Source organism: Nicotiana sylvestris, chromosome 3 (genome assembly GCF_000393655.2).
Source record: "Nicotiana sylvestris chromosome 3, ASM39365v2, whole genome shotgun sequence".
Taxonomy (NCBI): Eukaryota; Viridiplantae; Streptophyta; class Magnoliopsida; order Solanales; family Solanaceae; genus Nicotiana; species Nicotiana sylvestris.
In genome coordinates, this window is record NC_091059.1 from 164,947,791 (window position 1) to 165,019,879 (window position 72,089).

General features: G+C 38.2%; 4 protein-coding genes and 1 long non-coding RNA gene across 5 annotated transcripts; 4 read left to right on the forward strand and 1 right to left on the reverse strand.

The window, feature by feature from the left end:
- Positions 1-10,489: 10,489 nt before the first annotated feature.
- Positions 10,490-11,459, reverse strand: LOC104230953 (kunitz trypsin inhibitor 5-like). Its single transcript, XM_070171145.1, has one exon. The coding sequence runs from the start codon at positions 11,373-11,375 to the stop codon at positions 10,770-10,772; it is 606 nt and encodes a 201-aa protein (XP_070027246.1). The 5' UTR covers positions 11,376-11,459; the 3' UTR covers positions 10,490-10,769.
- Positions 11,460-11,879: 420 nt separating this feature from the next.
- LOC104230952 (uncharacterized) lies at positions 11,880-17,658 on the forward strand. The gene is made up of 2 exons (XR_711989.2): positions 11,880-12,156; positions 17,298-17,658. It is a non-coding gene; the product is annotated as an uncharacterized lncRNA (long non-coding RNA).
- A 1,481-nt stretch (positions 17,659-19,139) lies between these two features.
- Positions 19,140-23,767, forward strand: LOC138888292 (uncharacterized). The gene is made up of 9 exons (XM_070170137.1): positions 19,140-19,223; positions 19,348-19,495; positions 19,584-19,769; positions 19,872-20,005; positions 21,825-22,293; positions 22,597-22,745; positions 22,823-23,134; positions 23,226-23,390; positions 23,540-23,767. The coding sequence occupies exons 1-9, from the start codon at positions 19,140-19,142 to the stop codon at positions 23,765-23,767; spliced, it is 1,875 nt and encodes a 624-aa protein (XP_070026238.1).
- A 2,195-nt stretch (positions 23,768-25,962) lies between these two features.
- On the forward strand, positions 25,963-26,331 carry LOC138888293 (secreted RxLR effector protein 161-like). The gene has a single exon (XM_070170139.1). The coding sequence runs from the start codon at positions 25,963-25,965 to the stop codon at positions 26,329-26,331; it is 369 nt and encodes a 122-aa protein (XP_070026240.1).
- A 34,881-nt stretch (positions 26,332-61,212) lies between these two features.
- Positions 61,213-61,671, forward strand: LOC138888294 (uncharacterized). The gene has a single exon (XM_070170140.1). The coding sequence runs from the start codon at positions 61,213-61,215 to the stop codon at positions 61,669-61,671; it is 459 nt and encodes a 152-aa protein (XP_070026241.1).
- Positions 61,672-72,089: the final 10,418 nt, after the last annotated feature.

Here is a 72,089-nt window from a genome sequence, read left to right on the forward strand (position 1 = left end):
AAGGACCTAGGGGAGTTAAAATACTTCCTTGGGATAGAGTTTGCAAGATCATCAAAGGTTATTCTTATGCATCAAAGAAAGTATGCATTAAAACTTATTTCTGAACTTGGCTTAGGTGCTGCAAAACCTGCTACCACACCTCCTGAAGTAAATGTGAAACTCACTACTCAGGAGTATGGTGAACACACATGCACAATCAACAACTTGGATAATACAGTATTACCAGATTTTACTAGTTATCAAAGGTTAGTGGGCAAACTTCTATATTTGACACTAACAAGATCAGACATTGCATTTAGTGTTCAAACACCTAGCCAGTTTATGCAAAAGCCTAAAAAAAATCCCATATGGAGGCAACACTTAGGGTGATCAAGTATGTTAAGAATCATCATGGGCAAGAAGTGCTTCTGTCAAGTCAAATGAAAGATGTAATCTCAGCCTTTTGTGATGCTGATTGGGCAGCATGTCCTTTGACTAGGAAGTCTGTGTCTAGTTTTTTCATAAAGTATGGGGATTCACTGATATCATGGAAATCAAAGAAACAAAGCGCTATTTCCAGAAACTCTGCAGAATCAGAGTACAGAAGCATTGCAACAACAATAGCTAAACTAGTTTGGATATTTGGGTTATCAAGGACATTGGAGTGGTGTTTGAATTGCTTGTAACTATCTACACTGACAGTAAAGCAGCCATACAAATAGCTGACAACCTTGTCTTTCATGAAAGGACCAAACACATAGAGATTGATTGTCATTTCATATGACAAAAAATTCAGCAGGGGATAATCAAGATAGAATATATGGGAACCAAAGAATAGTTGGCAGATATGCTAACTAAAGGACTGCCTAGAGCTCAACATGAGTACTTACTGTCCAAGCTAGGTTTACTAGATATTTTCATACCACCTAGATTGAGATGGAGTGTAGAAACAAAAGAAGTAACATAATAGAGAGAAAAGGAATTAGTTAGTTAGTGTACAGATACTACAATCAGTTATTAGGAGTACTGTATGGACCACCAGTCTGTTAGGGAGTTGATAATTAAGTGCACATGTATAAATATTGTGTACTGTTACATTGAAGATATAAAATATACTTCTCTTATTTTTTTTCTTCCTCAAGTTGTTCTCTCTCTGCGTATGCTTCTCCCATGTCTAAGGTTTTTCAGCTCAGGGATTCTCTGAAATCTAAACAATATAACTAGCCAAAAATCAAAACTTTGAATTTTAGTAGACTCTCACCTCGAGTTTTTGAAAGCCAGTAGCTTAGTTCTTTTCTTCTAAGCTCAAACAATAAATTTCAACAATAGGTAATAGTAATTGCTCCGATTTCAGTTTGTCACACACCCAAACTCAAATTTTAATGGATGCCCTTTCGATTTCGAATCCAAACCAGTTACAACAGTGCACTCAGGGAAGAGCGTGAAAGATAAAGTGTGAGAGCGAGAAACGGGTCTGAATTTTGTAGTATAATCATTGTAAGAAGAAGAAAGTTGTTCTAAGAAGAAGGGAATTGAAGAACAAGTTCGGTACAAAAAATTGGGGCGGGTCTAAATCTGGCGCGAGTAAAAACAGATTGAGTGCCACGTGTCCCAATGAAATAATGCCAGCATATGCAAAGATAACGTTATACACAATTTGAACCAAAGTTGGACGGAGGGTAAAAGTAAATCATTTATCAAACAATAGGGATAGTTCATTTTCTCTATCTTTTGTCACAACCGAAGCCTTCTGAAATATTATGGGTCTGTGGTCAAACCTCATAAGTCCTATTCAGATAACGTGTCTGCTTAATTTCGTAAATAGTTGAGAATAATATACTTTTTAACAATATATGTCGATTTTGTCAAATTTAGTGCAATTTAATATTCCCTTTCAACAATATCAAAGAAGAAACAGAAAAAATATAGAAAAGGGAGGCAATGGGATTCACAATCCTGTAGAGCTTGTGGGTGTGTTTGGTACGAAAGAAAATATTTTCCAATTTTTAATGTTTGGTTGTCTTAAATGTTTTGGAAAACATTTTCCTCATCAACTCATTTTCCTCCAATTGGAGGAAAATGTTTTCCCTATCAAGAGAAGGGAAAACATTTTCCAAAACTCCTTCTCATTTCTCAACTTCCCCACCCTATTCCATACCCTCACCAACCCATCCCACACCCCACACCCAACCCACCTAACCCCACCCCATGCCATCTCTCCAAAAAAGGTTTTTTTCCGTCACCACCACCCTACTACGCTACCCACCCCCATCCCCTCACCCCAAAAAAATTTACTTTTTTTTTGTAATTTCAAATTTCTTTTTTTCGTTTTTACACACCCCCACCCACCCCCGCACAATTTTTTTTTACTTTATTTATAATTTTTAAATTTTTATTTTTTTCTCTGCACCCTTAAATTTTTGTTTTTTTTTCAGTACCCCACCCCCTCCTCCCCGGAAAAAATATTTTTTTATATATTTTCAGTTTTACTTTTTTCATCTTTCGGTTTACAGGTTCAAAATTTTACAAGTTCTAAAGTTATGAGTTCGGAGGTTTATGTGTTTCGAAGTTTACGGGTTTAGAAATTATAAAGTTTATAGGTTCAAAATTTTGCGGTTCTGAAAGTTTTGCGGTTCAGAAGTTTATGAAATTTGTGGGTTCGGAAGGTTGTTGGTTCGAAACTTTATGGCTTCATGTTTATTGTATCAAAATTATTTAAGAATATTCTTGAGAAAATATTTTCCTTAATTTGCGTACCAAACACCAAAAAATGAATAAGATTGCTACTTGTTTTCCAAGAAAATATTTTTTTCATGGAAAACATTTTCCATCATACCAAACACACCTTGTATGTTAATCGTTTTTTCCCTGAACCTATATGTTGGAACTAGAAGCTCAATGATTTTTTACCTATGTTTAAGGGGGCGAATCATGTGGGTTGAGAACCTCGTTAACTTTTCATTTCCAAAATTTTTCTTGAACGTTTCTCTTTTATTCTTCGAAACATCGCTAGGAAATGAAATAAGAAACCATGAGCATGGAAATTTTATCACAGGATAATTATGATCATCTTAAACTAGTCCTTTGCGGCAAATGATTGTTCCGGACCTTTTAATTGCAACGACAAGCCGTCTCAAGGTTTCAATTCAAAAGATTGGAAATATTTTTAGGGGTGGCATAGTTTGGACAAACCCTGAATCCAACTAAAATCCGAAATTTTTGAATTTTTGGTTTGGATTTTCGAATTCTGGATTGGATTTCTGATTTAATTTTAACTTTTTTTTGGATATTGGATTAGTTTTCAGATTTTTGGATATCCGAAAATCCGAAATTGTTATACTTCATATTTAGTCCATTATCCATATGCAATAACAATAAGTCCAATACTCTATCCATTAGATATTATCTCATATATTCAGTACTAATTAATAAGTTGTTGTCGGAAAACTTTTTATTTGGACATAATTTTACTATTGCTACTTCTTATCGGCCTTATTAATGTCTTTGTTTTATTTTCTTGATAATTATTTCATTACTTGAATATACGTTATTTGGATGAAGTAGTGAGAATGCGGAACTTTTTAGGTAACTTAACATGAATACTTTTTTAGATGTTCATTTTTTTAAGAAGAAGAAACATCTAAACATATAGGCTCAAAATCGAAAATCCAAAATATCCGATTCGAATCCAAAATCGAACTTAAAAAATCCGATCCAATCCGAGCTTCTTTGGATTGGATTGGGATTGTCATTTATTTACTTCGAAAATCGAATATCCAAAGCGAAGTTTTTTTATTCAATCTGAATTGCCCGAATGCCTACCCCTAAATATTTTACTACTACTACTTTATCATTTTTGTTTTTCTTATTCCTTAACAGATTACAGTTGATATAAGTGAATACGTACGACTTGATCGGTTCAAATAAAATAACTATAATATTAATTACATTACAGTTTCAGACAAGTTAAGGTGAGCGATATGGATACTCATTCATTTTTATTAAGCTCAACCAATATTATTATTATTATAATAATAATAATAATAATAATAATAATAATAATAATAATAATAATAATAATAATAATAATAATAAAAGTTCTATACAAAGTTTAAAATATATGCCCAAGTAGGTATTACCAATATGAATTTTTCTCTTCTATTTGTGCCTTGTATTTAACTATACATTGATTCTAAAGATGTGTATGTCTTTGGAGGTAACTTCTGCTAGCATGGGCTTGCTCACATTGCCGATCGAAACCCAGATAAAAGCTGCGGCAAACTGGCAACAGATTAAAACTTGGTAATTAATTCATGATGAATCCTCCTGATTGGTCCAAAAACAATTAGAAAATGCACTGATAGTTTAGGAAAAGAGCTCTGGAGAAGGCCATATTTATTAGTATTGTGTTATTTTATTGCTATCTCACTGGAAATGGAGCGCACCTTTATCGATTCAGCCCTGTGATGAGGTGAGGAGCTATTGCAATTTGCTAAGATGTGAGTGACGACTCCAAGATGAGCTATCCAATTTCTACTCTGTTTCTTTTATGCAGAAACTTCAATACTATAGGACAAGAGATGCGACTGCATATGTTTTGACACTCCCATTGTTTAATATCACTGATAGAATTGAAGTTGCATGGAAGATTAAACCCTAGATTCTAGAAAATTCAGAGAAGAAGAGAGTGAAGAAGAAGAGATTTTTTTTTATTTCATTCTCTGTTATGCTCTGTTACAAGAGTGAACAACATTTAACCAAAATAACCGACCTACACATGTCTATCACGTCTGTGTTTGTAATGACTAATATACCATCATTTAACTATCTCAACTCTTAATACTCCCCCTCAAGCTGGAGGGTGGAAGATGTCTAACACACCAAGCTTGGAGACCAGGAAGGAATGTTGTGATGCAGTCAGTCCTTTTGTTAGAAGATCTGCTAGTTGTAAGGAGGAAGGAACATGACATGGAGTAATAAGCCTTGTCTTGATTTTCTATCTGAAAAAGTGGCAATCGATTTCTATGTGCTTTGTCCCCTCATGAAATATTGGATTCCTAACTATTTGTATTGCATCTATATTGTCATAGAACAATGTAACAGGTCTAGATGCTTTAACTCCTAAGTCTTCCAGCAATCCTGTTAGCCATGTGATCTCAGCAGTTGCAGCAGCCATACTTCTGTATTCAGCTTCTGCTGAACTCCTGCTTATTGTAGGTTGCTTCTTTGATTTCCAAGATATCAAAGAATGTCCCAATTTAACAACATATCCTGTCACAAATTTTCTTGTATTAAGGCATGATGCTTAGTCTGAATCACAGTAAGCAACTAGTTGATCGATAGGTCCTACTTCCATCAGTAATCCCATGCCTGGTGCCCCTTTGATATATCTCACTATTCTCAATGTTGCCTCCATAAGTGACTCTTTGGGCCTTTGCATGGACTCTCTCAAAGTTTGCACTGCAAAACTTATATTAGGTCTGGTAATTGTTAAGTATAGCAACCTTCCTATTAATCTTTGATAAGCTGAATTATCTTTTAGCTCTAAGTCTCCTGTCTTCCCAACACATGTATCATATTCCACAGTTGTCAATTTTTGATTCAACTCTATAGGAGTTGCAACTGGTTTTGCACTACTTAAGCCTACCTCTGAAATTAGTTCCAAAGCATATTTTCTTTGATTGAACAAGATTCCTTTCTTTGACCTTGATACTTCAATTCCCAGAAAGTACCTCAGCCTGCCTAAATCCTTAACCTTGAACTTACTGTGTAAGACCTTCTTGGCATCATTGACTAAGTTGGGGGAGCTCCCAGTAATCATCAAATCATCTACATATACCAGTATGATGACTATCTCTCCTCCTTGCTGCTTTGTGGATAGAGAATGATCAAAAGGACTTTGTTTGTAACCATTCTGAACAAGTGCATCAGTGAGCTTTATGTTCCATTGCCTATATGCTTGTTTAAGACCATAGAGGGATTTCATAAGCCTGCACACTTTCAATTCCCTCTTGTTTATGAAATCTTTGAGGTAGCTGCATATAAACCTCTTCATAGAGATCCCCTTGTAAAAAGGCATTACTGACATCTATTTGAGATAGAGGCCAACCCTTGGCAGCTGCTATGCTGATAATGGTCCTGACTGTGACCATCTTTGCTACAGGTGAGAATGTGTCATGGTAGTCCAACCCTTCCTTTTGATTATAGCCCTTAGCAACTAGTCTTGCCTTGTATCTTTCTACCTCTCTATTAGCCTTGTATTTGATCTTGTATACCCACTTGGAACCAATAGCTTGTTTCCCTGCTAGTAAGTCCACTATCTCCCAAGTTTGATTATCTTCAAGAGCTTGAATCTCCTATTCCATAGTTGTAATCCATCTGCTATCAGTGGAAGCCTGCTGAAAGGTAGTAGGTTCAACTTCAGCTGAAAAAACTTGCAGGTATGCTTGATAACCTCCTGTGAGATTAGCATAAGTAAGGGTGTTAGTCAATGGATATAAGTATTGGCCAGAGAATTTCTGAGTAGTTTGGTAGTCTTTCAACCAAACTGGGGGCTTAGATGTCCTCATAGTCTTCCTAGGCTCTTGATCACTTCGAATCATAGGTACGTTATTGTCAGGAGTAACATGTACCTCTGACTCAGTGTTTGGAACTAAGTCAATGTAGGTAACTTGCTCACCATGCTCAACCTCTGCTGTTTCTGTGTTTTTGTCTGTGTGATTAAGGTGTAGGACTTATGTAGTAGGTGTATTTGTGTTCTCTATGGCTGGTGCATTGTATGTAGGTGGAATGTGAGTGTCTGTGGATATAGGCAATGAGGGATCAGGATGTGGTGGTATAGAAGCTTGTGTGGGAAATGGATCTTGTGGAGTGGTTACACTTTCTTTAAAAGGGAAAATATGTTCTCTAAAGCTAACATCCCTGCTTACAAAAATAGCTTTAGTTTCTAAGTCAAACAATCTATACCCCTTTTGAACTTCTGAATAACCTATGAGAACTAATTTTCTTGCTCTTTTTGCAAACTTATCACCTTTTGGCAAATTGCTAGAAAAACACATGCATCCAAACACCTTTAAGTGATCAATAGCAGGCAATTTATTATACAAAACTTCATAAGGAGATTTTCCTTGTAGTATGGGTGTAGGTCATCTATTGAAGAGGTAAACAGTTGTCTTTATGCTATCTCCCCAAAATCTATTAGGAACAGAACTCTGAAACTGCAATGCCCTAGCCACTTCAAGTATATATCTGTTCTTTCTTTCCACCACCCCATTCTGTTGAGGTGTATATGGACAACTGCTTTGATGCACAATGCCTAAGGATGCTAATAATTCATTAAAACTGGAATTAAAAAACTCTCTTCCATTATCAGATCTTAGCACTTTCACATTCATGTCAAACTGACTCTTTACCATTATAAGAAAATCCTTCAATACTGTTACAACTTCACATTTAGACTGCAACAAGCATACCTAAGTGTACCTACTAAAATCATCCACAATTGTAAGAAAATAGTATTTCCTATCATATGTAGGCATTTTGTGAGGACCCCAGCCATCAAGATGAATAAGCTGAAAAATACACTCAATCTTACTGCTATTGAGAGGAAACTTCAATCTACTTTGTTTAGCTAAAGGACATACTTCACAATTATGCTGTATACTATCCACTAATTTATTCTTCAAGGCAGGAATATGTTTTATTGCCACTATTGATGGATGTCCCAATCTCATATGCCAAAGACTGCACTCATCAGTATTTTTTGTGACCAATGCTGTTACTTGCTTGTCTCTCCATTTCAGAATATAAAGTCCACAGTTCTCTCTATCAATCCCCATCACCTTCCCATTGTAAAGGCCCTGTAATACACAAAAATCAAGGAAGAATAGAGCACAACATAACAGCTACTTGGTCAGTTTGGAAACTGACAGTAGATTGAACTTAAAATCTGAAACATACAACACATCTTTTAGTTCATATCCCGGCAGAATTGAAGTTTTTCCTTTGTGTGTTATTGAACATTTGCTACCTGTTGGAACTTGTACTTTATGATTCCTGTGTTGCTCAATGTTCTCTATGTTAGATAGAATTTCTTTATCATATGCGATATGGTGATATGCTCCTGTGTCTACTGCCCATTCTCATAAAGATGCATCAGATAACAAGGTGGTTATACCTGCCATTAGTGTATGACTATTACCTGCAGGTGTTTTGTTTAGAAGCTCCAGTATCTGCTTGTTTTGACCTTTAGTGAACAGTTGCCCCATCTGTTGGCCTTGAGATGAGCTTGTAATTTCTTCTGTCACCATGTTAGCATAAGTTCTGTTTCCTTGTCCTTGTTGTTTCTTCTTGCTTTTGAAGTCAGTAGGATACCCTATAATCTTGTAACAGTTTTCCTTGAGGTGTCCCTATACCCATAACGTTCATAAACAATCCCAATCTTCTTACCCTTATATCCTTGATTCTATCATGCCATCATAGTTAAAGGTTTCCTATTTATCTCAAGCACACTTATAGCCTGTTTGGCCAAGCTTCTTTTTGGCCAAAAGTGATTTTTTTGGCAAAAAATTGAGGTGTTTGGCCAAGCTTTTAGAAGGAAAAAAAGTGCTTTTGAGGAGAAGCAGAAGCAGTTTTGGAGAAGCAGAAAAAAGTAGTTTCTCTCCAAAAGCACTTTTTTGAGAAGTACTTTTGAGAAAAATACACTTAGAAGCAGTTTTTTAAAGCTTAGTCAAACACTAATTGCTGCTCACAAGTGTTTTTCAAACTAATTAGCCAAACACAAACTGTTTCTCAACAAAAGTACTTTTGAGAAAAGCACTTTTGAAAAAAAGCACTTCTCAAAATAAGCTAATTTTTGCAGCTTGGCCAGATGGGCTATTAGTTCACGCTGACTTTCTTCTTGAATGACCAAAGCATAGGCTTGATTTACAATCAATACTGGCGTCTTAAGCAATATCTGACTTCTCACCTGACTATAGCTTTCATTAAGCCCAACTAGGAACTGTAATAAACGCAGATTCTTAAATTGGTCAATAAAAGGTCTAGTTTCTTCACAATCACAACCAGGTCCTGGAACTAATAGATCAATCTCATCCCAGAGGTCTTTCATTTTCGTATAATATGATGTTACAGAGTCAGTGCCTTGCTTTAATAATCCAATTTGTATCCATAGAAGGTAAAAACGAGTGAGATTAGATTTATCAAACCTCTCCTTGAATTCCTTCCATACTGTTTTTGCATTTGAAGCATAAATGATGCTCGACTACAATTCTGTTGATACTGTACGTCCTATCCATGAAAGAACAACGACATTACATCTCTCTCACTGATTCGCCAATTCTCCTTTGTAAGAGCTTTTCAAGCAAGTTCCTTCTATGAAACCTAGCTTGTTCTTCCCCAAAAGTGCCATCCGCATCGATCTACTCCACAAGCCATAATTTTCCTGTCCGGTGAGCTTGATATCGTGCAAAACTACTCCAGGTGTATCTATAGCTGCTAAAAACAGAGGGTGATTATGATCAATTGGGAGATTTTCTGTTTCCGCCATGGCTAATGAAATCAAAGCTTCTAATTAGTGTTCGATGTTCAGATCTTGCAGAATTTCAACTCAATTTCAATGACCCGCTCTGATACCATGAATAGAATTGAAGTTGCATGGAAGATTAAACCCTAGATTCTAGAGAATTCAGAGAAGACGAGAGTGAAGAAGAGGAGAGAAACTTTTATTTCATTCTCTGTTATGCTTTGTTACAAGAGTGAACAGTGTTTAACCAAATAACGACCTACACATGCCTATCACTTGTGTGTAATGACTAATATACCCTCATTTAACTATCTCAACTCTCAATAATCACAAATCGTTACGGAATCTTTGGCATGGTTGATATAGCCTAGCCTAAATGAACATGCAATTTAAGTTTCTTATACCGATAATATATATATTTTTCACACTATCAGATGAGTTCATTTATAACAAGTAACTCTAAACAGCAAATCTTATATGCTAATTAACCTAGAAAACCAAGTAATAACCTGCTATGTCAAATTGCATACATTGATAGTTTATTTTTATTTATTTTTTGTAAACTTTTTAATTATATATAACAAAATTTTCTTTACACAGATCCTATGATTTTTGCATTTAGTAGTATAAATAGTTTAATTACAAATAATTTTTGCAGCAAACTAAAGCTTTATAATCTGGTGTATCCATTAAAGTCTTTCACACAATCCTTACTGTCCCGTTTCCTTTTCCTTTAACCCGCGTATGTAATTGTAAAAAATTATGTAACTAATAGTTTGATACAGGCTGTTAAATTTACAAACATGATTTTTAATCAATTCAACAGAAAAAGGAAACTAGGATAATAATAAATCAAAATAACAAAAAGGTGAACCACAAGGAATATAGGGCAAAATACAAAATTGACCAGTAGGTCGAAACTAATTGTTTTAGCTAGCCAAAAAGTATATAAAATACGTATATTTTTTTATATATATAATACACATGTACACAAAAAATATACATTTTGTATTTATTCCTGCGGATTAAAATGACAAATTAATATGAAACACCTCCTTTATAACATGCGTACGGCCCACACCAATAAATTATTACATCACGGTTTGCTATTATTTTGGCTATATATGTTACTAGCTATGAATATCTTAGTAGAAGCGGACCTAGCTTATAATATATTACTAGTTATGCATACCTTATATATGTGTTAGAAAATCCACATCTATTATAAATATTTAATTATGAAAAATCTGGGATGCACCTCCGAATCTTAAGCCTTTTTGAACACAATCTTGAAAACTGGACGATTCACAGCCAAACGCCTCGATCCATTAGCTGCAGGTGCAATACCAATATACCCACACAACAATCTTGGACAAATAAAGGAACACCCTGTAGCTCTTGGACAATACTGTAACGCATAGGCATCTTCATACTTCTGAATCGTAAACAAACTTGTGGCCGTACCATTTTCAGTCCCACCCTTAATTCCGCCAGTGGTGACAAACCCGTCAATTTTCCAAACAGTGGATTTATTGCAAATTGACACGTACCTTGGTGCTGCAAATTTTATATTTATGTCTTCATTTTCGTCAATTACTAGTCCTGCACTTGAATTCACCATTAAGAATTTTAAAGGAAGGCCTGTGCTCTGAACATTTTGTGCTTGAAAAACGTCGAGCGGGCAGCTCCCGTTTTCGCCTTTCGCTAGCGTTAGGCCACCGCCGTTGGCCGCGGTGGTTGCCGGCAAAATGTAGTAGGTGTAACCTGGACGGACCTCTTGTTTATTAGTATCAAGAACTGGTTCAGCTTTTACCTGGAATAAGGTTAAAAATAGGAGGCAAGAAAGCAATAAAATCCTTGATATGATCTTCATTTTCAAGGATATGGTTAATGCATGAAATATTAGGGGCCAAGTGTTTTATATATTTATAGAAGCCGATGTTGAAATGTATGGCATATGTGATCGTTTTGAGTTTTGCTTGTCAAACTTTTGGAAAAATGAGAGCCTAATTTTTGTTAAAGTATGCTAATATGGGTAGAGAAAAGTCAAAACATTGAAATTTAATTTACCGTGTTTTGAATTTCTTATAAAGTTAGGCATTCCGTATGGAGAACTACATTTGAATGGTTTTATCACCGAAAGAAATAAGTGCAAACTTCTAGATTAGCTTAGACAATAATCTGTTGTGCTTATGAATTGTCAACCAATAGGAATGCGATAAATTGGAAAACCAGTCTGTAAAATTTCTTGACTTTTAGTCGATTGAATCAGAAGGTAAAAGATGAGGGCGCGGGGCTAGTACTAGTACGCAATTATTATAGATTTAAAAGATATCACGTGTCTTTTTGCTTAAATATTTTGTACGTACTCCTACTTTCACTGTATTACATGAGGATGAAAACCTAAACTTGGTATAAACAGTAGTTATGGAATTTTCAGCCTATTTCGAGAAATATATAATGTATTCATTAGTTCTCTTAGTCGTCATATTATTTATGGGCAAAAAAGAGAGAGAATGTTTTCCCATTTTATCCGAACCTCATATGTTATCAATTGGTGTGGGTGGATGTCAAGATGCCAACAGGCGAAGAACCATCCATGTCCTGCCGAAGGAAAAGAAGTCCTTTCACTCCTCCAATTATTATTATTTTAGGTACGTACTATAATTAATTCTTGTCAGGTAACTCGTGACATCATTTGTTGGGTAAACATCAGAAATAGATATATTTACAATTAGTAATTGAAAAATAGTCATAGTTTTAAAAATAATAACAATTTAGTTACTTTTCATGTAAAGATAAAATTTGTACAAAAATACTTTTAAAAATCCAAAAGTATTTCAGTATAATATGCGGGAGTTCGAATTTTTTACATATGAGCTTCCAGCATACTATGCTACAATAAAATGCGAAGGAGTTCCATCATAATATGCTGGAAGTTTATAGGCAGGAGCGCCATAATCCCACATATTATGCTGGAATTTTTCGTGTGCTGGAGTTCCAACATAATATGTTGGAAGTTTATACGCAGCACCATAATCCCGCGTATTATGCTGGAACTTTTCATGTTTCACCAAAATAATGACTATGTTTTAATGACTTCGCAAACGTTGGTTATTTTTTAATTACCCGTCCGAAAAATAGGTAGCCCGTGCTATTTTTACTCATTTGTTGTATATGGTATTCACTATTCAGTCCTTCTTTCTTTATTTTCTATTTAATTTCCTTTTATTTCTCTATCATGTTTTTACGAAAATACTCCCTTCTGTCCATTCTTGCTAAGGTTTCGAATTTAATCCAAAATAAGTACGTATTATTTAAACAAAGCAAATATATATATTACTTATGTTTTTTCAACAAATTTATCCTAAAGGCTGTATTAGGAGTTCATGTCAAGGTTGTTTCAGTTTAACATCACATGGTAAAACCCAGCCCAACTACCAAATTTCTTAATCTATTGTGCGCAGTAAACAAAAGAAACATATACAGTAGTACAATGTAGTCGTTTACATTTCTAATAATTACCATTCAAATAAGATAGTAATAAAACAACCAACATAATTACATCTAATTCACTGCACACATCTTTATTTATTCAGCCCCAGGAGGTTTTGGATCGTGATGGTTATTGGCACCTGTTCCTGGATAGTCGTCTCTTTCCACCAACAGCTCCCTCTTCTTCTCCATCATTACCTTAATTCAACAATTTCAAAATTCATCAATTTCATAGATAATCTTAAAGAATTAACACCACAAGATACATATTTTATAGCCACAAGTTTTAAAAGTGTTAGTAATCCGTACAAAGTTAAACACCTCCACGTAAAAAGAGTAAAAAAAAGAAAAGGAAATTACTGTAGTAATAAATAGGATTCAAGAAAGAAGAAAGAGGAACCTTGTAATGAGAATCTTGGAATGGTAGATTTTCTGTAATTGTCTTTAGGCTTCCTGTAAATTATCACCACAAGATACAAATTACTGTCAGGAATCAAAATTAGCAATATCTGAAAAGAAAAGATAATAGGAATAGATTTATTTATGACTTACTTGAAGAAGGAACTGAGATGGTGGAAATGACAAGGGAAAATCCCACAAATATTAGTAAGAATAAGCATAGAAAATTAGAAGCCCTGTGCTTCATTTTTTTTTTTGTTGGAGTATTGTCTTATGACGGGAAGAAGGTAGATGTGAGAACAGAGACAGCTAAAAGTGCTGGCCTTTTATAAGGGGAGGATACTATTTTAATACTTACTTTCTTAAACAATTTCGCATTTTTATGAAAATTAAAGTACATAAACATGGCTAAATAAATATATGATGCTGGCCACTACCTGGCTATAATTGACTTGTTTCTCTAAATGTTTTTTTAAATTACTGGAATTAAACTAATAGCGATACAGTTTTATTGAGTGTTGACTTTATGTGAACAGTACTCAAGTTGTTTTCTGTTTCAACTTGGATATTCAGGTAAAATGTGATTAATGCCAATAAATGATTGTCAAGGCAGGATTTAAATTTACTCTTTTCGTATTGTCTAAAATATGTTATTCATATCTGAGCTACTTTTAATCTGAAGTTACAAAACCTACACTTAGACCCATTTGGACATTAAAAAAGTTTCCTTTTTTTCAAAAAGAAATTTTTTTTTAGAACAATGTTTGTCTAAGAAAATTTTATATTTTTTCAAATCCAGCTTGAAAATGTATTTTCGAATTTGAAAAACTGCTGAGAACTAGTTTTTCAATTAAAAAATTAAAAAGTTGTTTTTTTTAAGTTTTACAAATTTACCCTATTTTTTAAAAATTTATAAAAGGACCCAATTAGTTATTAAACCTAAGTAACAATTAACACCTACAACTACCTACTACCTTATTGAGTGGTCTTGAACTATATTTTGATATCCACTGTTAAGATTTACAATTTATACTTTTACCTGAAGGAGCCACTACAACTTCTATTACAGATTGTTCGTACAGTTAAGCAATCAACATGTTTGATTGTTTCTTTCAATAGGATAATCAATTCGGGGTGATTTTGATATTTTTGACAAATTGTAGGGTATAAATCATGTTTCATGATTTTAAAAAAAGTACATCTAAAAATGTTGCAAAAATTATAACCAAACACAACTTCATCTTCAAATCAAATTTTAGTAAAATTTCAAATTTGAAAAAAAATCTTGGAACTTATGTCTAAATGCCTACTTAGATACCATCATCTTGGAGCCTATAAAATTCCTTTTTTTTTTTTGCCCCGAGATTCCAATGTGATCGGAATATAATAACTATTGTTATAGATACTAGACTGATGCGTGCTAGTAAATAGTTGAGGGACTAAAGTGTAAATAGGAAAAGGGAGGTTAGTTAGAGTCGGTTATGTGGTCTATAAATCGGACCACACTCACGTGTAATAGGCAGATAAAAATAACACTTCAGCTCTTCTTCTCCATCTCATCTCTATATCTTCCATTTCTTCTCTTCTTCTTTTTCATCATTATTTGCTTGCATGTGTGTTGTTTCTGATGCATTGTGTAGAATTTATCATGGTATCAGAGCAACGATCATAAATTCATCGGAATTAGGAAGAAATTCATTAAATCGAAGCTCGACGGAACTCCGATCTGATCAGCTATGGCAGGGAATGAGGTCGCCTCACTAGATCACAATCATCCGCTATTTTTACAATCCTCATATGCTCCTGGACTTGTCTTAATACGGCTCAAACTCACAGGGCCTGAATATTACACGTTGTGGAGCAGGGTGATGAAATTTGCACTCCAGGGAAAGAGTAAACTAGGGTTTGTGGACGGAACTTGTATGAAGAGTATGTATAGAGGCGAATTGGTAGAATAGTGGAAAAAATGCAATGCAATTATTTTGTCTTGGATTGGAAGCATTGTATCGAGTGAGTTGATGCCAAGCGTTGTCTATGCTTCAAATGCGAGAAAAGTCTGGAGTGATTTTTAGGAGAGGTTTGATAGAACAAATCTGACTAGAATCTATCACATTTGGACAACCATAGCAACATTAAGACAAGGTACTGACTCTATCACTACCCATTTATCTAAAATGAAGGATTTGTAGGATGAACTTGGTGTATTAGTACATCTTTGCTCATGTGATTGTGAGGAGGCTAGACCTTCAGTTGAACATTTAAGGCCACAATGTTTGCTGCAGTTTCTTATGAGCTTGAATGAAAGTTATAATAACATAAGGAGTAATGTACTAGCAAAAAGACCTGTAGTGACTGTTAATGAAGCATATGCAATAGTTACTCAAGAAGAGAGTCAAAGGTCCTTAGGTGTGGTTGATACTCATAGGGAACCACTCACCATGTTGGCAAGAAGGGGTCGGGATTTTAAAGGTAAAAAGACCAGGGTTCATTTGTGAGAATTATGGATACAAAGGTCACCTTAAGAAAAACTGTTTTAAGATAATTGGATATCTAGCTGATTTCAAAAGCAAGAGAAAATATCAGACTAGAGGAGGAAAGGTTTATACCAACAATGTCAATGTAAATAATGAGGAAGGCAAGGCACCAGCTGTTCAAGTGCAGGGGAATGGACAATTCTTCATAGAAGAACAATATAAACAATTAGTCAAGTTTTTGTCAAAACCAACAACATCACAGTGTTCTACAAACATACAATAACAACAACAACAACCCAGTAAAATCCCACTAGTAGGGTCTGGGGAGGGTAGTGTATACGCAGACCTTACCCCTACCCCGAAGGAGTAGAGAGGTTGTTTTCGAAAGACCCTCGGCTCAAGAAGACAAAAGGACAAAAGAAGATATATTAGTAACACCACAGAAATAATATATGAAAAATAAGAACGATATGAAATCAAGAGGAATGATACAAAGCAAAAACAAAATAGTATCCCTACCAAACTAGTCTCCCAGAGTTATGGCGTAAGGCAAGACTCAACCACCTCCTAGCCTACAACCCTAATACTCAACCTCCACATATTCCTATCAAGTGTCATGTCCTCGAAAATCTGAAGCATCACCATATCCTGCCTAATCACCTCCCTCCAATACTTCTTAGGTCGTCCTCTACCACTTCTCGAGCCCTCCATAGCCAGCCGTTCGCACCTCCTTACCGGAGCATCTGGGCTTCTCATCTGAACGTGCCCGAACCACCTGAGCCTTGCTTCCCGCATCTTGTTATCAATGAGAGCTACACACACCTTCTCCCGAATATCATCATTCCTAATCTTATCCATCCTACTATGCCCGCACATCCACTCAACATCCTCATTTCTGCTACCTTCATCTTCTAGATATGTGATTTCTTAACCGGCCAACACTCATCCCCATACATCATGGCCGGCCTAACCACCACTTTATAGAACTTACTTTTGAGTATCAGTGGAACTCTTTTGTCATACAATATCCAGATGCTAACCTCCACTTCATCCATCCTACCCTGATACGGTGTATAACATCCTCGTCGATCTCCTCTCCCCCTGGACAGGTATAATTTCCTTGCTAGGAAAATACATGTATGTGTGATTGGGTGATAGACACAGAAGCAACTCATCATGTCACATATTCTAAGGATATTCTAAGTAGTGTGAGAAGAACTGATGATCAAGGAAGGAATGAGGTGCAATTACCAATAGGAAATAAAGCAGAAATAACACACACTGGAGAAGCATCTATACTAGGGAATAAGATAGCTAAAAATGTCTTATATTTACCAGACTTTAAATTCAATCTATTGTCAATATCAAAACTCATAAGAGATCTCATTTGCTCGGTCATATTCTTTTTTGATTTTTGCATGTTTCAGGATCTTTACAATGGCAGGGTGATGGGGATTGGTAGAGAGCACAATGGATTATATCTGCTAAAGGAAAACATAATAGTAGTTGCAGCAGGTTTCTTCTTGAACAACGGAGCAGAAGGTGAACTCTGGCACATGAGGTTAGGTCATGCATCATTGAAGTCTATGCAACATATTCCAGAGTTAAAGAATAAGGTGGACATGTAGGTGCAAGAGAATTGTCATGTTTGTCCATTAGCTAGACATTGTATGTTAAAGTTTCCTTCAAGTAATACAAGTTCTACTAATTCTTTTTAACTTGTTCACCTAGATGTTTTAGGGGCACATAGAGTGTACACATATGATAAAAATCATTATTTTGTTACCATTGTAGATGACTACAGTAGATATATTTGGGTATGTTTGATTCAATCAAAGTGTGAAGAGTTAGTTGTAATAAAAAACTTTCTTGCTATGATAAAAAATCAATTTGATGTAACTGTGAAGGTGTTGAGGTCAGATAATGGTAGTGAATTCTTTAATTCTCAGTGCAATGATTTATTGACATCTCTAGGAATTGAACATTAGAGTAGCTGTCCATATACACCTCAATAAAATGGCACAGTGGAAAGAAAATATAGACATATCCTAGAAGTTACAAGGGCACTGATGTTCCAAAATTCAATGCCAATGATGTTCTGGGGTGACTGCATGAAAACAACTACATATTTGATTAGTAAGTTGCCCACAAAAGTACTGCAAGGGAAGTGTCCATATGAAGTGCTGCATAACAAACCAGCAAAGATAGAGCACTTAAGGGTGTTTGGTTGTTTGTGTTTTGCAAGTAACTTGCTTGGTGGTGACAAGTTTACTCCAAGAGCAGGAAAGTTAGTCCTTATAGGATACTCAAAAATACAAAAAGTGTACAGGCTATATGATTTAGATAGCAGAAAAGTGTTCATTTGTAGATATGTCTCATTCAGGGAACAAATGTTTCCTTTCAAGAAAGGAACTCATATCACAGAAGACATATTTCCATGGGCTGAATCTTTTGTGACAAATGACCTTCTGCCTGAACAATTGGAGCAGGGATTTTCTAGTAAGGAGCATGCAACCACTGAAGATTCAAACTTCTCCACAACTTATGATCAAGTTGAACTTGCCCATGATCATATCTCACCTATACCAGTCATGGAATCAACAGCTAAAGCAGACACTCAGACAATAGAACCAATTGAGACCACAATAAATTCAGTTGATACTTCTGCTATGCACCAGCCAGTAGAACAAGTTGGAGTACAACCAGTTACAGATCCAGACACAAGCCAGTCATATATGGAGCAAGTACATACACATGATGAAGCTGTTGTCGGGAAATCTAGCAGGATTACAAGACCTTCCATATGGCTGAAGGACTATGTTACCCCCTCAAATGCTAAGAATCATCCTCATTGTATCTCAAACATTGTGTCCTACTCTCATTTGTCAGCCAATTATAATAAGCCCTATTTGGGTGTGTTCTCTGCAATAGTTGAACCAAAGAACTTCAAGGAAGCTTGTCAGGATGAAAACTGGGTAGAAGTAATGTCACAAGAGATTAAAGCTCTTGAGGACAATGCAACATGGGAAACTGTTGACCTACCTGCAGGAAAAAGAGCCATAGGATACAATGGATGTTTAAGATAAAGTATAAGGCAAATGGAGAAATAGAGAGATATAAAACTCGGTTAATAGCAAAAGGTTATACACAACAAGAAGGATTGGACTATCATGAGACATTCTCTCCTGTAGCCAAAATGGTTACCGTGAGAACAATCATAAACATAGCAGCCTCTAGAGGATAGAATCTATTTCAAATGGATATCAACAATGCCTTTTTGCAAGGGTATCTTTATGAAGATGTTTACATGGAGCTACCATAGGGTTTCCATAGACAAGGGGAGTACAAGGACTGTAAACTACTCAAATCACTATATGGTCTTAAGCAGGCTTCAAGACAATGGAACATCAAATTGATTGAGGTTTTAGTGGAAGCAGGATATCATTAGAGTGATTATGATCATTCACTCTTCACTAGGAACAAAAATCTGACATTGTTGTTATCTTAGTGTATATGGATGACTTAATTATAACTAGGAGCAATGCAGAACTGATAGATGAAGCCAACCAGACACTACACAATTCCTTCAAAGTTAAGGATCTAGGGGAGCTAAGATATTTTCTTGGTATTGAAGTTCTACGATCAAAGAAAGAGATTCTGCTCACACAAAGGAAGTTATACACTTTAGTTGATATAAGAAGTTGGACTTGTAGGAGCTAAATCAATCTCTACCCCAATAGAGCCTAATCAAAAGTTGACCACTATTGAATATGACAAGCATGTTGGGGTAAATGGAGATGAAAAGCTAGAGGACATAGGAAGCTATCAGAAGCTCATTAGTGAGTTGTTCTACTTGACCATCACCAGACCAGATCTCAGTTTTGTAGTTCAAGTACTCAGTCAGTTCATACAACATCGCAAATAATCTCATTAGGATGCAACATTATGGGTGGTAAGATATGTAAAGGGAGCACTGGGCCTTGGTATTTTGATGGGGACAGGGTCAATAGATACATTGTCTGCTTATTGTGATTCAAACTGGGCTTCCTGTCCTAATACTAGTAGATTTATCACAGGATATGTCATCAAACTGGGAGATTTTCTGCTTTCATGGAAGTTAAAGAAGCAACAAACTGTTAGTCAAAGCTAAGCTGAAGCAGAGTACAGGAGTTTAGCAACAGCAGCTGCAGAAATCACATGGTTCCTAGGATTGCTTAAGGAACTGCAGGCCAAGGTTCAGCAGCCGGTGTTTTTACACTGTGATAGTAAGGCAGCCCTGCAAATAGTTGCTAATCCTCTATTTCATGAATGCACTAAGCATATCGAGATCTATTGTCATTTTGTTCGAGAGAAAATCAAGAACGAGCAATTGGCACAATAATACATCTCTACTAGTTTGCAGATCGCTGATCTCATGACCAAAGGCTTGGGTTCGTCACAGCACCATTTCCTATTGTCCAAGCTTGGTATGTTCAATGTGTTTCACCCCCAGCTTGAATGGGGTATTGTTATAAAGAATAGACTGATATGTACTAGTAACTCATTGAGGGACTAAAGTGTAAATAAGAAAAGGGATGTTAGTTAGAGTCGGTTATGTGGTCTATAAATGGGATCACACTCACGTGTAATAGGCAGATGAAAATAACACTTCAGCTCTTCTTCTCCATCTCATCTTTGTATCTTCCATTTCTTCTCTTCTTCTTTTTCAACATTGTTTGTTTGCATGTGTGTTGTTTGATAGGTTTTCAATGTCTTTGCCTTATGTTTTGATGATCTAACAAACTTAGTCTCAAGAACCAGATAGGGAACCTGACACACATAGACTATTTAACGGATTCCAGCTAAATGTGAAGTGCTATAGCTTCAGGATATAGGAAACCAAACAAGGATCCGATACACTTGTGGTTCCCTCATAGTATTACAAAGTCAATTGGACACAGCTGGAAGCGATGTGATAGCTTGCACTGTTTCTGCATGCACTGAACTATTTCTAGTGCCCACTTATTTCTTGACCAACTAAAGTGCTTACATAATTTCAAGTGATGTCATCAAGGTGTATCAACAATGAGTTTATATCAAAACATCACTTGAAATTTTTTTATCCCCATTCAAGCCTTTTGCAAAATAGAGAAATCAATTCTCACGAGCTTGAAGAACAAATTTAAACGCTACTACGGACCAGTTCCTAAAGTTAGTATTTTGTTGTCCTTAGTTGAGTTGTAACTTTGTGATTGTTCTTATTGTATCTCCTAAACTGCTTACCTAGAAGCGTTAATTAGGAACCCTCTTGTAAAATCCGTAAACTCTTTGAGTTTATGTTGTGACTAGGTTTAGTCATAAGTTAAAGTCTTTGTTACTAGAGAGTGACAAAGTGGCTTGTGGTGAGAGTATCACAAGTTAGTTAAAATCTTTATACTAGAGAGTGACAAAGTGGCTTGTGGTGAGAGTACCACAAGTTAGTTGAGTTAAATCTTTTGTAATAGAGTTATTACAAAGTGGCTTGTAATAGGTATTTATAAGTTAGTGAAGTTGAAAGCCTACAGGTGTAGGTCGTGGTTTTTGTCCCCTTGAGTTGGGATTTTTCCACGTAAAAATCTTTTGTCTCATTTACTTACAGTTTTACTAGTATTCTCAGCATAACCTCACAGAGGACCAGGTACTTTACTGTTTGGTGGAATCATATAAACTAACAATTGGTATCAGAGTGGGTTCCTCCTATCAGGCTAACACCTGGAAGGATCCTTATGGCTGCTCCACCAAATTTTGAAGAAGGTCAATCAACATATCGACCTCCCAAGTTCGATGGACAATACTATGGGTGGGTGAAAAACAAGAATGCATGATTTTATCATGGTTGAGGATTCTGAGTTATGGGATATTATATGTGATGGTCTTATGTTCCAACAAAGGTACTGGAAGAACTTCCAATTTCAATGTCAAAAACTAGTAAATAGTACATCGACGTAGACAGGAAAGCTGTGGAGAAGAATTTTCGTGCCAAGAAGATTCTGATATGTGGAATAGGATATGAAGAATATAATAGAATATCCATTTGCGATACTACTAAGGAGATTTGGGAAGCTTTGCAAACAACTCATGAGGGAACCACCCAAGTAAAACAGTCTAAGATCGATATGTACACTACCGAGTATGAACTCTTCAGGATGAAGGACGATGAATCTATTCAAGATATGCACACAAGATTCACTTACACTATAAATGAGTTACACTCACTTGGTGAAACCATTCCTAGAAACAAGCTAGTAAGGAAAATCCTCAGTATTCTGCCTAGCCCTTGGGAAAGCAAGGTGAATGCTATTACTGAATCAAAGGACTTGCATGAGTTGACCATAGAAGATCTGGTTGGAAATCTGAAGACCTACGAGATGAATAGAAAGATAGACAGTGAAAGAAAAGAACCTGGTACTCAAAGATGATAGCAATGACTCAAGTGACGAAAACAGACATGGCTTACTTATCCAAAAGATTTCAGAAGATGGTAAGAAAAAATGGAGAAATGCTAAAAAGGGGCAGCTCTAGCAAACCAAAAAAATATGATCTTTCATAAGTGTAGAAAGCATGGACACTTCATCAAAGACTATCCTCTCTTGAAGTAAGAATTCTCCAAGAACAACCCTGAAAAAGTAGCTAAGAGGAACCCGGTTCCTTTCAAGGACTTCAAAAGAAAGAGATCTGCTGACAATGTGATGAAATAAGCTCTTGTAGCTTGGGGAGATTCCTCTGGTGAGTCTGAAGATGAAACTAATGCTAGTGATAGTTCCATGATGGCAGTTGAAGGCGAAGAAAATGAATATGACTCAGCTTTTGCTTTGATTACCCAATCAGATGATGATGAAGACGATCACAACAAAGAGGTAAATTTCAGGGATGTTCAGAGAAACTCATGTCTTTAGCTAGTGTATTGATTGATGCTTATCATATTCTTGTGGAGGATAGGGATTCCTTGACCTTAGAACTAGGAGAAGCCGAACAAACTAGAGATGACTTAGTGGATGTAGTTATTGACCATAAGAAAACCATTGAAAACTTCAAAGAAGAAAGAAATGATCTCTTGGAAGTAATTGCAGACCTAAGGGAAACAATAGAGAGACCAGAGACTAATTCAAAACCTAGAAATTCTGAAAAAGGAAAAGAGATAGCTAGTGAGGAACACATTAGGCTTGAAAATGAGTTGAAAGCTGTGAGAACTAGGATGTGTGTTGAAACTGAGAAAAACAAGTACCTCCAAACTGATCTGGAAAGAGTAAAAAAATGATCTTGAAAAGTATCTAAAGTGGACCTGGTCCTCAGAAGCTATCACTGCCATGTACACTAATAATGGTGGAAACATGCAGGGAATAGGGTTCCAAAGGGAGAAAACTCCTTACAACCCTCATAGCAAGTACGTCATTGTTTCTGATAACTGGCTTTGTACCCACTGTGGGAAAATGGACACTTCAAAGAAAATTGTCAGGCCAGGGTTTAATCTATTCAGAAAAAACAAAGTGTTTGCTGAAAAAGTGACTACAAAAAGAGGGACCAGGTTCCACTCACAAAAAACGCACATTACCTGCATGGACTAAGAGATCTCTTATTCATCCTCTTGCCTACTACAAGGGACCCAAACTTGCTTGGGTTCCTAAAATTAACTCTTGATCTTCTTGTGCAGGGAACAGTGAAAGGAAGCGGTCAACAATGGTTCATGGATAGTGGGTGTTCAAAGCACATGACTGGGAACACCATGGACTTTCTTTCACTAAAAGCCCTACAAAGAGGGAGTATATCATTTGGAAATGGAAAAAAGGGGTACATTCTTGGAGTTGGAAAAGTCGGGAAGTCACTCACTCATTCTATTGAAAATGTGTACTATGTCAATGACCTTAAGTACAGTCCTTGAGTGTCTCTCAGATCTATGATAAAGGAAACAAGGTGGAATTCTTGTCCAAGATATGTACAGTTACTGATCTGGTAACTGGTGAAGTGGTACTTGTGGCCAAAAGATACAAAAACATGTATGTTGCTGATTTCGAGTCCTTACAAAGTGGTGATGTGAGTTGTCTGAAAGCTGTTGATGATGATGTTGCACTGTGGCATAGAAGACTGGGGTACGCAAGATTTTCTCTTCTAAACAAACTAATTTAGAAGGACCTGGTCCATGGTCTGCCCATGACAAAGTTCAAGGTGCAAAAAATCTGTGATGCCTGTGCTAGATGTGAGCACCTAGAGCTTTTGCATATGGACCTATGTGGTCCTATGAGAGTGCAAAGCAAAGGAGAAAAAAGATACATTTTTGTGATAGTGGATGACTACTCCAGATTCACATGGACTCTGTTTCTTAGAACTAAAGATGAAACCTTTGAAGTGTTTGTGGCCTTTGTAAAGAAAACTAGGTGAAGATGGAGTCTAGAGTCGCATGCATTAGGTCAGATCATGGAACAGAATTTGACAATGCCAAATTTGATGAGTTCTGCAATGAAAATGGAATCACCTACAACTTCTCAGCTCCCAAAACTTCTCAGCAAAATAGAGTAGTGGAAAGGAAGAACAGAACTCTAGAAGAGATGGAAAAAACAATGCTAATCGATATTGGAATTGCAAAGAACTTCTGGGCTGAAGCGGTTAACACTACCTGCTACTTGGTGAACAGGTGCATGATCAGATCCCTCCTGAACAAAACCCCATATGAGTTGCTGCATGGAAGGAAACCCAAGCTGACCCACCTAAGAACATTTGGGTGCAAATGCTATGTTCTCAATAATGGAAGGATCAGCTTGGTAAATTCAATGCCAAGAGTGATGAAGGAATATTTCTGGGCTACTCTTCTCAAAGAAAAGTGTACAAAATATACAATAAGCGGACTCAATGTGTTGAGAAAAGTGTTCATGTTATTTTTGATGAATCTTATCCATCATGTGAGAAGAATGTTGAAGAAGATCAAGATGGAGAACCCTTACTAGTCCCTGGTGAAGTCATTGACACGACAAATAGAAAGGCAGATATGATGAGTCAAGTAAAAAAGCTGAGTAAAGACAATATTGTCTCATCTTCAATGGAACCAGGTACTTCAATTACAACCACTGAAGCTAAAGAAAGAGTGGTTGATGTAGTTCAGGATACTCCACTAGCACCTGAGAGAAGAACTTAGGAAAACCAGTTAAATGTACCCACATTCTCTCTAAATGAATGCCAGACGTCTAACTGGAGACGCAAAAGCTCTCATCCTCTTGACAACATAATTATCCCTCTAGATTCCGGAGTATAAACCAGGTCAAAACCAGAAATTCACTTGCCTTCTCAGCCTTTCTCTCCTAAATAGAACCCAAGAATATCAAGGAAGCCTTGAAAGATGCATATTGGATTACAGCCATGCAAGACGAGTTACATTAGTTTGAAAGGAACAATGTCTGGCACCTGGTACCCAGACCCTCAGATCGAACCATTATAGGAACCAGGTGGGTATTCGGGAACAAGCTTGATGAACATGAGAATACCACAAGGAACAAGGCCAGGCTAGTGGTTCAAGGTTACAATCAGGAGGAAAGGATTGACTATGATAATACGTTTTCTCCGGTCGCTCATATGGAAGTTATTAGAATTCTAATCGCTTTTTCATCTCATATGGAATTCACCTTGTTCCAAATGGATGTCAAAAGTGTATTTCTGAATGGACTTCTTAAGGAAGAAGTCTATGTGAAGAAACCTCCAGGGTTTAAATGTCATGAACACCCTGAATATGTGTTTAAACTGGACAAAGCATTGTATGGGCTGAAGCAGGCTCCTCGAGCTTGGAATGAAAGGCTGTCAAAATTCCTCTTGGAAAATGGCTTTAAAAGAGGGAAAATTGATAACACCTTGTTCCTAAAGAAACATGGAAGGAAAATGCTCATTGTTCAGGTCTATGTTAATGATATCATTTTTGGGGCAACAACTGATTCTCTATATGAAGAATTTGCAAAACTCATGGGAAGTGAGTTTGAAATGAGTATGATGGGGGAACTGAACTTTTTCTTAGGTCTTCAAGTAAAATAGTCCCCAAAGGGTACATTTATTTGTCAGCAAAAATACATCAGGGAGCTCTTGAAGAAGTTTGACATGGAAACATCAAAGGTGATAGACACTCCCATTGTTATGGCCACTCGACTGGACATGGATGAAATTGGGACTCATGTGAATCAAACCATGTATAGAGGCATTATTGGGTCTCTTCTCTATCTTACTACTAGTAGACCTGATATTGTCTTCAGTGTGGGGCTATGTGCAAGGTTTCAATCAAATCCCAAGGAATCTCATTTGAAGGCAGCCAAAAGAATTCTGAGATGTCTTAAAGGAACACTTGACCTGGTCCTTTATTATCCCTCAGGTGACAACTTTAATCTCATTGGATATGCTGATGCAGACTATGCATATTATCTTGTGGATAGGAAGAGCACTTCTGGAATGGCTCACTTCCTAGATTCATGATCTCATATCATGGGGCACAAGGAAGCAAAAATCAGTGGCTCTTTCAACAGCTGAAGCAGAATATGTAGCCGCAGCATCCTGCTATGCACAACTATTATAGATCAAGCATCAATTTGAGGACTTTGGGATACTCATTAAGAGTGTGCCATTTCTATGTGATAACACCGGTGCACTCAACATGGCCAAGAATCCAGTTCAACATAAAAGGACCAAGCATATTAATGTGAGGCATCACTTTCTAAGGGACAATGTGGAGAAAGGGTTGATATGTATGAAGTTTTGTAGCACAGAAGATCAAATTGCAGACATCTTCACCAAGACATTAAGTAGGGAACATTTTGAAAGAAACAGAGTGAAGTTGGGGCTTTTAAAGCCCAATTGAGAACCTGATTCCTCATTATTTGGCTATGAAAATCACCGTCAAGAGAAAACTGGCTAAAAGCATTTTCTGACCATGTCAAACTCACTTCAATTCTATTGCAGGTAAACACGCATGATGAGTATAGAAGCTGTAGATATAGTGCATGGATGATAAAAGAGGATTGATACTTTTAAATAACAAGTCAAGAACCTGGTTCTTATACTAAATGTTAGTAGTTCTCTGCATTCTTTAATACACGTCTTAAAAAGGTACAAAACACAACTGCCATGTCATCCAACTTTTCAGACTTTGCTGTCACGTCTCTTCACTTCATAATTTCATCTCCCTCTCAAACGTTACACTTCTCCACGTCCAACTGCCGTTTCAGAACCGGTGCCTATCTCTCTCTCTCTCTTCATAATTATCCATTTTTAATAAAATCCCCTCTATTCTCCACAAACCATAAGTCCTCTATTCGAACTTTCCAAAACACCTTCGCTCCATCTTTCCAATGGCTGATACAAACTCCGACCTCCCTGCCTCAGTCACACCTGTTACTGAAAAACCTATGGAGTCCTCCACCCCTACTGAGCCCTATTTAACCACTCTTACCCTTCCCGCTAAAATCACACCTCACCCAGATTCCCCGTCCCTCTCCATTTTAGAAACCCCTAAAATTGTTGATCCGTCCTCTCCATCTTCTGTGGTTCCCACTAATCAAAGAACAAGTGGAGAACAAGGTTAAAACCCTAAGGTCATAAAGGGTTACGCCATTATTGGTACAGATTCTGTGGTGGCAGTAGTGCCGATTGAGGAAAAAAAGGTTGTAACCATCTTTGTGGTATATGCTGATGGTGTACTGCATGAGATCATCTCTCAGAAAAATGCGGTGTAGGATATGGGGGACGAAGAGGCCATTGTAACTGTTGAAGGCGCTGCACTAGCAAAAGCTACTAGGTCCTAACATGAGGAACCCGATCCTTCTCCAGAGGACCCATGTCAAGGTTCTCATTCCTAGGACAGTTCTGTTCCTGCATTCGTTGTTGTGCCTTTGGACATACAGGTACCTGAGATGAGGTCTAGTGATAAAGAGGATTTAAATGACCTAGCTCCTGATGCGTTCATAGTTAAACGAAGGGTGGTGTCCACTCCTGAGTCTTCTACCAAGCGACCTACTACCAGGTTGCAAGTTAAGGTGGCCTACGACTCTGCCCTTCAAAAGAGCAGAAAATGTAGTAAGAAGCAAAGGAGGAAGGTGGTGAAAGATGGTGTGCCCGTAAGTGATAAAGCAATCCCTATGGTAGAGGTGGAAGATGAAACAACAGATGAACCTGGTTCATTGGTGAGACGGCCCCAGAAGAAGAAGAAGCTTGCTTCAGTAGAAAGAGATTCAACCCCTAATTCCAAGTTGACGGATGTTGTGAGTGAGTTATCGATGTCTGATGATGATGTGTTAGTCAAATACAAGGGAAAAAAGAAATCAAGTGGTGGGAAGTCCGGCAAATGAAAGTCTAAAATTGTTGAGGAACCTGGTTCTGTGAAAAGGATGAGAAGTGAAGTCAGCCTTGGTTCAGAACTCTTGAGGCACCAAAAGGTTCTGTTGGGTCGTACGTTTGACCCAGCAATCTCTGAGATGGCTGGTATGCGACAAATTCTTGAAATGGTTGAGTTTCAACGATGGGGGAACCTATTCCAAATAGATTTACCTAAGGCATATGAGGATAAGGTACAAATCTTCTTTGCTAGCTTCTTTCCCGTTGAGACTGATCATATCTATGCTTTGGTAAATGGAGTAGATATCGTGTTTGATGTAAAACTGCTTGGAGAAATTCTTAAAGTTCCTTCAGTTGGTATGTCCAGTGTAAAGGATGTGTGTTAGTTTAACTTCAGAAATGTCGTGGTAAAAGACAATGCAAACCAAATGGGGGACCAGATCCATAAGAAGGCGTTGCTCCCTATCTATCAGCTGATTTTCGAATTGGTAAACAAAGTTCTATTGCCTCGAGCTGAGAGGAGAACAGTGACTTCCAAGTCTGACCTGTTCTTGATGGAGCAACTAGATAGCTTTACTCCTGTGAGCCTGCCTGCTATTATGATTGAACACATGCAAAAGGTAGCCACCTTCAAAGATGGTAATCATGGTCTTCCTTACGGGTTTTTGCTTACGCGAGTGTTTAAGTTCTTTGAGGTGTCACTGGGGCAAGCCAAGTTGGGGACTAAGAAGCAGACTTTCTCATAGACAATATTGAAAGAATGCGAGTACATAGAAAAGAATGGGGGGGGGGTAGGGAGTACATCAACCATCTCACAGCTCATTAATACTCAGAATAGTGCAATTGCGGAGATTCGTCGGTTAAAGGCTAGAAATGCCATCCTGGAAGGTCAACAAGCCCAAGGGGTTCCGGTGTCAAATGATGAAGTAACTCGTTTGACAAAAGAGAATGCTGATCTCAGGGCACAAGTAGAGAACCTGAAAGCAGAACTGCTCAATGAGCAAAAGTCAGCCAATGCCCGAATAGACCTTTTTCTCCAAACACTTGCTGCAACTTCCAAGCTCTCTACTCCTAGTGCCCCCTAAGTACCACTTCAGTGACCAGTTTTTGGAAATGTTCTTGTAAGTTTTTTTTGTTTTGTTTGGCAAATGTTTTGTTTTCTTTTTTTTGATGTGGTTGGGATGAAACAGTACTACTCCCGTCTTAACAATCCAATGTTGCCTTTGCTTTTTAAGCAAAGACATATTAAATTTATTAATATAAAATCTATCCTCTTTTATTATCTCATTGCTTAAATTCTATATTTCTCTTCTCTATCGTGTTGTGTGCACATATGTGATATGAGTTAGCTCGGTTAGACTTCTTTATGTTGTTTATCTGTTCGTATCTTTTTAATGATTCCAAAAGAGGGAATAAATAATAAGTGTAGATAATGATAAATAAGAAAGGCATAAAGTCAGGGAGAACTTGTGGAACTTGTGTTCTCCTATTACTTAATCTGGTTCTCCTTGCTCTAAATCCACGATTATCAATGTTAAGTTTGTCATCATCAAAAAGGGAGAAATTGATAGGTTTTCAATGTCTTTAAAAAGACACAGACTATTTATGTTTTGATGATCTAACAAACTTAGTCTCAAGAACCAGATAGGGAACCTGACACACATAGACTATTTAACGGATTCCAGCTAAATGTGAAGTGCTATAGCTTCAGGATATAGGAAACCAAACAAGGATCCGATACACTTGTGGTTCCCTCATAGTATTACAAAGTCAATTGGACACAGCTGGAAGCGATGTGATAGCTTGCACTGTTTCTGCATGCACTGCACTATTTCTAGTGCCCACTTATTTCTTGACCAACTAAAGTGCTTACATAATTTCAAGTGATGTCATCAAGGTGTATCAACAATGAGTTTATATCAAAACATTACTTGAACATTTCTGATCCTCATTCAAGCCTTTTGCAAAACAGAAAAATCAATTCTCACGAGTTTGAAGAACAAAGTTAAACGTTACTACGGACCAGTTCCTAAAGTTAGTATTTTGTTGTCCTTAGTTGAGTTGTAACTTTGTGATTGTTCTTATTGTATCTCCTAAATTGCTTACCAGAAGCGTTGATTAGGAACCCTTTTTGTAAAATCCGTAAACTCTCTAAGTTTATGTTGTGACTAGGTTTAGCCATAAGTTAAAGTCTTTGTTACTAGAGAATGACAAAGTAGCTTGTGGTGAGAGTATCACAAGTTAGTTAAAGTCTTTGTAACTAGAGAGTTACAAAGTGGCTTGTGGTGAGAGTACCACAAGTTGGTTGAGTTAAATCATTTGTAATAGAGTTATTACAAAGTGACTTGTAATAGGTGTTTACAAGTTAGTGAAGTTAAAAGCCTACATGTGTAGGTCGTGGTTTTTGTTCCTTTGAGTTGGGATTTTTCCACATAAAAATCTTGTATCTCATTTACTTACAGTTTTACTAACATTCTTAACATAACCTCACAGAAGATTAGGTACTCTACTATTTGGTATACTCATATAAACTAATAAGGTACTCTACTATTTGGTGTACTCATGTAAACTAATATTGTTTCTGATGATTTGTGTAGAATTTATCATAATAAATATAACTTTCAAAGTGCCTTCATCAATTTGATAATTAAATTTCAAAAGGACATGAGGTGTACCCCTATAGTATTCAAATCTTTAAATTGAATGTGACTAAAGTTAAAATAGACAAAAAGAACGCTCACGTTTAAAAGGGAAGTTTTTAACCACTTAGAATAACGACAATAAACCACCTACTCCCCTCGAGAGTATTAGTCTTGTTTACGAGTTAGCACTACGTGTCCAAATGGAAACTAAGGAAAGATGAGTGCTGTCTGCCTAACCTAAATGGCAAGGTACGGGTGGTGCTTAACGAGGTGTTTGGTTTAGCTTCTAAAATTAGCTTATATTAAAAAATAAAAATATTTTTTAGAAAAATATTTTGGGGAAGAAACTATTTTTTTTAGCAATATCTTCTAAAATATAGCTTATGTTTTTACTTAAAAATATTTTTTTCTAAAAGCTCGATCAAATACCTTAACTTTGAAAAAAAAAAATTAATCCAAAAAAATTGACCAAACAGACTATAAATCATCAAAGGGGTGTGGTTGTTGTGAGATGAATGGAATATTTTACCCTCAATTAGAGGTTTAGAGTTCAACTTTAGAGTTTCTGGTAAAGAGTGTCTTTTCACTTTGATTAGCATCCACAATGCGAATTTAAATTAGTCAAGTTACTAAATTGCGTAGACCTGATGATGTTTAAAAAAGAGTTTATATCTCCAAAAAGAAAGAAAAGATACAATCCAAAAGGCTAATATTGAAAAAGACAGAAAAAGGGGGGAAATGATGAGTTGGTGGCTATTTGCCTAACATTATCTACTACTTACGGTCAGTGCGAGACACGGAGACGGACACATCTCCACTCACACTACAAATACTGTAGTGGATTATGATTCTTTGTTCCCAGCACCAAACATGATATTAAAAGTTGTGGGCACTGGGCATTGATAGGGGTGGCAATCGGACGGGTCAAGCCAGTTATGTGCGGGTTGAAAAAGGATAATGCAAAAAAGAATAAATTATTTAATTCAATTTATATTTAATACTAATAAAAAATGAGTTAATCGGTGGATAATATGATATTCATATTATCACGACTTCTTGAATATTATTACTTTTGAAAGAATTTTTATTCTCCCACGCAATAGAAACTCCAAATTTGAGTTACAAATATAAATGTTAAACTCATTGATTATTCATTTTTTAAGTAGATAATATGATTCTTATTATATTTAACTTATTTTAAAAAATTCATTAATCAACTTATTTTTTTAATAAATAATTTGAGTGAATGATTATTTTAAACATAGGTAAGAGAAGTTGGTCACACTGTGCGCGACTCTGGAGTTTCAGCTGCGTTCCAAAAAAAAAAAAAACTTCTCAAATTTTAATTTTCATTATTTAAATTTTGATGGATGAAAATCAATTTTGATATGTGTGTTAGTAGAATAATATATTATTAAATAAAATAATTGAAATGTGCATTAACTAACTTTATTGTTGCTTTTTTTGAGCCGAGGATCTCCTGGAAACAGCTTCTCTACCCTTCGGGGTAGGGGTAAAGTCTGCGTACATATTATCCTCCCCAGACCCCACTTATGAGATTTTACTGGGTAGTTGTTGTTGTTGTTGTTGTTGTTGTGCATTAACTAACTCAAATACTACTGATATAAAAAGCATATAAAAAAATACCAAACTATAACGATTTTCGAACTTAATTCAATTAAAGTACAATTTTATTAGTTTAAATATTTTCATGATTGCTTCGAAGACTAGTGTCAAGTTTCACCTGACTTTGTGATGATGGCCTTGGAATTTAGAGCCCCATTTGGTCCCCCATTTGACCCTATGGGCGGCGCAAAACTCCAATCCTACCCAGCAAATAATTTCGTATTGAAAAAGGCGTCCCATTGGTTTCTCTTATCTTCTCTGATTTTGATGTTTGATACTCGGATTACCCAAACTCTTCATAAAGCTCAATATATATGTAAGCTTGATTATATTGAGCTTGCATTTACTTAATTACTTTGATTAAACAAATCCAACAAAATAGCAGATACATAGTTGATGAATATAATAATTAGCTTAAAACGATTTATGTTTCGACAATTTCTGATTAAAATGATGGATCACTTCATCTTTTTTGTTTTTGTGTGACAGCAAAGTGCACAGTAAGTACTGTGAGCTCCTAATGAGAGAGATTATTACGTTATTGCTGAAGGTCGTGGCTAGTAATAATAATTGTTAATAATATTACGTGTTGGAAGAATATGTTTGGTTATCTAAAAAGGTAGTTCTCCCGTGAACTGGGAAAAGCTTATTTTTTTTCATTTTATTTACAATTATGCTTTAGTAGACTAATAAAGAGCAAGAAAAGGGATTAGGCTGCTGTGCACAAGAAAATTGGGTTTCGCGGCAAAAAATTATCGGTCAATTTATAAGTAGTTTATTATAAAAATTAGTTCATAAAATATTATTAATAATAATTAATTATTAATAATATTAGTCAATTAGCTATTTGTAGTAAAAAAAAGGTTATATTTTTGCTTTTTTTTGAGTCGGTGTTATTAAAATAGATTGGGTATATTTTAAGGAGCTTGAATCTCAATTCTGGGATGATTTGGTGGAGTTTGAGGTCGTTTGAATTGAAATTCGAAGTAGCAGATGACCATGAAAAAAATAATATGCGTATCACAATGTGTATTATTTGTATCAAATGTGTATTACATGTATATCCATGTATACCTGTGTGTGAAATATATGCGTGATACATGTTTGATATATGTGTCGCAGAAAAAAAAAATTGAACTCGATTTTAACTACCGATTTTGACATCAAATCAGTCAATATCACCTACAATCTTCCTCAAATTTTGTATATTGACTCATCTATATTTTTCAATGAATGTCCACCATACCCACCGAAAAAGTTCCATTTTCCTTAGACTTTTGGAATCTTATATATATATATATATATATATATATATATATATATATTTCATCACATTATTTGCTACCTCATCCATGAAATTTCCTTTCCGTCTTGCATCTAGGGCTGTGCATAATTTGGTAAATACCGAATTACTGTATCGAAATCGAAAATTTTGGTATTTGGTGTACGGTATTTTGGTATTTGTTTTAAGTTTTTTAAAAAATGGTATTATGTATGGTATTTGGTATTTTAAAATAAAATACCGAAATACCAATACCGTACCGAAATATATATTATATTACACAAAACATATATTATCAATTATAATATAAATATAAGAAATCTAAAATTTTACTTTCATTTATTCTCTAAGTTTATCAATTAAATCTAAACAAGTAACAAGACATTTCTAATGATCAAATATTCTTTTATGTATATTTTTTTCTATTTGGGTCGATATTTGCTAGTTTTGAACAAAATATTTGTCAACAAACATTTTTAGTTTTGTATTTTTGAGTACTTTAATTAGGAATATTAGAGTCTATGGCTCTATGCACTAGGTAGTATTCAAACCGAATAAATCGAAGTTACCGAACCGAATAAACTAAAACCGAAAGGAGAAAACCCCAACCACACCGAATTGAATTAGGTACGGTATTGATATAGGATTTTATGAAACTGAATACCGAACCGAAATATTTAAATACTGTACTGTACCGACCGACGAACACCCCTACTTGCATCTAATGTTGTTGATCACGCTTAAAAATATGGAAGGAGAATTTTTTGTGTGATTCTTAGAGAGAAAGAACCTTATTCATTTGTGTTTTCAATTTTTATGAGTTTAGCTAGTTTTGAGAAGTCTATGAATTATGGCTAGAGGTTGGTAAGTTGGTACTTATTTGTCAAAATAGCACGGGCGAGCCAGTTTTCGGATTGGTCATTCAAAAATAGCCAGCATTTGCCAAGTCATTGAAAAATAACCACTATTTTACTGCAACAGAGACCGGTACAGTATAATATAGTGGAGTTCCAGTATACTTTGTTGAACTCCAGTATAATATACTGAAGCTCCAGCAAAGTATACTGGAACTCCAAACTCCAGTGTAATATACTAGAGTTCCAGTATACTTTGCCAGGACTCCAGTATAATTTCTAGTATATTATACTGGAGTCCCAATATACTTATGGTAGAACTTCAGTATATTATGCTAGAATATTTTTCCAGATTTTGAAGAGTATTTTTGTTCAGATTTATCTTTAAATGAAAAATGGCTAAATTTCGATGACTTTTGAAACTGTGGCTATTTTTGAATGACCACTTGTAAATTTAGTTATTTTTTAATTTCTCCCGACTTATTTGGGATTTTTCTGTAAGATTCCCTTACAGCTTGTTTGGATGGTTATTACTAATTATATCGTATCGTATTGTTACTTTAAATACAATGTTTGTTTTGATTGTTACTTAAATTTTATTGTATCGTATCGTTAAATTCGTCGTTACATAACGACGAAATGTGCCACTTTATGTAACGACCGATTTGGTGTGGTCGCGTCGTTACCTTATCTTTTTCTCTCAATCTTACCCTTTATTATTATTAAATTATTTTATTTTATCATTTACCCTACCTTTTTATATAGTAATTTTACGTTGTATCATATTTTTTTCTTTATAATATTGCAAGTTTATTCTTCATATTGTTGGTGCGTGATATTATGAAACGATGGCAAACGACACAATCTATCTAAACATTGTATTTATTAAACAATACAGTACAATACAATACAGTACGATACGATACATTATGAAACGATGCGTAACAACCATCCAAACAAGTTGTTAGTTGTCTCCCACCCTGCCTATGCGAGGCCTCACACAACTCACAATTTACAAAAAAAATATTTTATTTGTACGCATTTGTTTTATTATTTTATTTTTGCATTACCTTGAAGTAGTCAAAACTCTCCGGTATGAAATTGGTTTTTAAGGTAGGCATTAAATTAGCCAATACAAATTTATCAGAGGATGATTCTGATTATAATTATAATTAGTTTTTGATGATTAATCCTTAACTAGTCGTAGTAAGCTGTTAGTCCTAAGCAATCCGTTAATTCTCTACCTATATATACCATGTATTTATGGAGAGTCAAAAGATACAGATTTTCGAAAACTCTTTCTTTCTCTTTTAATTTGCTGGGTTATTCTCTTCTATTTCTGTTGTTTTTGCTCCCTGTTTGTAACTGAAAGAACTTATTGAATCTTTAGGAATATACCTATTTATTCATTATTGTATTAGCAATATATCCTTAAGGACAATATTCTTGACATACCTTGACTCTTATCCGTAACCAATTTTTACATTAGTAGGCTTATTAAGGAAACTATTCTATTCCATGTTGACAGCGTACAAATTTCAAAGGCCTATACTGAGGGATAGTCAAATAAAATAAAAAGAATCCGAAGGAAGTTGAAATTTGTTAATCCGTTTGGCCAAAAATAGTATACTTATTTCATCATTGCAAATATTGAATCGAAATAGTGATAGAAATATTGAAAAACTTGATAGCACTTGGCATTATAATTTGTTTGTTTGTTTTTGAGCGGTAAAAATTAATATTATATGATTTTCTTTAAACTTTATTCCTGCATACTACTATAGTTTCTTTTGCGGTTAATGAAAGGAAAGTTTACATCCCGTAGCAAATATTGATATCTTATTTATTATAAATAAATATTTTTTTTAAAAAAATTATCTCCTATAACTATCTTTTAATTTTTATAGCAAAATATTTATTTATGGTCACTTCTTACCTTTAAGTCATTAAATACGATGTGTATTATTTTTCTCTCTCCCTCTCTCCTTTCTCTTTACTCTTTCTTTTCTTTTTCCCCTAGTTTTTTCTTCCCCTGCTTTTAGAAACCCTAGTAGGGGCTGTGTTCCGCCACAACAGATCCGGTCGGCAACCACTTCCCCCCTTCCTTGTTGTGTTACCCCTAACCCCCTCCTCCGGCGAGCGATTTCTTTTACATAGTTGTATTACACATTTTAAATTTTTCTTAAATTTTGCATTGACTGTTCATGTTTGCCTTGTGAGATCTGAAGAAGTTCTGTCTCTAGTTTTTGTTTGATCCTTTAAATTGGTGCTTCTTCAACAATTGTCTTCATTTAACCAGTGGCGACATCCCACATGACAGCGGCCTGGATATCGGTGGTTTGGGGATGGAGTTTGGGGCTGAGGAACTTGAAGAGTCTGTTACCTTTTTTTTCATTGTATTTAAATGTATCTCGTTGTATTCCATATATTTCATTGTATTCACCATCTTTAATTTTTTCTACTTTTTCAATATATTAACTGTATTTAACTGTATTCAATGTAATTATATAATTTCAAAGCTTCACGTTGTTTCACTATTTTGTTCAACAGTATATATTCAGCAGTATGTACTCAATTTAATGTAGAATGTATTCATATATTTTTTTAATTAATATAATTTATGTATTCATATGTATATATGTATTCAAATGTATCTGCAATATATATTCATATGTATCTGCACTATAGCTGACCTGCTATACTTCATGTATTCAATGTATTTTTATGTATTTAAATGTATTCAATGTAATTATATAATTTCAATATATAAATCTATTTGTAAAGATACCACTAATTTTTTTTAGTAAAGATACCACTAAAAAAGAAAGGATGGATTGAATCTCTAAAGATTGCTCTATTTTTGGGGTATTTTTCGGTTGAGAATCTTTTCTATAACTGAAAATATAAATTTTGTGTGTTATAATTGAGTTTGTTGAGTTATATTAGGAGTCTATCGCGTTAATTGATTCACTTACCGTTTTTAAACAGCTGAAGACCTTTTTTTCGCAAATTCTATTATTGTGTTCACGAATACAGCTCGCGAATACAGTTGAATACATTCTCTGCTTAGCTGGACTCCCATATTTTTCGCCGAGTTTTGCTACTGTATTCATGAATACAATAGCAAAAATACATTGAATACAGTCTATAACAACTGAAAACATAGATATAGGAAGTAATTTAGTAAATGATAGCTATAGCAAGCTAATAATCACTAAAACATAGTGGTTTCTGAAAATTTCTCTTAATGAAATCTCTACGTCTAGCCCAACGTTTTAATTTGTAGCCCATCTTGTATGTGTAGTGTAGGGCTGGAAGTCAAGCTTCAGATTATGGGCTTAACCGTCGATCTTTTAGGGGTATTACCACTTTTAGCCCGCGCTATAAACTATTTACATCTGATTGTCGAAAAAGTGTATAACATTTGTATAATTTTTAAATATAACACACAAAATGTGTTTTGTAGACAATAAATTTGCGTCGAGAAAATAAAATCAAGACCGAAAAATATCGCAACAATATAGTATTTTATTTCAAATATTTGAGTGTACAATCTCCATGAATCCTCTGATTCTTCTTTTCAATAGTAATTAAATTCAAGGGCCTTTGAGCTGGATCTTGAATATGTATTTGTTGCCACAAACGATGATCTTGTTCTTAAACTTGAACTTAACCTTGATTTGTTCTTTATTCTTGAACTTGAACTTGAAGTTTGACACTTGTGGAGAAATTTGCAACGTTTGATCCACGAGCTCTTTCTTGCTTCTTATTATAACTTCTGGTGTCTTTCTGAGTTATGAAGACCCCTATTTATAGTTGTTGAAAGGAAGAGTTATGATAAGAACAAACTCTTTCCGACCAATCAAATTGAAGTGTGACATGGCAGCATTTGACTGGCCAGAACATGTCACTTGCACACATGGCACAATTTCATTAGCCTTTTAATGTGACTTGGCATGCCTTGTCATTTTGACACGTGACATGATCATATTGTCTCTCCCGTTTGACTTGGCACGCCACATCATTTGACACGTGACATGATACTGGGCCTCTAGGAAGATGTCATATTGGGCTTAATGAAGTTGGCTCATCACTTTAGCCCAATTAAATAAGCTAGCCCAATGGATTAAAATTTATTTATTTAATCCATATATATTGGGCTTATATAATTAATTCATTTATATATTAGCCCATAATATTTATCTGGACCAATACATCTTGATATAGTCCAAATTAATTTACAAATTTAAATATCACAAATCTTATACGCCTACAAATGCCCCCTACTTCAAGGCTCGTTAAAGTGTTGACTTGTTGGAATCGAAAACGGGTAATGAAGTACTGACGGTCTACCAAATTTGGCTTAGACCAGTTTAAAGCACAAAAGAGTGTCCATGCGATTTTGTTACGTGTACACCCGATCAATTATTTAAACAATATAATGACCATTTAATTTAATAGAAATAAGACAAAATATTGAAAGTTGTGATTTTAATATGAAAATTGCTGCCTTGACACATGATTTCATACGATTCCTTTTGGGAAAAGGAAGTGTTTCCTCATTGTGACACAATTTTATAGAAGTAACTTTGCATACAACAACTCGAGTCCATCTTGGATTCATTGTCGCCGCAGTAAACAAATCAGAGTCCTTTTAGGAGTTCACGATATAATTTCGATCTCACATCGGCAGTATAATATGCTATGGAGATCTATATAAACCCCTGGGCTCTAATTTGTTGAACATCAATTCGCAGTATTTGCAACCCAGTTGAGTCTATTTTTGTGCACTCAGGAATATTTATAAGGTAATTTCTTCTTCTTTTCTTTTGTTTTTCTTGTTTTGTTGTCTTTTTTTCCTTTTTACAGGTCAAACGGAAAAGATATGTTCTTGTTCAACAAGATGATTCACGCATGAACAAGATAATCTTGGGGTGTGAGGGGATGAGTATTCATCCTTGCCCGATTCTTGGAGAGATTACTCTCAATGTGGCCCGATTCTTGGAGAGATTACTCTCAAAATGACTCGATTCTTGGAGAGATTACTCTCAATGTGGCCCAATTCTTGGAGAGATTACTCTCAAAATGGCCCGATTCTTGGAGAAATTACTCTCAATGTGGCCCGATTCTTGGAGAGATTACTCTCAAAATGGCCCGATTCTTGGAGAGATTACTCTCAATGTGGCGCGATTCTTGGAGAGATTACTCTCAAAATGGCCCGATTCTTGGAGAGATTACTCTCAAAATGGCCCGATTCTTGGAGAGATTACTCTCAAAATGGCCCGATTCTTGGAGAGATTACTCTCAATGTGGCCCAATTCTTGGAGAGATTACTCTCAAAATGGCCCGATTCTTGGAGAGATTACTCTCAATGTAGCCCAATTCTTGGAGAGATTACTCTCAATGTGGCTCAATTCTTGGAGAGATTACTCTCAAAATGGCACAATTCTTGGAGAGCATTTCATCCATTTAGACCTTTGTACCCATTCTAATATTCTTGATTTGGACTTTGATGACCCCTCTTTTCTTTTTCTTTTCTTTTTTTTTTTAGTACGAAGAGATGGCAAATTTCCGGGACTATACCTCACATTCCTCAAAACTTAGATATCTCATCATCGAGACTGAAGATGGCATAGAACAAACCAAGCTTTTGGTTCACACCTCACAAGCCGACCGATATGCAGCTCCATGGCCTCCTCTAAGGAACTCCCTTCATGTAGAGAACTGGACCTTGGAACACAAATCGATTTCTAATCCATTATCCAAGATGTGGTCTCTCCAAGCGCCAATCCATCACCATGTAAATATTGCTAGCACCCTTCCAAACTTAGGAAGTCGCATAATTCAAGGTGAAGTATATTGGGAAAACACAACAACAATCGAGGGCGAGTATCGTCATATCTCAGGATATTGGGAATGGGTTGAAGACGTACTTGGTGGAAGCCAACAAACTCTGAGTACAACAAAGATTTACGATGCTGTCTATACCTCACTTTTCACTTATGATCGAAACTCAAACATTTTGAAAGCATTTTGTGAGGCTTGGTACCCCAAGACGAACACACTTCTTACATCAGCTGAGGAGTTATCAATATCTCTTTGGGACTTACATATCCTTGGGGGTTTGCCCATTGCGGGTTCTCCGTACGAAGAAGTGGTACCTGAGACAAGAGAACTCATCGATTTGAACAAGTCAGATTTATTCCTCGATCTTGCGAGTATTTATTTGCCGCATTTCATCATCTTAAGGAGGGTACGGGTGCTACCCAAAAGATCTCTTTCATCAAGTGGACAAGTTTTTGGTATAAAAAAGCTTTAATATATAGGCCTGCCCCGTTGCGAAAGAAAAAGAAATCTGCACGCCTAAAGTCAACACATAATCCTAACGGTGTAATTCCCGAGAGGACAAGGTGGTCGAGTGATCAAGAAACAATATTCTCTAAGCTTAGGGTGAGGTCTGACAAGAAAGATGAGACATATGTAGCGGCATTCTTATCAATTTGGCTATGTGCCTTTGTATTCCCCAAGGTAGAAAACTCCATTCGCCCTGAAACTTTTAAGATGGCAAGCATGATGGTAGGCGGGCGATAGATTAGCCTTGCAGTCCCAGTTTTAGCGAGTATTTATCATGGTTTGAATAAGATTTCGCGTTCTTCCCAACTCGATCAGGCCAAAGTTTCTTTTCCCATTCATTATGTTTATGGCTGGCTTGCATATTACTTCAAAACCCACTATCCACTTGTTAAGGGTCCGTCTGTCCCTTTGATGGTGGCATACTCAGGATAAAGGGTTGCAAGGTAATTTGACGAGAAGGATGGAAGAAAACGCATCCACAATAGGGAAGATATAGTTTGGGAACCAACAATGTTAACCAATTCCCGTCCTTATTATTACGTGGATAATGATGCCCCTCAAGAGTTGGAATCAAATTACTTCATGAGCTTACGTTTTAATTACCTTCCTTTGAGGTATGGTAACTCATTCATCATCGAGCCATATAGCCCGCATCGGTTTGGTCATCAATTTGGATTTTACCAGAACGTCCTCGGCTTTTTGGAGAACGATATCCGCAATACCTCTCTAGATGAAGGAATCAGATTTTGGAGGATTTGCATACTGTATCGATCTATGTCACGTGCGGTTTTTCCCCCAGCGAGAGATCCTATGGAGAAGCCTTTCTCCACTAATTATATGTCTTGGTGGGAGAAAACGCATGAGAAGTTTCTCGAGAATAACTTACAAGCTTTGGTAGACAATGTTGGGCTAAAATCTACAACTCCTCTAGGAGGTGAAGATCAAGGTGTTTGAAAGACGCTCGCAAAAGTTAAAAAAATATCAACTCCTATCCCAAAAGTAGTTACGTAACCTAAAAAAAGGAAGCTTAAATCCTTAAAGGCAGCTTTGAAAGAAGTGGTGTGCACTTCAACAGCTATAGAGACACACCCTCTAGTTCTTCCATTTAACACGCGTGTTCCTCAAGACACAAGCCAGAGTACCAATGAAGATCAAAATTGGAAAAGGAAACGGCCTAACCCAGTAGAGATCGTAGAGGTTCAAAGTGTTGATAGTCCCTCAAGAACGCATACAGCTTGTAACAAAGAGGTAAAATACAATCGCTTCGCTCATTCCTTTTTTTTGTGGAGTAGCTTCACTATAAGTTACTTACTTTCTTTGCCTTTTCTTTATGTAGTTAAACACCATTGGGCATCCGATGGTATCCCCATGCGACAAGTCGCAAGTGAGTGATGAATCTATTGGAGGGCCTACGTGTAAAGTGAAGTCATCGTCAAAAGCGTCATCTCTTCCTCATGATGAATCCCTAAAAAGACAAACTCCAAATGAGATAACTCGCATTTTACCAATGACAGATACAGCGGTATCTATATTTGAAGGAAAAAGCATTGTTTTCAATCGCAAGAAGGAATTCATTTTGGGACTTTGGGAGGATATTTGCAATAGGATCTCCAAAACTCGTCCGGAATTGCTCTCATCTTATAGGGAGCAAATCATTGAGATTTTCGAGGATATGAAGAAGACGAATATTCTGGATTTTTCTCCATTAGAAGATTTACTGAATTCTCTTTTTGAACTTGCCGCATCATATGACCAAGAGCAATCCAATATGGCTGATAAGACGAGTGAAGATGAGAAGCTAGAGCTGATTTTCAAAGCTATAGAGCGTCTCGAATCGTTCAAACTTGAAGCAAGTGAGAAAGTCAAGAAAGTTTCCTCTAGTGAAAAGAAATTGAAGAGAGTTGTGAAGAAGTTGCAGACATTACAACAAGAGAGGGAGAACCTCGAAGGTGTTATAGAAGCGACTCAAAAGGAGGTTGAAGAGATTTAGAAAAAAATTTCAACTACTGAGACTGAGGTCTCTTCATATGACAACATAAATTTGTTGACTGTTGATGATTCGGCCAATTTGGAGGAGAAGAAGAAGAACTTGGAGACTAGCTGTCAAGAACTGATCAACTACAAATTTTGTTTAGATTAGGCTGTTAGCATTATCTCCCCTTTTATTTTTTTATATTAGGTTGACCTAGTGGATATTTATTTCATCTTAGATAAGATTATTTCTCGTTTGCTTTACATTACCCGACATTTATCTTAGTTGCATAATTTTGTACTTTACGCACTTGTAACGAAAGATTCATATCTTGTCGTGGGAGAGTCCAAATAATGAACTATTTAATTTTTCGAAAATTAGATTTCAATATCTAAAATACATCCAAAATTCAGAATCAAGCACCTTCAGAATCGTCCCAGATAATATTTTGGGACCAACTTTAGATCCCACCACGTTGAAAATTTTAGATTTATGCAGTCTCACCAAAAAATTCATATCTCGGTGTAAAAGTATCGAAATTGCAAACCGTTTAATTTCAAAAAAACTAGACTTCAAGATCTAGAGTATATCCAAAATTCTAAATCAAACAATTTCAGAATCGTCCCAAATAATATTTTGAAACCAACTTTATATTGTACCTCGCTATCAATTCCAGATTTGCCTAGTCTCACTAAAAAAATCATATCTTAGTGTAGGAACGTTAAAATTATGAACCGTTTGATTTATTGAAAACTAGACTTCAAAATCTAGAATATATCCAAAATTCGCAATCAAATAACATCAGAATCGTCCCGGATAATATTTTGAAATCAATTTTAGGTTCCACCACGTTGAAAAATTCAGATTTGCGTGACTTCGCCAAAAGTTTTGTATCTTGAAGTAGGAACGTCGAAATCATGAACCGTTTAATCTAATGGAAACTTAAATTCCAAATATATAACATATCCAAAATTCAAGATTTAATGCCTTACGGATACATTCAGATAATATTTTGAAAGTCAAGACTAAATTCTAATACACCGACAATTTCAGATTTGCGCGACTTCACCAAATATTTTGTATATTGATATGGAAGCCTCGAGATCGGAATATGTCTTACTTGCCATAAATCGAAATTTAAGAGCCATATTCTCACAAATATCTTGGGGTTCAAATCTCACTGAATTTGAAACATTGCGCCAAGCAATCATTTCCTTATACTTGTGTTTCCTTTTGACGCCTCGCTTCTCTTCCCCTTTTTTAGGCAGAGGGCGGACTTAGATACCAACAAACTTGAAGGTTTGGCAAACCTGAAGGCATAGATAATCCCTGGACTTCAATGCAAATGCTTGACATCCTTTTAAAATCGACCCATTGAAGATATCAATTTACCAAGGAGGGTTGCCCCCTTTAAATCAAATGAGATCAAAGTTCAACAGGAGAATGGCATTTCAGCTTGATTTTGAATTCCTCCATACTTCACTCGAACAACAATTGGGGAAATATGTATCTTTTGAACTTATGTGACTGAACTTAGAATGAAACTCTAAGCTGCCTACGTACCTCAGTGAAGAGGATCAAGTCATACCGTAGTTCAGACTGGGTAGATTTGCCTAGGCCGCCTCTTTTGAGATTTTCAACCTAGCGGACTTTTTTTTTACATCCTAACTTTTGCCTAGGCCGCCTTTTTCGAGACTTTCAACCTAGCGGACTTTTTTTTTGGGCCGTACACAGTTTATACTCTTGCGGGCTTGGAGTGTAGCAACATGCAGTTTAGGCTCGTGCGTCAAGGAGCGTGGTGACTTCAAGGATAATACTTCTTCAAAAACTTGCCATTGATAGGGCTGATCCCCATACTATCTGCATCAACCAGCTTGTAAGCCCCAACACTTGAATAAGCTTCTTGTACGACATATGGCCCATCCCATTTTGAAGTGAACTTCCCTACAGGTTTATGGGAAGTAATTATGGGTCTTCGTACGGCAAGGACTTGATCTCCTACTTGAAAGGATCTCGTACGAACTCTTTTATTGAAGGCGCGAGACAATCGAGCTTGATAACATTTAAGACTCTATTGAGCTTCCAATATCATTTCATCAAGAGCTTCCAACTCTGCTAATCGAAGTCGAGCATTTTCTTCATCAGTGATCCCTTCTTGAATATCCAGTCGTAACAAAGGTATTTGACGCTCAAGTGGCAAGACGGCTTCGACTCCATAAACGAGTGAATAAGGAGTTGCCTGTGTTGGCATGCGATGAGTCGTTCTATATGCCCATAGAGCTTCTTCCATACTGTCATTCCAATCTTGTTTGGATTTGGAGACAACTTTCTTTAACAAGTTGCATAGAGTCTTGTTGAATGCCTCAACTAGACCATTGGCGGCAGCATTGTACATCAAAGAGTTACGTTGCTTGAAGCCAAAGAGATCACAAATCCTGTTCATCAACCTATTATCGAATGGCTTTCCATTATCCGTTATTATGTAACGAGGAATGCCAAAACGATAAATAATGTTTACTCGGATGAAACTTGCAACATTTTCATTTTTTACTTCCTTAAGAGCAACAACTTCAGCCCATTATGAGAAGTAGTCAGTTGCAGCCAAGATGTATAGGTGCCCACCAGAGGACTTTGGCAGTGGTCCAACAACATCCAATACCCAAGCGTCAAATGGCCAGGATGCAATAGTCGGGTGCAATATTTCAGGAGGTTGATGAATAAAATTCGCATGGAATTGACAAGCCTTGCATCTTCGAGCGTAATCCAAGTAATATTTTACCATCGTTGGCCAATAATATCCCATCCTTTTTATATGGAAGTGGAGCTTTGTTCCGGACTGGTGTGACCCACATACCATAGAATGTGCCTCTTGCAAAGCTTGGAGAGCTTCTTATTCTCCTAGGCATTGCAAGAGTACTCCCTCGAACGACCTTCTGTATAGAGTATCCTTATAGTAAAGGAAGCGAGGTGCACGACGACGGATTTCAGTCCTTCTCCTCAGATTTTCTGGAAGTATCCCATAGCATAAGTAGTCGATAGTGGGTTGTTGCCATTATTCTTTCTCAACTTCAGAAACAACAACAAGCTGCTTGAGTTCATTTTCTTCACCTTCGACTTCATTTGGCGGCAGTACTACCCATTTTTGGCAGACGGTAACTTGCGCTTGGTCAGGCAGGGCTAATGATGAAACTAGAGCAACTAAAGCATCAATCTTCTTATTTTCTTTCCTTGGTACATACTGAATAGTCACATCGCTGAGCCACCCATCAACTTTTTTGTGTAATCATGATATGGGTGTAGTTCAGTCTTTTTGACCTCGTAACTACCCAAAAGCTGATTGACCACTAACTGGGAGTTACCAAAGACTTGCAATTGCAATTGCTTCATATCTACGGCCATTTCAAGCCCAAGTATTAATGCTTGGTATTCAGCAACATTGTTGGAACAGAGTTGTGTCAAGGTGAAGGAGTATGGCAAGACTTCACCTTAAGGAGTGACAAATACTACGCCAGCCCCGGCTCCTCCACGATGCGCAACACCATCAAAGTACATCTTCTATGGGGGTTGAACTTCAATGACCATTGCGTCCTCATCAGGTAGTTCATCAGTTAGCTCCCAGTCATCAGGTATCGGATGATCTGCCAAGAAGTCTGCCAATGCTTGTCCTTTTACAGCCTTTTGAGGGATGTACAAAATCTCGAATTGTTGAAATTGAAGGTACCATCTCTCTAGTCGATCACTAAGAACAAGTTTTGACATCACGAACTTGATGGTATTTGCTTTAGAAATAAGACGGACAATATGAGCTTGAAAGTAGTGCTTCAACTTTTGAATTGAGAAGACTAGCACCAAACACAACTTTTCAATTGGCGAATAGTTCAACTCGTTAGGTGTCATCATCCTGCTCAAGTAGTAAAGAGAGTTTTTTTCCCTCACTATTTTCTTGGGCCAATAATGCTCCAACAGACCTTTCCTGCGCCGCAATGTATAGTATCAATGGCTTTCCTGGTATAAGAGCTGCTAAAACTGGAGGCTTCATCAAGTAGGTTTTGATACTTTCGAAAGCATTGCTACAAGCTTGATCCCACTTGAAAGGAACACCTTTCTTCATGAGGTGACTAAATGGTTGGCAGCTCCCAGCCAGGTTTGATATGAATCTTCTAAGGTATGCTAGCTTTCCTTGCAGACCCTTCAATTCATGGATATCTCGAGGCTCAGGCATTTTCAAAATGGCATCCACTTTGGCTTGATCAATTTAGATCCCTCGATGGCGGACAATGAAACCAAGGAACTTTCCAAAAGTAACTCCAAAGGCACATTTCAACGGATTCATCCTAAGTTGGTACCTCCGGAGAAATTCAAATACCATCCTCAAGTATTTCATGTGATCACCTTTCTTTCTTGATTTCACCACCAAGTCGTCAACATAGAATTCGACATTCTTGTGGAGAAGATCATCGAAAATATTCTACATAGCCTTTTGGTAAGTAGCACCAGCATTCTTCAAGCCAAAAGGCATTACCTTGTAGCAATAAATACCCTTGGGGGTGCGAAATGCAGTAAGCTCTTCATCTTTTGGTGCCATGCGAATTTGGTTATAGCCCAACGAACCATCTGTGAGCACGTGATTTTTGCTTCACGAAAAATACTCCAAAAGAAATCAAAAAATAAAAAAAGAAAAAATTTTCTTGGTGTACAATTTTTAGGATTTGCGTGGCATTTTTGGATAATTATTTGTGTTTTTGTCAGTGAATGTTTATCCTGTTATAATTAATTGAAATAATAAAAAATATGTGGCATGCGCACTTAGGATTTTTATTTCTTACAAATAGGAATTAATTAAACCATAATTTGGTTTTAAAAGAAGGAAAATCACAAAAATATGTAATTGTTGTAATTTTGTCATTTAAATGTGCCATTGTGTGATTTTATTTTTAAATAAATATTTTAATTTGTGTGTTAATTGTTGTAGGTGTTAATTAATATTTGTGTAGTTTTTTTTTGATTTTACGAATTTAATTAGGAATTATTTTTTTTAATTAAATTGAAAGAAGAAAAGGAAATCGGACCAGGCCTAACAATCATCAGCCCAATTCAAACATTCCTTTACCCGGTCCAATTGGCCCAAGCATCACAGGTGTCCCAAACGACGTCGTTCCGTCATGCCCCATCCTGACTGTTGATCTCACCTGATCAATGGTCCAGATCGTCCATCCCTTACCCATTCCCTGGCCCGACCCACTTGCACCCGGATCGACCCCGCCCCAGTAATACTCCAAAACGATGTCGTGTCTATTAAATGAATTGATCCAGGCTTGATCCAACGGCCAGGATTAAAATACCCCATCCGTATATAAGTCCAAAACCTTACTCCACGCCCCCAAAGCCACACCCCCCTTCACATCTTCGTCGCTGAGCTTCAGAGACCAAACATGCCCCCGCCTTTTGCCACCGTGCACCGCCCACCGGAAATCGCCTCACGGCAGTTCCGGTGGTCCAAACGACCCCAAAAATACACCATAGCTTCCCCACGACATCCCCTTTTCAGATCTGATGTTAGTTTCCTTCGAATCATCACCAATCTTCTCGAATCTTCAGTCAAAGAGTTCGTCTGAAACTTCACCTATTCCGATGACCACCAAATTAACACCACAGCATCCCCTGACCACCCTCGTCATGAATCTGGTAACCGTTTAGCTCGAATCTTCCTGGAACTTCTCGAATCTTCATTTGAAGATTCGAGCAAAACCTAAACCTACCCCAACCTACCCCAAAATCATACCAGTTACTCCGCTGACCTCACTCGTAACCAAACCAAGCTTGGTTTGGTTCAAATCTGCCTAGAAATGTTCGAACCCTAAATCCGAAAAAAAAAATGGAACCCTAAAATTCCAAATCATGGAATCTGTCCAAATTAAATGAAGGGTTGGGGTCTAATAGACCTTAAACGAGGTGTTCTCAGTTGAGAACACTTCGATTAAAGTCTGTTCGACCTCAAAGTGCTTAGGTCTGAGTTCGAGCCTGGGTCCGAAGGGTTCTGATATTCTGAGGTATTTTTCTTTATTCCTTTGTTCTATATTCATGTTTTTTATCTATGTATATGTTTAGTTTAATTTTATTGATTTTCCCTACTTTTTCGATTCATCTTCTCATCCCCAGTGACCTTTTATTTGGTCGATTTTTCTTTTATTGATTAAATTGTACATGTTATAAACTACACTTTCGATTTGATTAATGTCGTCGAATAGTTAGTTTCATAAGTCCCCTGTGTTGAACAAAGCCATGAATCACCCTGTTTGTATGATTGATTCTGTTTTTTGTTACCAATTGTGTATGTATAATCGATTAATAAGTTGGGTCGATTAATTAAATTCCTGTTAGTCCCTACCACTGAAATTACCCGTGAATTGCCTGATTCTCTGTGGTTGATTGTTTAGTATAATATGTAATCGATTAATTAAGCTTCGATGATTAGTTTGTTCGTATAGTTTGAATCATTTTGTCATTCTGTTGTTTATAGTTTTCGATTGTTAGTTGTCCGATTAGTTAAAATTCTGTTTGATTATAAACATTGTTCTGAATCATTGGAACTTTTGTATTTGATGTATTTTGCTGCCTTAAAATTAATAGCTAGTGTTGGTTTATAGTTGTAGTAATTTAGGTGATCATGTGGGAATTAGTTTAATCAAATGATTAATTTCTCCTCCTTAGGTGAGTTGGTACAGTTGATGGGCAGTAATATCAAGGGGTTTTCAGGGTTAGTTTGGGAATTGAAAACATGAAGAGATGGGTGGTTTAAGTACTCGGTCCACTAATTATTAAAACACCATTAGACTAATGAATTAATTAGTATTAATGGGGAACAAAAGGGAGTGGGGGGTTGAAAAGAAAGAAAAGTTTTGATTAGTGGATTTTTAGTGGAAAATTCTGATTTGAATAAGAAAAAGGGTTGAGCAGTAGGTTGGAGAGGGGGCAGACTTGTATAAAAGGGTGTTGGGGACTGATTTATAAAGGGAGGAAAAAAAAAGAGAGCATGATTTTCTGAAAAAATCTGATCCCATTTTAAAACTGAAAAGAGCTTCAGCTTTAACTGTGAGGCTGAGTTTTGAGTGTTTGAAGAAAATTGAGAGTTTGTTTGATAGTGTTCTATTTTGAGGGTTGAAAAATCAGGATTGTTCCTTGCATCTTTTGCATTTCTGAATACATTCTGGTTCTGTTCTAATTGCTGAATATTTCTGGCTTTTCACTGAGGTTTTAAGTGGTTTCTTGAGCTGTTATTTCTCAGTCTGCATTGTTTTGTATTGGTGTTGTTTCATTGAGTATTCTTGGGACTCCACTGTTGGTTTTAAAGCTGTCACTGAGTTGTTCTGTTATACTGTTGTTGTTGTTTTGCTGCTGCTGATCTTCCTTTTCTCCCATTGTAAACATTTTCAGGTACACACTTTTGAAACCATGTGTTGATGTAAGCCTGAATTTGAAGCTGAAGTTCAAATGAACTGAGAAATGCATGTTTGCCTGCTTCATAATATCTGTGTTCAAGATGTAGCAATAGGACGAATGATAGGTAGTTTGTACTTGTTTAGGCTCATTCCAATCATATTTACTTGTTGTGAATTGGAACGTATTCGAACTAATGTGGACTGATAAATAGTATGCTGTTAGAATAATTAGATGTATTTCCATGTGTTTAGCAATTTAGTTTGGTTTAGCTGATGATGATAGTATAATGAAGAATATCAGTAGGCCTCTGTACGTAGTCCATTGGATCTTTGGACTGTTTAAGCTTGTTATGGCCCGGTCAGTTTGATTTTATGATAAACACGTATTTTAAGCAAAATTTTCATATTGCACTAGTTAATACCAACAGATTAGTTATTAATGTCAATTCTCCCTTCCTGTTGAATTCTTTATTTTAACGTAGGTTTAATAGTGTAGATTAATAATTAATATCAGCATCAGCTCACCATTTAACGAAGTGGTTGTTTGATAAGTGGACGTGAGTAAAGTGTTTAATTTGAATAAATGTAGGATGTTGAACTCTAATGTCATTTTGTCCAAAAGCGTACATTATGTGGTCTAGGCCTTCTTGGCAATTGGCTCGTTAGTAGTCAAACGGCCCATTGTGAGTTTTAAGTTAGGTAGCAGTTCCAATTTGAAAGGCGCTCCCTTTTGTTTGAAATCTGAACTTGAAGCTCGAATTTTATAATATTAACTAATTAGGATTTTTTTATTTTAGAGATGAACTTAATAGAAAATGTAGTCACTATAGGATTGTCCTTTAAAAATAAACGAGATGAGCCTCGCCTAGTAAAACTCACCGATTGCGGGGCCCTCACGATTGTATATATATTAAATACTTAGAACTCGGGGTAGGCCGCTTAGAAAATTTCACGGCCTTTTTCCAGAAGTAATAATGCGTTAGTCTCTGTTAGGAGTGTACTTTTAATAATTTACTTTCTTAAACTCGGGTGCACATTTATGTGACCCAAATTCAAATCTCAACGAAGTTGGAACGTATCAAAAATGGCGGGTACATTTATGTGGCGCAATTCGAAATACATTCTCACGACGTCGTAATTCTTTGAATAAATAACAACAAAAGTGGTAAACAGTTAAAATTTGCACGTAGATTCATAATTGTATAAAATCAGATAATCAAGCCAAATATGACAGTTGAGCGACCGTGCTAGAACCACGGAACTCGGGAATGCCTAACACCTTCTCCCGGGTTAACAGAATTCCTTATCCGGATTTCTGATGCACAGACTGTTAAACAGAGTCATTCTTTTCCTCGATTCGGGATTCTACCGGTGACTTGGGACACCACAAATCTCCCAAGTGGCGACTCTGAATCTTTAAATAAAATTTCGTTTCGATTGTCCTTTAATTGGAAAAACTCCCTTTACATCCCTTAGCAGGGGTATAAGTGAAAAGGAGGTGTGACAGCTCTGGCGACTCTGCTGGGGAACGTAACCTAGAATATCTAGTTTAGGGTTCAGAATTTGAGCTTAGATAGATTGTTATAATTGGATTTGTTTATTGTTTGATTTTTACATATTTTGAGCCTAATGTGCTAAATGCTGCTTTTACCGCTTTGATATTATCTGAACTGTATATAAACTGTGCCGAAACCCTTCTCTTCTCACCTCCGGGGAGGAGCTCGCTGGTCGAGACTCTCTATTTTGTTAGTGTCAATACCTAAAATTAGAAAGAGGTCGGACAAGTTACAAAGCCAGACGATCCCGCGGGTCCCTGTTACGTAGCCCCCTCCTCGACTCGAGTTGTCCGCTCGGGTACACAGTTTAGAAAAATACCCAGGTTATAAACCTAGTATAACTCAGCTTCATGCCGGATCCCTAGTAGGAACGTTTGTTTGCATCACGTGCATGTGACTTTGGAGGCTCAACACAGGGGTTGGATCTGTCTAGGACAAGTGCACCAAAAATGAAAATGACCATCCTGATGCATCTTACTTGCTTCTACTTTTGCATTTATTTGCTTCGGATTTACATGCCGACCGACTTTTTAAGAAAATCCAAATAACAGTATGAGGGTTAAGGAGAGTTAATCGCCTATTTTGAAAAAATAAAAGAAAAAGAAAAAAAAAACAGTGTCCAAATAGTGTCGAAACTCTGCCGAATTTTGAGAAAATGAAAAAAAAGGAGTTTTTTTATGAAAATAGTTTTATTTGCCAATAATAATAATAATAATAATAATAATAATAATAATAATAATAATAATAATAAAAGTCTTGTTTTCAAAAGAAGTTTGTTTCATCGGCCCGAACTACGCCGGTTTGATTCTCACAGGATGTGAGATACGTAGGGAACCCTCATCGGGTCCAACCTCCCCTTTTTACAAAAAATAGCCAAAAAATGTCAAAAATTTTAATTGTCAACATAAATAAGTCGGGTGATGCCGTGTTTGGCAAAAATAGCCGAATGTTCCCAAAAGGGACGCTGGAAGGCTAACTTTGCATAAACAACCACTTTTGATCCTCCTTTAGAGTTTTGATCATGTGACCCTCACAGCCTTAAAATCTTCATTCCTAAAAAGTGCTGAAAGGCCGTGTTCGGAACCGGATTTTTCTTTTAATCTGAAAAAAATATAGTCAATCGGTAGAGTCAAATTTTATTTTTGTTTAATGACCTAAATAAATGTGCAAGATGAGCACAACGCAAAATGAACCTTTTTCGGTAATGACCAGAATCCCATTCAAGTTGCGATTATGGTGGGATGATTTAGGAGGTGAAGGGCAAGATGAGGTCAAGAAATATCTGAAAGGACTCACAGGTTTATTGGAAATCCAGCCTCGGGGAGATATCATAAGAGCTTTGGTCACCTATTGGGACCCGACGCACAATGTATTCCACTTCTCAGATTTCGAACTCACCCCGACTTTAGAGGAAATAGCCGGATACATCGGAAATGCTGAAGTTTCGTTGAGGTAAAAATACCTGGTTGCTCCAAGAGCTGTCAGTGTGCATCGGTTCTTAGATTCGTTAAAGATACCTAGGACAGTCCACAACCCAGATTTGGCTGCAGGGTTTTGTAATCCGCACTTCATATACGACAGATACGGTCATGTCGGAGGATTCAACAACCCGAAAAATAAGTTATGCAGCAAGGGTAACCGTCAGAAGTGGGACGAGCATAGACGAGTGGCTTTTATGGTAACCTTTTTGGGCCTTTTGGTATTCCCAAGGAAAGACGGAAACATTGATCTAAAGATAGCCGGGATCGTCACTACTTTGCTTATTCAAGACAAAAGCACTCTTGCGCCTATGATAGTATCTGATATCTTCAGAGCTCTCACAGCCTGCAAAGCCAGAGGGAGTTTCTTCGAGGGGTGCAACTTGTTGCTACAAATATGGATGATTGAGCATCTCTGTCACCGTTCTCAGCTCTTGAGTTATGGTTCCTCGAAGAAAACTTGCATAGAAGAGTTCTACACGAGAATACAAGGGGACAGTCTACCCGAGGGAGTTACAGCATGGACATTATTCTTTCGGACCCTCACCGCCAGCGAAATACAGTGGACACTAGGATGGTTGCCCGTAGATGAGGTCATCCATATGCCTGCAGCTAGGACCCATTTTCTATTAATGGGGATCAAGAGCATTCAGCCTTACGCGCCATATCGGGTCTTGAGACAACTCGGGAGATGCCAAACAGTGCCTCAAGAAGAAGATCTTAGTGCTCAAGTAATTGAGATTAGCCCTGATGGACAATTCCCTGAAGCAAGAGTTCGCCAGATCTGGAGTGAATGCCAATACTTAAAAGTAGATACTTGCGTACAGGATAGGGCCAAAGGCAAAATGGCGCCAGGATATCTTGCTTGGTACATGAGAGAAATTGAGCATGAAAGGCCAACCAAAAAACCTCACATTCAAGAGTTCGTTAAGGCGTCACAAGAGCCATGGGACTGGTTAACCAAAGAGCGCGAATACCGGGCCGAAATAGGCAAGCTGAAACAACAGATCAAGGATCTGAAATTTGAGAACAAGGTACAAGTTGCTGCCGATGAGGGAGAGAAGAACAGGTTAGCCCAAGCGAATGAGGCTCTCAAAGCCCAAAACCGTCAAGTCGTAATGGATGCCGACAACCAACGGAGAAACCGGTCCGATAAAAGGCTGATAGCAGGGTTAAAGAATTAGGTCATTGAAAGCCGAAAAGACTTGGAAAGATCCGAGGCTAGCATAGCAAGAATACGGGCCAGATGGGCAAAAGGTGCAGCAGCACGGAAAAAGCACCTATGGCAAGTGAGAAGGGATTATGAAGGGAGCATTGCAATATTGAGAGAAACAAATTCCACTCTCAGAGATCGGGTCCTTAAACAAGCCCGAGATGCTAGAACAGACAGGGAGCGCTGCTATGATTCAATAGCCCGAATGGAAGAACAAATGGAGAGGTTCCAGGATTAGCTCGTTGACAACACTCAAGTATTGGGATTAAAGAATCAACGAATAGAACAGCTGTGTATGGAAAGGGATAAAATCAGAGGTAGGATCGATGAGATTGGGCACTACATCACCATGAAGTGCCTAACTTGTGAAGAAACGCCCTGTGATACTCTTTTTGCCTCAGTCATGGGTTATGTCCACCGGATCATGGAGGAATTAAAAAGCTTGCAAAGAGGCCTGGCACCAAAGCCCGCGTAAAGGCCGAACGATGCCTCGCGGGCACCAAAATTCAATGCCTTAATGTATCCCTAATTCAAGTCTGCTGGTTGTTTTCAAAAGTCTGTTGTCTGCCCTTATGTTCTATTTTTATCAAACAGTGTTAATAAATGTGGAGTCTTTATTTTGTTAACAAAAAAAAACAAAAACAAATGGCGTCTTTATTTTTACTTATGCTAGAACTACGCTCGGTTTGATTCATGCGGGGACATGATACATAGGCAATCTATATAAGATTCGACCACCACTAAAAGATAAAAAGAAGCGGCAAAGTGAATAAATAAAGGACATAAGCCGGAATGACGCATACAGTCAAAGAAAAACATGTTAGAAATGGTTAACTGCCTAGGAACATTGCATTCCCCAGTGTGAAATTGCAATATGTGTTAAACTCTAACGCTAACAAGTTTGTTGTTCTATTACTAGAGAAAGAGATTTCAAAATAGTTAGCTCGTTAGAACGTTCTGGTAGATTACCATTACCACACAAGATCAAAAGGGCCCATTCCGGAAAGTATGTCTGGTTCGGACAAAAGTGTTGAGGAGGAAAAGTCGGAGATGCAAATGATAAAGGAGGAAGTGGACATGTTGAGACAAGAGATTGCTGGGATGCACCTAGCCCGAGCTAAGGGACAAACACCACCAATACTTCCCCCTACTCCTACCCTTTCACCAGCTCGGACTCCGGAACACCCTTCCACTGGTCCATCAACGAGCTTCCCCATTGCCCAATACTATCAAGGGGAAACTTCCTATAATCCCCAAGCTTCACCACCCAAACAAAACCCTCCTTCACTAGCTGTTCTTATTTTCGTGGCACCTGCACCCGCCACATTGCAAAAATCACCCGAGGAACTAGTGTTTCAGGTTCACGACAACCAGTACTATCCTCCTGAACTCACCTTTGAATCACCCGAGCCATACATTTACACCCCTCACCTTCAATTCCTAACAGAAACTGAGAGGCCAGCTAAGAACCCGGAGCAGGATGAAGTACTCCGTAAAGTGAAAAGCCTGGAGCAATCCTTCAGGAATATGCATGGATTAGGCAGCCAAGTTAGTGTGGCCTACAAAGATCTGTGTCCCTTCCCCGATGTTCAATTGCCGGCAGGTTTTAAAATGCCAAAGTTTGACTTATATGAGGGACATGGTGATCCCATGGCACATCTACGAGGTTTCTGTAGTAAGATGAGAGGGGCAGGTGGAAAGGATGAGTTGTTGATTGCTTATTTCGGTCAAAGTTTAAGAGGGTCTACATTAGAATGGTACACGAGGCAGGATCCTAGCAGGTGGTATACTTGGGACGATCTAGCACAAGCATTTGCAGGTCATTTCCAGTATAACCTTGAGATCATCCCCGACCGTCTCACACTGTTAAAACTTGAGAAAAATCCCAGAGAGAGCTTCAGGGAATTTGGATTCTGTTGGATAGAACAAGCAGCAAGAGTCGATCCGCCAATGAGGGAAGGTGAAATGGTGGACTACTTCTTACAAACGTTGGAGCCAACCTACTTTGGTCACCTGGTGACGTCGGTTGGTAAATCTTTCAATGAAGTAGTAAAAATGGGCGGCATGGTTGAAGAGGGACTCCGGTCCAACAAAATAATGAGTTATTCGGCGATCAAGGCCATAATTCAGGCTATCCAAAGCGGCACGAGAGGTGCGCTCGGGAAAAAGAAGAGAGAGGAGGTCGCAACAGTCGAAGCAGGTACTTGGTCCAGATCAAGAGGTCCAGCCCCTCACTATCAAACCATACCCCATTACCCAAATTATCCACACAATCCATACAACCCCCCACAACCCTATTATCCACCACAAGAGCCCCATTTCTCCGTCCATCACGCCCAAACTTACACCCAGCCTCCGGCTCGTCCGCAATGGCATGCGCCGGCTCCCCAACACACATATCCACCTCCACAAAACACATATCCACCACCGAGAGCATACAAGAATCCTTCAGGGCCAAGCTTCCATGGAAATCAAGCTTTCAGGAATGAAAGGATGCAGAAGCCGAGAACATTCACTCCGTTGGGATAAACCTATACTACTCTGTTCCACAAGTTGAGATAGATAGGCTTATTAAATCCTGTTGAACCCAAATTGCCAAATCCCCTTCCCAGAAATCTAGACCATTCAGTAAGTTGTGAATATTATTCAGGAGCTTCCGGGCATGATACTGAAAAGTGTTGGAAGTGGAAGACTGCCATACAAGATCTTATTGACACAAATAGGATCAAGGTTCAGGCACCAAAGGCACCCAACATCAATGAAAACCCGTTACCGGTATACCATGAGGCCCACATGATCGATATAGTGCACGAAGGAGGGAAACCTAAAACACCCTCACAAATGGTAATGATGATTCGTGCCAGTCCGAACAAAAATTCGACCAGTGAAAAGGCAGTGGTACAGTTGGGAAAGGCAGATGACAAGCCATTTGTGGTAATGGGGAAAGGTTCGTCTGTTGCTGCGAAGAAGCTAGAGACAGCCAAGGCAGTGCTGCAGGGAGTATCAAGCACACTAGTGTTGGTAGTAAAGGGGGTCCACGTAGAACCAATTGTTATCAGGCCAGTCATGCAGTTGCCGATAACAAGTGAGAAAGTTGTGTTGTGGAGCTACAGTCAAGTGACAGTGATGCATAAGGGAAAGGAGGTTGTGGAAGAAGCATGCGAGGCTCAGGGGTTAACTCGTTCGGGAAGGTGTTTTGTTCCCGCAGAATTGAGAAGGGCTAATACTGTAACAATCAAGAAGCTAGTGATGGGGGAAGAAGCAGATGAGTTCTTGAAAAAGATGAAGGCACAGGACTACTCAATTATAGAGCAGTTGAGAAAGACCCCAGCCCAGATTTCGTTGCTATCCTTGTTGATCCATTCAAACGATCATTGTCAGGCCTTAATGAAGATTTTGAACGAAGCCCATGTCCAGGACAAGCTCTCAGTGAACTATTTGGAGAAAATAGTGCACAAGATCTTCGAAGTAAACCGAGTGACGTTCTCTGACAATGAGTTACCGGTAGAGGGTACAGAACACAACAAGGCACTCTACTTGACGGTAAAATGCAAAGACTCGGTAGTCACTCGAGTACTAATTGATAATGGGTCAAGTGCCAATATCTGTCCTTTGGCCACTCTAAACAAACTAAAGGTTGCTGATGATAGGATCCACAAGAATAGCGTCTGCGTCCGAGGTTTTGATGGAGGCGGTACTGACACAGTGGGTGATATCGTACTGGAATTAACCATTGGTCCAGTCGAGTTCACCATGGAATTTCAAGTGATAGACGTGGCGGTATCGTACAATCTTTTGTTGGGACGACCCTAGATCCACGCAGCTAAAGCAGTGCCTTCTACACTGCATCAAATGGTCAAATTTGAATGGGATAGACAAGAGATTGTGGTACACGGGGATGACGGCACACATGCCGTCAGTGATGCTATTGTACCCTTCATAGAAACCGACGATGAGAAAGGCCCATGGGTTTATCAGGTTTTTGACACAATCTCAGTAGACAAAATTCCTGAGGGTGGGGGCTTTCCACTTCCCAGAATCACAGCTGCAACCTTAATGATAGCCTCAGAGATGTTGAACAGTGGGTTTGTACCAGGGAAAGGTCTGGGGATTGATCTGCAGGGAATGATCCATCCAGTTTCCTTGCCTAAGAACTTTGATACTTTTGGGTTGGGATTCAAGCCTACCGCAGCGGATGTAAAGCGGGCCCGCAAGTTGAAGAAGAGAGTCTGGGTCCTTCCTAAGCCAATCCCACGCCTGTCCAGATCATTTGTCAAAGCAGGGTGCAGAAAGTTGCCAGTCCCGGAAGTTCTTGGACCCTTGATCGGGCCAGATGGAGATTTGAATGAGGGCTTTGAATGAATGTTCACTGATGTCAACACAATAGAAGCTGGAGAGGGTTCCAGTAAGGCAGACATACAATTTGTGGGGCCTAGGGCCAATGTCAACAATTGGACAACTACTCCTTTTCCTACTTGGAGGGAGTCCTGGTAGTTGGCTCTGATTTTCCTTTTTGTTTTCTGGATTATTCCAGGGTTGTAATCCAGATTCCTTTTTATTTCTATTATTGCTCAACAAAGTGTGAAACCTTGTTATCCCATAATTCAATAAAACAAAAAAGTTTCTTCTTTATTCCTTATTTTATATGTTATTTTTAATTTTGTTTCCTTCGTTTGTTTTTCTGAACAGTTCTTTTCATACTGGTTCTAACGACATGACATGCACAACGGATCTTCAACCTAGTCTAAAAGATCAATCTGATTCCGAACTAACTATACAAGAGGTCGATTATGATAATGAATCGGAATACGATGAGGATGAAACCTTCGAGGAGATAAAGAGGGAGTTAAGCCAGTTTGAAGAAAAGTCCAAGCCCAACTTAAATAACACAGAAGCCATCAATTTAGGGGATGCCGGCGATATCAGAGAAGCTAAAATAAGCATCCACATTGCGCCAAATATCAGGGAGGAATTGATCAAAATACTTATTGAGTTCAAAGATATTTTTGCATGGTCATATGATGACATGCCGGGGTTAAGCACAGATTTAGTAGTTCATAAATTGCCAACCGACCCGGCATGACCTCCCGTCAAACAGAAGTTGAGGAAGTTCAAGACGGATATGAGTGTGAAGATTAAAGAGGAAGTAACCAAACAGCTGCAAGCAAAGGTTATTCGTGTCACTCGATATCCTGATTGGTTGGCTAATGTGGTGCCGGTGCCAAAGAAAGTTGGGAAGATCAGGGTGTGTGTCGATTACCGCAATCTGAACAGAGCAAGCCCAAAGGACAACTTTCCTTTACCCAACATCCATATCTTGATCGACAATTGTTCCGGACGTGAGATCGGATCTTTTGTAGATTGCTATGCTGGGTATCATCAGATTCTGATGGATGAAGAAGATGCGGAAAAGACGGCATTCATTACGCCATGGGGAACTTATTGCTACCGGGTAATGCCATTTGGTTTGAAAAATGCTGGAGCAATGTACATGAGAGCGATGACCACTGTGTTTCATGACATGATCCACAAAGAAATTGAGGTGTACGTGGACGATGTGATCATAAAATCCAAGCATCAGGAAGACCACGTAGCAGACCTAAAGAGGTTTTTTCAAAGACTTCGAAGGTATGATATTAAGCTCAACCCGGCCAAATGTGCATTTGGAGTTCCATTTGGAAAGTTGTTGGGATTCATCGTCAGTCGGCGAGGTATTGAACTGGACCCGTCAAAGATCAAATCTATCCAAGATTTGTCCCCCGCCGAAGAACAAGACAGAAGTAATGAGTCTGTTGGGAAGGTTGAATTACATCAACAGATTTATTGCTCAACTCACAGCGACTTGTGAACCCATTTTTCGGCTACTAAAGAAGGATGCTGCGATAGAATGGACGACAGAATGTCAGGAGGCATTTGACCAGATCAAAGGATATTTATCAAATCCACCTGTGTTAGTTCCACCTGAACTAGGGAGACCATTAATCCTTTATCTAACGGTCTTGGAGAATTCGTTTGGCTGCGTGTTGGGGAAACACGACATTACAGGAAGAAAGGAGCAAGCCATCTATTATCTCAGCAAGAAGTTTACAGTATATGAGGTTAAGTACACTCAACTCGAGAAGACATGTTGTGCCCTAACTTGGGTGGCCCAGAAATTGAAGCATTATTTGTCCTCATATACTACTTATCTTATTTCCCGCTTGGATCCGCTAACGTATATTTTTCAGAAGCCTATGCTCACAGGAAGGTTAGCGAAATGGAAAATATTACTCACGGAGTTTGACATCGTCTATGTGACGAGGACAGCCATGAAGGCCCAAGCATTGGCAGATCACTTGGCTGAGAATCCCGTTGATGAAGAATACGAGCCGTTGAGGACGTATTTTCCTGACGAGGAAGTAATGCATATAGATGAGTTGGAATTACATGAGGAACCAGGTTGGAAGCTTTTCTTTGATGGATCCACAAATGCGAAGGGTGTTGGAATAAGAGCGGTACTTATTTCTGAAACAGGACGTCATTATCCTGTTACAGCTCAGCTGCGTTTCTATTGAACCAATAACATGGCTGAGTATGAGGCATGCATTTTGGGTCTGCGACTAGCTGCAGACATGGATGTCCAGGATGTTTTGGTCTTGGGAGACTCGGACCTCCTGGTGCATCAGATTCAGGGTGATTGGGAAACACGGGATGTGAAACTCATACCATATCGACAATGTTTGCACGATCTGAGCAAGCAATTTCGATCGGTGGAGTTCAGACACATCCCAAGAGTTCACAATGAGGTTGCCGATGTATTGGCCACTTTAGCATCGATGTTGCACCACCCAGACGAAATTCATGTTGATTTGTTGTACATCCAGGTTCGTGATCAACATGCCTATTACAATATGATAGAAGAAGAAGTGGATGGCGAGCCATGGTTTTATGACGTCAAGGAGTACCTCAGGATGGGGATATACCCGGAGCAGGCCACCAGAGATAAAAAAGAGCCATCCGGCGATTGTCAAGTGGTTTCTTCCTCAGTAGAGGAGTGTTGTACAAAAGAACCCCAGATTTGGGATTGCTGAGATGTATAGATGCCAGTCAAGCCACGACAGTTATGATAGAGGTACATGCTGGAGTTTGTGGGCCACATATGAGTGGATATGTATTGGTGAAGAAGATTCTTCGAGCAGGGTATTATTGGCTCACTATGGAGCGTGATTGTATCAGTTTCGTGCGGAAATGCCATCAATGTCAGATACACGGAGATTTGATTCATTCTCCGCCGACAGAATTGCATACAATGTCAACGCCATGGCCATTTGTTGCATGGGGCATGGATGTCATTGGACCTATTGAGCCGACAGCTACCAACGGTCATAGGTTCATTCTGGTAACCATCGACTATTTCACTAAGCGGGTTGAAGCTAAAACTTTCAAGTCGGTAACCAAGAAGGCAGTGGTGGATTTTGTTCACTCCCATATCATCTGTAGATTTGGGGTCCCAAAAGTGATCATCACGGATAATGGTGCTAATCTTAACAGCAATTTGATGAAAGAGGTATGTCAACAGTTTAAGATTGCACACTGCAATTCCACCCCATATCGTCCCAAGGCGAATGGAGCAGTTGAAGCAGCCAACAAGAACATCAAGAAGATACTGAGGAAGATGGTAGAAGGATCCAGACAATGGCATGAAAAATTACCATTTGCATTGCTGGGTTATCGCACCACTGTCCGTACTTCAGTAGGAGCAACTCCTTATTTATTGGTATATGGAACTGAAGCAGTAATACCAGCGAAAGTTGAAATTCCATCCCTTCGGATTGTCGCTGAGGCTGAGATTGATGATGACGAGTGGGTCAAAACCCGTTTGGAGCAGTTGAACTTGATTGATTAAACGAGATTGGCGGCTGTGTGTCATGGCCAGTTATATCAAAAGAGAATAGCAAGAGCCTACAACAAGAAGGTGCGCCCCAGAAAATTTGAGGTGGGGCAGCAGGTGTTGAAACGAATCCTGCCACATCAGGCCGAAGCAAAGGGAAAGTTCGCCCCGAATTGGCAAGGACCGTTCATTATAACCAGAGTATTATCCAATGGCGCTTTATGTTTAACAGATATCGACGGGAAGTGCGTCGACATGGCTATCAATTCTGACACAGTTAAGAGATATTATGTATGTTTTCTTTTTGTAATTGTTGTTTGTTTGTGGTTGGCATTTATCGGAGAATGAAATGACAGAGGCAATTCTTTTTTATATCCAAATACTTTATCCTTTGCTTCCCCTTTTGAGCCTTAATTATTCTTTCATATCCCTATTTCGGAATCAGTAATTAAAATGAAAGAAAAAGAAAAAGAGAAAAATAATGATAACAAAGACAATAGAAAAGTCACAAAAAAACAAAGGAATTGGGAACTACGTTTGACCATACACAAAAAAAACCATATTGATGTCCAAAAAAGACCTCCCGATCAGTATTCGAGAAGTACAAAGTCATGCAAATGGAAGTCGGGAATAACACTCTCTTCCCCGGCAAAGAAGAAGATCATAAGCTGGAAATGAATTGATAACCGAAAGAACCCCCAACAGAGAGAGTCATATCGGCAGCACTCCAACCCCCAGCTGAAAAATAAAATAAAATGAGAGAGTCTTATCGGTGAAAACCTTCACAGGCACCATAAGGCGACGAAAGATGAGAGAAATAAAATGAGAGAGTATTATTGGTGAAAACCTTCACAGGCACCGTAAGGCGACGGGATTTGAGAGAAATGAGAGATTCTTATTAGTGAAAACCCCTCGAAGGGCACTATGAGGCGACAAAACAAGATTGGCGGAAAAGATCCGCATTTGGAAAAGAGTTGAATGCCTGTTTATCCCTAGCAACATGAGGCCATCCAAAAGATTGATTGATACGAATAGACTGGGTTGATCAATCCGGAGTGCACAACATGATCGATGGGATCGATTGTATTTCAGATAAGTTCTTTTCTTTCTTTTTCCCCAACATTTGTTTAGAAAGACTTTATCTTTTTCTATTTTTTGAAATCATCATTTTTTTCATTTCTTGGTTTAAAGACTTTACCTCCCCAGTAGTTTGTTTTTGAAAAGGATTTTCAGAGCTTACTACTAGTTGCCAAAATGGTGCAAAGCAAAATGCGAATAGGACAGGCCAAAGATAAGGCGACAAAGCGAAAAGAAGTTGGTCGCAAGACCAAATGATGAATGGGTCTAGATCCCAAGAGGACCAAATTTCCAGGGGAAGTTGGAGAAAAACGTAAAAATGACAGTTAAAAAGTTATAGATCAAATTCCAAGAGGATCCCCAGCAGATTTGCGAGATACATGAACAACTCCGACAGATTATCGACCAAGCTCCACGATGGTCGAACAACACAGAGCGGGGAAGGAAGAGAAAAGAAAAACCATCCCCAGCAGGAGTATTATCCTCATCAAATAATATCATCCCCCATCAAGTTTTGTAGCCAAGCAGGGAAAGGAAAAAGGGAACTATCCCCAGCAGAAGTGGCATGGCCACTCACCACATTTTAAACTAACAAAGTTCTCTTTGATTTTAAGCAGGGAAAGGAAATATTATTGACAGCAGGAAGACAGGGTCACAAAGAAGATTATTAAACTGGGGTAGAAAATTTTCTCTCATTACGAAAATTTTCTTGAAAGCAGATAGTCATTTGGGAAAGAGAGAAGATAACACCAGTTTTAAAGGAAATAAAATCCCAAGCAGTATACAAGAAGGGAGATACAAGTTTTAAAAGAAAAGCAATCTTGGAAGAAGCAAGATAACCCGAAGTTATGACCTTTGGATCAATATCATCCCCACCATTGTTAAACGGAGGAAGATGATTCCCCAGCAATGTTACTCCCGGCAAGTTTCAGGGAAGTGAAAGCACCAGCTTTAAAGGAAATAGTCTTTAAAGAAGGAAAATGACGCATTGGTGAAATAAAATATCTCTGTTATTCCTAGCATTTTTCAGAGGAACAAAACACCAGTTCGGAAGGAAGCAATTGAAGAAGTCAGGAGCCCGCCTGGAGAATGGAGGTGTTATTTTTAAGGAATAGAAGTCAGGAGCCCGCCTGGAGAATGGAGGTGTTATTTTTAAGGAATTGAAGTCTGGAGCCCGCCTGGAGAATGGAGATGTTATTTTTAAGAAATTGAAGTCAGGAGCCCGCCTGGAGAATGGAGGTGTTATTTTTAAGGAATTGAAGAAGTCAGGAGCCCGCCTGGAGAATGAAGGTGTTATTTTTAAGGAATTGAAGTCAGGAGCCCGCCTGGAGAATGAAGGTGTTATTTTTAAGGAATTGAAGAAGTCAGGAGCCCGCCTGGAGAATGGAGGTGTTACATTTAAGTTGTTGTTGAAGTCAGGAGCCCGCCTGGAGAATGGAGGCTGAATTATTTTGAGGAAGTTGTTGAAATCAGGAGCCCGCCTGGAGAATGGAGGTGTTATTTTTAAGAAATTGAAGAAGTCAGGAGCCCACCTGGAGAATGAAGGTGTTATTTTTAAGGAATTGAAGTCAGGAGCCCGCCTGGAGAATGGAGGTGTTATTTTTAAGGAATTGAAGAAGTCAGGAGCCCGCCTGGAGAATAGAAGTGTTACATTTAAGTTGTTGTTGAAGTCAGGAGCCTGCCTGGAGAATGGAGGCTGAATTATTTTGAGGAAGTTGTTGAAATCAGGAGCCCGCCTGGAGAATGGAGGTGTTATATTTAAGAAATTGAAGAAGTCAGGAGCCCGCCTGGAGAATGGAGGAGTTACATTTAAGTTGTTGTTGAAGTCAGGAGCCCGCCTGGAGAATGGAGGTGTTATTTTTAAGGAATTGAAGAAGTCAGGAGCCCGCCTGGAGAATGGAGGTTTTATTTTTAAGGAATTGAAGAAGTCAGGAGCCCGCCTGGAGAATGGAGGTGTTACATTTAAGTTGTTGTTGAAGTCAGGAGCCCGCCTGGAGAATGAAGGCTGATTTATTTTCAAAGTTGCTATGGAAGTCAGGAGCCCGCCTGGAGAACGGAGGTTGTTTATCTTAAAAGGTTGAAGAAGTCAGGAGCCCGCCTGGAGAACGGAGGCTGAATTATTTTTAAGTTGTTATTGAAGTTAGGAGCCCGCCTGGAGAATGGAGGTGTTACATTTTCAAAGTTGTTGAAGTCAGGAGCCCGCCTGGAGAATGGAGGCTGAGTTATTTTTAAGTTATTGTTGAAGTTAGGAGCCCGCCTAGAGAATGGAGGCTGAATTATTTTGAGAAAGTTGTTGAAATCAGGAGCCCGCCTGAAGAATGGAGGCTGATTTATTTTTCAAAGTTGGAGAAGTCAGGAGCTCGCTGGGAGAATGGAGGCTGAAGTATTTTTAAGAAGCTGTTGGAATCAGGAGCCCGCCTGTAGAACGGAGGTTGTTATAATTTTTAAGTTGTTAAAGTCAGGAGCCCGCCTGTAGAATGGAGGTTGTTAAATGTTAAGTTGGAGAAGTCAGGACCCCGCTTGTAGAACGGAGGTTGTTTATTTTAAAATGGAGAAGTCAGGAGCTCGCCTGTAGAATGGAGGTTGTTATATTTTTAAGTTGAAGAGGTCAGGACCCGCCGGTAGAATGGAGGCTGATTTATTTTTCAAAGTTGGAGAAGTTAGGAGCCCGCCTGGAGAATGGAGGCTGAATTATTTTAAGAAGTTGTTGGAGTCAGGAGCCCGCCTGTAGAACGGAGGTTGTTATATTTTTAAGAGGCGCTTTTGGGAGGGGTTGGATGAGATTGTTCGTAGTATACCGCCTTCTGAGAGGTTATTCATAGGAGGAGATTTCAATAGTCATATTGGGTCATCTGCAGGTGGGTACACTGAGGTGCATGTCGGCTTTGGTTTCGGGGAGCGAAACGGAGGGGGCATTTCACTGTTGGACTTTGCCAAGGCTTTCGATCTAGTCATTGCGAACTCGAGTTTTACGAAGCGGGATGAACATTTGGTTACTTACCAAAGTTCGGTGGCGAAGACTTAGATTGACTATCTCCTTCTCAGGAGATGCGACAGAAGGTTGTGCGAGGACTGCAAGGTTATCCCAGGTGAGACCCTCTCAACTCAACATAGGCTTTTGGTGATGGACATTTGTATTAGGATAAGGAGGAAGAAGAGGTCAGTACAAGGATGCCCAGGATTAGGTGGGGCGCCTTAACTAAGGATAAAGCTGAGGCATTGGAAGGAAGGTTATCGACAATGGGAGCTTGGAGAAGTAGTGGGGACGCAAACACAATGTAGTCGGCGATGGCGGACTGTATAAGAAAGGCGGCGAGAGAGGTGTTAGGGATATCTACGGGCCATAATGGTGGCCACAAAGGAGATTGGTAGTGGAATGCAGCTGTCCAAGGTAAAGTGGAAACAAAGAAGGCGGCTTACCTGCGGTTAGTAGGGAGCACTGAAGAGGAGAAGAAGAGCGAGAACGGTCAAAGGTATAAAGTAGCTAGGAAGGAGGTGAAGATGGCAGTGACGAAGGTTAAGACGACAACTTTTGCTCGTCTGTATGAGGAACTAAGGAACAAAGGTGGGGAGAAGAAGTTATTCCGACTCGCTAAGGCGAGAGAGAGGACAACTCGGGATCTGGACCAAGTGAGGTGCATAAAAGATGATGACGGCAAAGTTTTGATGGGAGATGACCAGATTAAGAGGAGGTGGCAGACCTACTTTCATAAACTTCTAAGTGAAGAAGGGGATCAGGATATTATACTTGGGGAATTGAGGAATGCCAACAATCACCATGAATTAAGTAACTGTAGGGACATTGAGATCGATGAAGTCATTGAGGCAATGCGTAAGATGAGAAGGGGCAGAGCTACCGGGCCAGACGAAATTCCGGTTGAACTATGGAGGTGTGTGGGTAGATCATGCTTGGAATGGCTTACTGCATTGTTTAGTGTTATATTCAAGACTAATAAGATGCCTGAAGAGTGGAGGTGGAGTACAATGGTCACGTTGTATAAGAACAAAGGTGTTGTCCAGAGCTGTAACAACTATAGAGGCATCAAATTACTAAGTCATACCATGAAAGTTTGGGAGAGAGTGGTAGAAATGAGAGTGCGGAGGACGGTGTCTATTTCAGACAACCAGTTCAGGTTCATGCCGGGACGATCTACCACAGAAGCTATCCACCTTATTAGGAGGATGGTGGAACAGTACAGAGATAAGAAGAAGGATCTCCACATGGTGTTTATTGATCTGGAGAAAGCGTACGATAAGGTTCCTAGGAAGGTCTTATGGAGCTGCTTAGAGGATAAAGGGGTCCCGAGTAACTATATTAGGGTGATTAAAGACATGTATGATGGAGCTAAGACTCGGGTTAGGACAGTAGGAGGCGACTCTGAACACTTTCCAGTTATTACGGGGTTGCACCAAGGGTCTGCGCTCAGCCCATTCCTATTTGCCCTGGTGATGGATGCACTGACTCATCATATTCAAGGGGAGGTGCCATGGTGCATGCTATTTGCTGATGACATTATTCTAATTGACGAGACACGAGGCGGCGTCAACGAGAGGCTAGAGATTTGGAGACATGCTCTTGAGTCTAAAGGTTTCAAGTTGAGCAGGACGAAGACGGAATACCTCGAGTGCAAATTTGGAGTTGAGCCGACGGAAGCGGGAGTTGAAGTGAGGCTTGACTCTCAAGTCATTCCCAAGAGGGGTAGTTTCAAGTACCTTGGATCGGTTATTCAGGGGATCGGGGAGATTGACGAGGATGTCACACACCGTATAGGGGTGGGGTGGATGAAGTGGAGGTTAGCGTCGGGAGTCTTGTGTGACAAGAAAGTGCCACCGTTACTAAAAGGTAAGTTTTATAGAGCAGTGGTTAGGCCTGCCATGTTATATGGAACTGAATGTTGGCCGGTAAAGAACTCACACATCCAGAAGATGAAAGTAGCAGAGATGAGGATGTTGAGGTGGATGTGCGGGCATACTAGGATGGATAAGATTAGGAATGAAGATATTCGAGAGAAGGTGGGCGTGGCCCCCATGGAGGACAAGATACGGGAAGTAAGACGCAGATGGTTCGGGCACATTCAAAGGAGGAGCACTGATGCACCGGTGAGGAGGTGTGAGCGACTGGCTGTAGTAGGCACGCGGAGAAGTAGAGGGCGACCTAAGAAGTATTGGGGAGAGGTGATCAGACAGGACATGGCGTGACTTAGGATTACTGAGGACATGGCCCTTGACAGGGAATTATGGAGGTCGAGCATTAAGATTGTAGGTTAGGGGAAACTTGTGAATATTTCTACAGCACAATAGAGTGAGACTAGCCAGTTAGGAGTTAGACTAAGAATGTAATTGGTCGTCTATTGATGCAGGGCTTTACCTGCTAGTTTTACTATACCAGCCATCTATTTCGTATTTCGTATTTCATATCTCTTATATTGCTGTTATTTTATTATGCATTTTTATGGTACTAATATATCGGCTCCTGTTGCTTTTTTTGAGCCGAGGGTCTCCTGGAAACAACCTCTCTACCCTTCGGGGTAGGGGTAAGGTCTGCGTACATATTACCCTCCCCAGACCCCACTTATGAGATTATACTGGGTCGTTGTTGTTGTTGTTAAAGTCAGGAGTCCGCCTGTAGAATGGAGGTTGTTAAATGTTAAGTTGGAGAAGTCAGGAGCCCGCCTGTAGAATGGAGGTTGTTTATTTTAAGATGGAGAAGTCAGGAGCCCGCCTGTAGAATGGAGGTTGTTATATTTTTAAGTTGAAGAGGTCAGGACCCCGCCGGTAGAATGGAGGTTGGGTCATCTTTCAAAAGTCAAGGAGTCAGGAACCCGCCTGCAGAATAGAGGAATACATTTGAAGATCAAATCAGAAGTCAGTAATAAGGAGGATTACAACGAAAATACCCAGCAATAACACGCTTTAATGTAGGAAGCAGTGTCCCCAGCAGACAGAGCGGAATAATAAAACTTGTGTTCACAAAGGCAAAAGGCCAGTGTCATCCCCAATAGTTTTTGAAAGAAAAGCACCAGAGGAAACACAAGTCAACAAGAAAGCAAGACAACTAGAGCAAGTGGAAGATAGATAAGATTTTGTAATTCCTAGTTTAGTCTAACTTCTTGTTTTCTTTTGGCACGGTGTAATAAGGAGATCGGTAAGCAGTAGCAACAACATGCAGCAGCAGTAACAACCAAATTATAGTTCCATGGTAGTCCCAGCTACCAAAACTTCCCGAACTACATTAACCTGATTCCCTTTTAGCCAGGGATATGTAGGAAACCTTTGAAGCAAAGGTTCGGTTAAACCTTTTCAAAAAATGCTTCACACGGAGTATTCTAACGGGCAAAAATCGCTCGTATCCGCTCACTTTATCTTTGCACGAAAACTCTTTGTGTTTTCGAACAAAGAGGGGTAGCTGTGAGCACGTGATTTTTGCTTCACGAAAACTACTCCAAAAGAAATCAAAAAATAAAAAAAAGACAAAATTTTCTTGGTGTACAATTTTTAGGATTTGTGTGGCATTTTTGGATAATTATTTGTGTTTTTGTCAGTGAATGTTTACCCTGTTATAATTAATTGAAATAATAAAAAATATGTGGCATGCGCACTTAGGATTTTATTTCTTAAAAATAGGAATTAATTAAACCATAATTTGATTTTAAAAGAAGGAAAATCACAAAAATATGTAATTGTTGTAATTTTGTCATTTAAATGTCCCATTGTGTGATTTTATTTTTAAATAAATGTTTTAATTTGTGTGTTAATTGTTGTAAGTGTTAATTAATATTTATGTAGTTTTTTTTTTGATTTTACGAATTTAATTAGGAATTATTTTTTTGAATTAAATTGAAAGAAGAAAAGGAAATCGGACCAGGCCCAACAATCATCAACCCAATTCAAACATTCCTTTACCCGGTCCAATTGGCCCAAGCATCACAGGCGTCCCAAACGACGTCGTTCCGCCATGCCCCATCCTGACCATTGATCCCACCTGATCAACGGTCCAGATCGTCCACCCCTTACCCATTCCCTGGCCCAACCCACTTGCACCCGGATCGACCCCGCCCCAGTATTACTCCAAAACAATGTCGTGTCTGTTAAATGAATTGATCCAGGCCGTTGGTCAGGCTTGATCCAACGGCAAGGATTAAAATACCCCATCCGTATATAAGCCCAAATCCTTACCCTACGCCCCCAAAGCCACACCACCCCCCCTTCACATCTTTGTCTCTGAGCTTCAGAGACCAAACATGCCCCCGCCTTTTGCCACCATGCACCGCCTACCGGAAATCGCCTCACGGTGGTTCCGGTGGTCCAAACGACCCCAAATATACACCATAGCTTCCCCATGACATCCCCTTTTCAGATCTGATGTTAGTTTCCTTCGAATCATCACCAATCTTCTCGAATATTCAGTCGAAGAGTTCGTCTGAAACTTCACCTATTTCGATGACCACCAAATTAACACCACAGCATCCCCTGACCACCCTCGTCATGAATCTGGTAACCGTTTAGCTCGAATCTTCCTGGAACTTCTCGAATCTTCATTTGAAGAATCGAGCAAAACCTAAACCTACCCCAACCTACCCCAAAATCATACCAGTTACTCCGCTGACCTCACTCGTAACCAAACCGAGCATGGTTTGGTTCGAATCTGCCTAGAAATGTTCGAACCCTAAATCCGAAAAAAAAGGGAACCCTAAAATTCCAAATCATGGAATCTGTCCAAATTAAATGAAGGGTTGGGGTCTAATAGACCTTAATCGAGGTGTTCAGGTCTGTTCGACCTCAAAGTGCTTAGGTCTGAGTTCGAGCCTGGGTCCGAAGGGTTCTGATATTCTGAGGTATTTTTCTTTTTTCCTTTGTTCTATATTCATGTTTTTTTTATCTATGTATATGTTTAGTTTAATTTTATTGATTTTCCCTACTTTTTCGATTCATCTTCTCATCCCCAGTGACCTTTTATTTGGTCGATTTTTCTTTTATTGATTAAATTGTACATGTTATAAACTACACTTTCGATTTGATTAATGTCGTCGAATAGTTAGTTTCATAAGTCCCCTGTGTTGAACAAAGCCATGAATCACCCTGTTTGTATGATTGATTCTGTTTTTTGTTACCAATTGTGTATGTATAATCGATTAATAAGTTGGGTCGATTAATTAAATTTCTGTTAGTCCCTACCACTGAAATTACCCGTGAATTGCCTGATTCTCTGTGGTTGATTGTTTAGTATAATATGTAATCGATTAATTAAGCTTCGATGATTAGTTTGTTCGTATAGTTTGAATCATTTCGGCATTCTGTTGTTTATAGTTTTCGATTGTTAGTTGTCCGATTAGTTAAAATTCTGTTTGATTATAAACATTGTTCTGAATCATTGGAACTTTTGTATTTGATGTATTTTTTTGCCTTAAAATTAATAGCTGGGATTAGTTTATAGCTGTAGTAATTTAGGTGATCATATGGGAATTAGTTTAATCAAATGATTAATTTCTCCTCCTTAGGTGAGTTGGTACAGCTGATGGGCAGTAATATCAAGGAGTTTTC

Coding starts and splice junctions, on each gene's coding strand:
- LOC138888292 (XM_070170137.1), top strand. CDS start 19,140: ATGCCTTTTTGCAAGGGTATCTTTATGAAGATGTTTACATGGAGCTAC. Junction 20,006..21,824: donor AGTTAAAGAAGCAACAAACT/GTTAGTCAAAGC, acceptor ACTAGTAAATAG/TACATCGACGTAGACAGGAA. Junction 23,135..23,225: donor TCCAAACTGATCTGGAAAGA/GTAAAAAAATGA, acceptor GGAAACATGCAG/GGAATAGGGTTCCAAAGGGA.
- LOC104230953 (XM_070171145.1), bottom strand. CDS start 11,375: ATGAAGATCATATCAAGGATTTTATTGCTTTCTTGCCTCCTATTTTTA.
- LOC138888293 (XM_070170139.1), top strand. CDS start 25,963: ATGGAAACATCAAAGGTGATAGACACTCCCATTGTTATGGCCACTCGA.
- LOC138888294 (XM_070170140.1), top strand. CDS start 61,213: ATGGATGTCCAGGATGTTTTGGTCTTGGGAGACTCGGACCTCCTGGTG.